A 72089-nucleotide genomic window follows, 5' to 3' on the forward strand; every position below is an offset into this window, starting at 1 on the left:
GAGTGTCAAATCTGCCGTTTCCGTTTCCGTCTGTCATATTTACGTGCGCGCGTGTTGTTTTGCCGTTTTGCTTGTTTTGGGCATGTTAGTGGCCGTTTGTGATAAAATCTTATATTTCAGACAGCGGTGAGCTAGGCGGAGCCGGTGGGGCCCACTACTAGCGAACGCGCAAAGCGATTTTGCTTCCGTACTACTTTTGGTATTTTGAGTAAGTATTCAGGCCAGTTTGGTGTGTTTTCTTTGCTATGTGTTTGAGATATGTGAAAAGGGCACTTAGGCGAGGGTGTACTTTATCGCACTCGACCTAAACCCTAATTTGAATGTATAATTGTACTTGGCATATGTATATGAACCTTTTGGAACCAAAACCCTTGAGCTTGTGGCTCGGGGCGACTTTCGAATAAAGTTTGTGAAGTTTGCAAAGTTTGTGATTTTGAATAATTTTGTGAAGTTTGTGAGTTTGGGGCGAACTCTTGACCTGGTTGGACTATTCGAGCCGGTTAGGGCTTGGTCGAAGGCAGTCCAACTTAGTCTGAGGTCACCAAGTTTGTAGGTTCATGTTATGAACCAATTTTGTAAATCCGGTTCACCGAGAAGGTGACCAAGTTTGTGACCCGAGCTTGTGACTCAAGCTCAAGTTTGTGATTTCGTTCGCCCGGGCAAGTTTGTGAGGTGACTGGCCAGTGAGGGTGATAAGGTGTCGGTGGGTGTACAAGTGAAGTTCTACGGACTATTATTTGCGGTCGACGGAGTGTCGGCAGGAGATCACGCATGGCACATGAGTTGGCTTTGGAGCCACCTGTATCCTTATTATGTGATGTTACTTTTCTGCTTTTGCTTTACTCTTATTGTGTAACTGTTACGTGAAATTTATGCTTTCGCCCCTGTTTACTTACTAAGCATATAGCTTACCCCATTCCTTTTGTTTTCCTTAGCAGAGGCCGACGCGGGGACTTTTCGCTCGTATACTAGTATAGTTAGTTTGGCTTGTAATAGTTGAACAGTTAGGATGTTTGTTTTTGTTTTGGTGGTTTGACTCGATACTTTTGGAGAATGTAACTATAACTCTTTTGGGATTGTATATATTGTATTTAGTGCTCTTTCGAACTTTAAGTTTTGAGTCCTGGCGCGAGCTAGGCAGGCGGCCCGCCGATACCCTTGGGTTCGCCCTTGGGAGAAGTGGGGTCGTCACATTTAATGCTATCTGTTTGGTACCTCATTGAGTGCAAGCTCACCCCATTCGGTTCCTTTTGTTTTCCTTACTGGAAAATAAACCCTTTTGGTCTGGATTTGACAAATGGCTGCCAAATTGAGCTAGTTGAACATATCTTTTGTATAGCTCGTGTATTAAAACCCTAAGTGTACTTTTGGGGCGTTTTCTCTTTTGATTTGGCAAACCGTGTATATGTATTAACTTTTGAAATCTTTTGTATGTCATTTTGGAATGTAATCGCTAAAGTTCAGATGTGAATGTTTGCGTGCTCTTTCGGTTGGGCTCTGACGGGTCGGTTACTATCATGGCCGACTCCGAATTTCATTTTTCTTATTTTGGGTTAGTTTGCCATTTTGACTTGCTTACGCTCGTTGGTAAGTTCCGGAACGCATTAGATAGCTCTAATCTGCACCGTTAGTCCTGGCGAGAGCTGGGCAGGCGACCCGCCGAACCCTCTGGTTCGCCTTAGGGGGAGGTGGGGCCGTCACAGTTCATACATTCTCATTTTTATCATATCATTTTTATCACTTTCTTTATCCACATTCTTTCACTAAATTTTTCTCAATCCACATACCATGTTTGCATATTTTTCTTCTTTTATCATTTATTTTCTACCTCACAAATTGCACCCAATTGCACTTATATGTATCTACTATCATATTTTCATCCATTTACACACAAACACATTTATTTTCTCAATTGGCACACTTGCACTTTTCTTACATTCGCATACTTGCACTTTTCTTACATTTGCACACTTACACTCATACTTGAGTCCTCATTTGCATTAACCATGACCTCCATGAGGGCTTTCCTTATTGGCCACCACAACTCATGTGGTTGGGACCAAAAAGCCTCATAAGAGACATTTTAGATTTAGGATTGCATTTTTCTTTCTTTTTTCATATCCATTAGTCACGTCTAACATGCAACGCATATTTTGGGTAGAAGAATTAGGAAAAGTGGGGCTAAATTACGCAACTAGCTTTGGCTAGGATAAGGGAGTGCCTTAGGCTTTGCCTTTGCCTCCTCCCTTATTAAATATGACCCCCGATCCCTCTCTTTGGTTGCGTAGACCTAAAAGTTCTTAAAAAGGGTTTGCTTACTTTTTCTTTCAAAAAAAACAAAACAAAAATCATTTTTGGGTGACTTGATACACCCTAACTCCATACCAAGTGGCGACTCCATTTTTCATCCAAAAACCCTTTTTGAACTTTATTTGGCCAAACCGTCGCATTTCACAATCCCACGGCCTTTATTTTCACTTTCGCACACGTTCACATACATATTTCACACACTACCACTTTCACACACACTACTTTCACACCATATCAAAAAGTGGGGCGCGACAGGGTTGATGTAAACATTAAACAGGGTAAGACTTGTTGAGGTATGGGTTCTTTTCTAGAAAAGAAATTTGCAACAACATTTTTCTTTACTTTAATGTGTTTAACATCAAAGAAATATTGTGAAAACAATGCTGATCATCTAAGGAGTTGTGAGTGAGGAATGGATTTTCGTTTAAAATGCAGCATTTTAGGAAATGATCCCATATCCATTTCAACTAGAAAATGATGAGATATAAGAAAGAAAGAGAATTTTTTAATTCCATTTCTTACTAAAGAATTTCCTTGAAAGTGGAATGATAGTGTTGTTCAAAAACTTTGAATTTTCCACTTGCAAATCCACAACATGTTTGGTGCCTTGTTTATCTTCTTCAAGAAGTATGGCTCCCCAGTATTTGTCACTTGCATCAGTTTGTAGTATCTTCTTGCAAATAATAGATATATAGATCTCACTATCTGTGACGTCCTGAAAGAAGGAGGGTTTCATTTTATATATATTTTATTGGACGAGCGGAGAAGCACAGCGTTTGAACTTGGATGAGAAGAGAAAAAAATTTGCAAAAAAGTGAAAGGGCCAAATCCGGCTAATTTTTGGCCGGATTGTTAGAGGTTTTTGAAAAATTTTGATTTCATCTCTAGCCAGGAATCCGGCCGGATTGTGACGTGGCAGGCCGGCAGCCAGGTTTGACCAGCTGTTTTTCTTCCTTCTTATCCTACTTTTGGCCAAAATATCTTCATTTCCTTCACCCTCTTGGCTGAGCTTCATGGAGAGAAAAGAAAGGAAACCTTCAAACTTTTCTTCCACTCTTGCTTATATCTTGTAATCTAACCGTTACGTTTGCAAATTGTTCTGATTGATTTCATATCTAAGGTGATTGCAAGCTTTTGATGAAGTCTTTAGTGAAGGGGAAGCCCTAGCTACCTTACTTCTTGGAGTTGCAAAGGTGAGTGGTTGAGACATCTCTTCTTTTATGTTAATACTAGTAAATTAGTGGTATTTAGTAGTTGGATAAACCATTTTGTGGAATCTTTGATGACATATGGTTGGGTTTGTCTTATTTTTATATTTATTGGGAATTTTTCTGCTTTATATGGTATAATATAGTTGGCCTTGGTGTGATGGTCTCATATTGAATAATATGGAGCCTTTATATGTTAATTGTGGTTGATGGTAGAAAATTTCAGCTTTTGTAAGAAAATTTCAGTTTTAGGGTTTAAATTGGGGCTTTGTTAAGGGTGGCTTTTAAGCTTGCATTTGATGGATATTTAAAGGTAGTAAGACCCTAATGAGGTGATTGGATTGGCCTATAAATTGTGTAGGTATGTGTGATAGCTTGGATGATGAATGATAGGTTGGAAATGTGTATAATTAAGGGGAAATGCTGTCCAAGCTTTGAATGTATTCGATTGTTTTGAATTTGAGTTGATCTTGATTGAGTTTATGGAAATTCTTGCGATTGGAAGCTAGGAGGATAAGTTCCATATTAGCGATATTTCTAGACGTGATCTAAGTTATTTCCTCTTCGATTTTGGCATGTATATGCTTAATGGAGGTTATTCTCGTGTTAAGGTGGAATTACTAGCCTTAATCGTAATTAGTGATGGTTATATGCAAAGATTTGTTTAGAGATATAATTTCAGTTTTATGGTGTTATTTCTGCCCTCATGTGACACGTAGTGGTTGTTCATAGCATGATAGCTTGATATTGTGATAAATGAAGCTTTGGTATGTTAGTTTTAATGACCTAAAGGAATTTCAGTTAGAGTACATGAATTCCAGATTAGGGTTTCCAATTGTAGTAGTAATCTGTCCTATTTTTACACTGTATGTTTGACCTTGAGAGAGACTTAATCGGCCCTTGCTCAAAACATGAAACTTGTAGATATATGAGTTAGCTAGTTTCCTACAAAATTTCAGATTGATTACAGTACTGTAGCCTGTGAAATGACTGAAATACACTTGACTGTTCATAGACCCTGTTTTACGGATAGTTTTCTGTCCTCTCCGAGATTTCGATAATTGACCCTGAAAATGTATGATTTGGCCTTGAAGGTCTTCATAAGAAATGTTGGTATATGTCTTAGCTTCGTAACACCACAAGATTCGTTTCAATCCGATAAGTGTAGCTTCAATTGTGATTAAAGTGCTAGAAGGTGGTAGAAGCTTGATAATATTAGAATTCCTTTGCTTGACCTGCTATTTGTAATCTAGGGTTTCGACTTGAGCAAGGCAATGATGTATGCTGGATAAGGTTCATGAACCATGGTTGATGAGTGATCCCTCAACTATTTCCAAAAGTTACTTTTGAAATAATTTTTGCATTGGTTACACGATTGCATATCATTGTGTTTATGTGTGTGCTATGACATTTTAGCTCCGATGAGCTCTTGGGAAAATCTTGTGCTTAGAACCAACGTCTCCACTACTATTTACGCATTCTTTGGAGCATGATGGCTCCTTATTTCTATTATTTGTTACTTGATCTAAGGGAGCGTGGGGTATCTAAGTACAAGGATTTCACTGGCTCACTAGAGCAATATGCATACATTCGAACACTAATTCGTATCATTATTTACATGTACTATTATAAAGCTTATTTGATTACTGATTTTACTATTCACTCGCTGAGCTTCTAGCTTACCCCAAATGTTTTCTTCTCCCCACAGGGATCGAGGCAAAGGAAGCGCTCGTATTATGTTATTTGTGTGACTGGAGGGCATATATCTTGTACTGCTTCGATTTGGAATCATTTGGTGTAATAGTTGGGCTAGTGTAACTATTTGGATTTGAATCGGATGTATGTGTACGTTCCACGCTTGGGAATTAGTTCCCGCTTCGCTTATGATATGTAATTCTTGGAGAATTGAATGTAAAATTTGAGATTTATATTGTAATTTATTTGAGGACTATAGTGAATGACTGAATCCTGGCGAGAGCTGGGCAGGCGGTCCACCGAACCTGGGGTACACCTAAGGGGGAGGTTGGGCTGTCACACTATCACTCCCTTAGTGTTTACACTCAACTTGAAGAAATTAGTAACTTCCCCAAGGTGATGTTGGCTTATCAATTGAGATTCACACCAGTGGCAATTTGGCTTGACTTGGACTAGAAGGATTCAATGACACAACCAGAAATTTAAGACACTAAAAGCTCAACTCAAAGTACTCAAACTACTGGAAAAACACTACAATATATTCTGAAAAAGAATGCAATTTTGTGAGGACTTGCAAATTCCTTATATTTTTCTCAAAAATGCCCTTTTATTTGGAAATTATTCATTTATTAGAGCCCTACTACCTAATCATTCCACAATAAGTGCAAATGAACCTAGAAAGTAGGGTTTCACTTTTCGTTTTCAACTTGGAGCAAGTTAGGGTTTTCACGTGTATCCGTAGTGTAATTATCCGGTACGGAGCGAGGATCAAATCTGGTGCTTAAGAGTGACTTCTAGGTGAGAAATAATATGTGATTAGGAGTAATGATAAAAAGTTAGTGAATTGGAAGTAAAAACCCTAGTACGTGTGATTTAAGGAAAAACGGTGCGAACCGACGTGTACCGTGCACTACCGATTGAACACACCAGTTGATCACCACTTTCTTACCATATAAGCTCATTATTATTTGAGCAAAATATCCCCTCAATCTCAGCTGCTTTGGCCGAAAATGTTGACCCAATTTTGCAAGGAAAAGAAACAATAAAATGAGTGGAATTGGTGAGGACACTTGTTGGCCAACTAAGGGCCTTGACCAAGACTAATTGTCTTTCATTCTTATCACCTTGGGGCTGCCTTTCTTCTTCATTTTTCTGCTGGTTTGGCTGAGACAAGAGAGAGAGAAAGAGAGAGCAAGAGAAACAACCTTCTTTCATCTTGATTTGCACCATTTGAGTGAAAGAAACAAGATTCTAAACAGATTAACTTGTGAGTTGTGAACTTGGGAAGCTAAGGGAACCAAAAATTTCAAGAGGAGGTGAAGTATTACTCTTGCAAGCCCTTTTGTTGAGGTATAAGGTCTGACCTGTGAGAACCCGTAATTTTCATTTTCTAGATTTCTCGTATTTTTATGGCTTGTTTTCTGCATTTTCGTGATTAAAAAAAATTCTAGATAATTTTAAGGAGCAGATATAATTTTTAGATGCTTTTTCTAGTATCGAATGGATTTTGAGAAATTAAGAGCGTATACCGGACGTGGGACCCACTAGTGCGAAGAGTTCGGAAAAATTCGACCAACTAGGTTAAGTTTTAGATACTGGAGTTAATTTATCGGGTGTTAAGAGATAAGTAGAGGTTGCAATTTGGATTGATATGAGAGAGACAAGTTAGGTAGGTATTTAATAAAAGGTGACAAGTGTCACTTGGCTATTGGTTGGACCATATGACTACTATTGCATGTCTTACCAATTGACTTAAATATCTTAAAAATTCACCAAAAATCCCTCATTCTTCTCTTCCTCTTGGCCGAATCTCTTAAGCAAGGAAAGAAAGAAAACTCTTCAAGATTTTGGCTTCCATCTTGCTTCAATCAACTTACTCAACCATCCAACCTTGATTTTGCTCCATAAAACCACTTAAGGAAGTGCTGGTGAGTTGTTGTGTGGAATTATTTGGAAAGCTAAGGTGACCAATAGCTCTCTCTCTCTTGTTTTAAGGTAAGTTGTGAAGAACCACCCTCCTCTTTTAATTGATGCTTAAATCATGCTTAGTGGTAGTAGAAGATGCAAGTTTATGGATTAATTCTTGATTTGTGGTTGAAATGATCAAGTTTTATTATTTTTGGGGATTTTTCTGTTTTAATATAAGCATGATTGTGTGGCTATCTATGATGATTGGAAATGGTCTATAATGACTGAAGGAGGTGGGAAAAGTGATTAATTGCAACCAATTTTTGGTTTGGAAGAAATTTCAGAAAACTAGGGTTCTTGAGGGAGCATTCTGTCCGAAATTTTAGGTCCTAGATAGAGGCCGAATTTGTAACATCCCGAATATTAGGAGATTGTTTGTGAAGAAAATATTAAAGTGTATTTCTTTGGGGTTTGTTTTAAAACCTTATTTTGTTTTAAAAGACTAGAAACCCTAATTTTTTTAGTCAAAAACCCTAGTTTACTTGTGACTAACCGGTTTTCCTAAATCTCTCCTATTTTAATTGAAACCCTAATTTTAATTACTGGAATTGGAAAAAATTCCTCACGTTTTCTTTAAAAATTTCCTTTTAGTTGAAAATTATCATTTATTAAAGCCCTACTATCCAATTATTCCATAATAAGTGCAAATGAATCTAGAAAGTAGGGTTTTATTCTTCGGTTTCAAGTTTGGAGCAAAATTAGGGTTTTCGCGATTTTTCGCCGGATGAATTTTCGGTACGGAGCAAGGACCAAATTGGGTGATTAAAAGTGACTTTTAAGTGAGAAATAACATGTGAGTAGTAGCAATGATATAATGTTAGTGAATGGGAAGTAAAAACCCTAGTACGTGAGTTTTAAGAAAAACGGCGCGAACCGGCGGATCCCGCGCACTACCGTTTGAACGCACCACTTGACCACCATTTTTGCTTACCAAACAAATTTATTGAACTTGAGCAAAATATCTTCTCCCTTGGCAGCAAGCTTGACCGAAATTGTGGTTCATATGCAAGGGGAAAGAAAGAGAAAATTTTGTGGCCAAGATTAGTCCAAGTGTTTGCCCAATTTGTGGACACCATTAGTCCTAATCCTCTTGCTTTATTATAAGGCAACTAAGCTCCATTTCTCTTCATATTTCTGCCAAGGAGCCGAGAGAGAGAGAGGGGAAGAACAAGAGAAAAATTTCTTCATTTCATCTTCAAATCCAACAACTTAGTGAGAAAATAAACAAAGTAAACCGATTAAACTTGTTCTTGAGTGACTAGGTGGTGATTTGTGGTAAGTTTTTGGAAGGAGGAAGCTTGGGCTACTCTTTGTGACCTCTATTCAAGGTAAGAGAGCTTATCTCTCTAAGTTTTGCTTTCAATTTTGTTAAATTAAGTTTAGTAGTTTGATTATAGTGGTGGAATCATGGATGATTAGCATGTTTTAGATGTTTTTCCCCAATTTATTTGATGAACTAGGGCTTGTGGAAATTCTGCCCAAATTGTTGTATAATGCTTATATGTTGCAATTGAGGTTGTATAAGGTGTTTTGGTAGTGATTGGACCAAGAAATTAAGGAAAGTTGCATTAGAAACTCAAAATTTCAGAATCTGGAATTTGGGCTCAACATTCTGTCCGAATTTGTATCTGTATGATAGAGGCCGAATTAGCCTTAGTTCAAAGAAGAAAAGTTGTATAGAATGGCATTTTATAGGTGACTACAAAATTTTAGCTCAATCGGAGCAACGTAGGATGTGAAAAGTCCAAAATACCCTTACTGTTTTAAGTATTTCCTAAGCAGTCCGTGTGATCAGTTAAGTCCAGTTTATCACGTTTTTTGACTAGGATCCCTTCTGATTTAGCTTTTTACCAAAACATTAAAGTTGTAGTATTATGAATTGGCTTTAAAATGCATCTAAGAACACCTAATTCGGACTTGTGTACACTGAGTTATGTTCATTACAGTGTTCTGCATTTAAACAGCCGACGAATTGGTTTCTGGTTTAGTAATTCGAGAATTTGACTAAGTTACATTAGGAACTGGACTAAGTGACCTTCATGAACATTGTAGCTCTGTGTCTTAGCTTCGCAACGGCGTAGGTTTCGTTTTAATCCGATAAGCGTAGCCTCAGATATGTTATTTCCGTATTTGTACGTCAAATCTGTTTTGAACTAAATTGAATTTCTGCACTTGCACTTAATACGATTCTTGTTATTATGATATTGTGAGCCTATGGAACGGCTCTTGACACGAATTGCTGATATGTATAATGTTGGGTTGTGTTTGAGAAAAACAATGAAGCCTAAAAGGCTGGAAAATTAGGAAAACACAAAGGGCATGCTGCCCGAATTTTTACTCAAGGACTAGAAAACTATATTAGCGACTTGAGTGAAGGTTAAGTACTTATTACTTGAACTAGCGAGAACCTTGGCCACTATGTTTCTTGAGTGTTATACGTTAGGACTTGGACGAACTTGTACCCTTGAGAAATGAAATAATGATTGCTTGAAGTATGTTTTCCTTGTACTTTCAACTCGCAAGACAATTTCAAGTATAAATATTACAAAGTTTTACTGTTTAAAAAGGCGAGCAAGTGTTTCACAACTACTGTCCGAGTGAATTTCAATTTCTTGATTCTTATTGAACGAAACGTCTAAGTTTCGAACTCTAGTCATGTTTCAAAGTTCTCAAATTGAGTTTTATCGCAGATTTGGACTCTGAACTCGGAGTATAACCTGAAAGTGACCAGTAAAAGCACTATATCTTTTGGTGAGTGCTTTCAAATACTGAATTGAACTTGATACTTGTACTTGATACGTGCCAATATGATTACATGCCACATGCGTGAATTGTTAGGGCAAGAGTGTACTTTATCGCACTTGCCCTTACATGATATATACTTGTTTATTGTTGCAATTGACTTGACATACTTGTTATGATGCGCGCCCTTCCTGGAATTCCAGAAACCCTGTGGCAAGTTACTCTAGTCGAGCCGGCAGGGGCTTGGTCGGTTGGGTAACGAGCCCTGGGTCTCTTGCTTGGTCGAGTGGAGTGATATCTCCTCGACTAATTGGTATACTCGAGTATTACCACCCGTGTTTATTGAGGATTTTGGGCCCAGTAGGGGGTGTGAATGGTGGACGGAGAGTAGTGTAAGTGGTGTTCTACTGGATTGGCTCCTTTACTTGAAAGTTGACGGAGTGTCAACTACTATGTGATCAAGCCCTGATGATGAATGGAAGTTGGCTCCTGAGAGCCATCCGTATCCTTATGCTTTGGAATGATTATTGTTTATTGGATTATTGTTTCTTCTGAAAACTTTTACAGTCGCTCATTTTGAGATTGCTCACTTTTATGAACTCTTCATGCTCGTTACTTTGCTATATCGAAAACTAGTACTTATAAATAATGGTCAATTTGCTATTTGGAACCTCACTGGACTTTAGCTCACACCACGCTATTTGTTTTCCTTACAGGGGGTACGAGTGACGTGTGAGACTTGTAAAAGACTAGCGTAGCCTTTTGTTTTGACTTTTGACTTTTGGTCTTGTACTCGCGCTATTCCTCGAATGGAACATGTTGTACTTGGATTGTATACGTTTTGAACTAGTTTGGTGTATTGAGGCTTTGTACCTCGATTTCTATCAATGTAAATTATAAGCTTGAATTGCGGATATTATTTATGGTTCATGGATGTGTGTACATGACTCGATCGAGATAGTGAGTGAGTCCTGGCGAGAGCTAGGCAGGCGGTCCGCCGAACCCTTTGGTACGCCTTAGGGGGAGGTGGGGTCGTCACAGAATTGGCCTTGGCTTAAAACATAAAAGTTGTAGGGAATGACATTTTATAGGTGCCTACAAAATTTCAGGTCAATCGGAGTAGTGTAGAATGAGATAAGTCGAAATTACTATTGCTGTTCTGGTTTTACCCGAATTGGAGAATTGTGCCTGTAATTGGTTGTTTTGGCTGGAATTGCTTCCGAATTAGTTGTTGAGACCTTCTGATGAAATTTAGCCCTGTTTCTTAGCTTTCAGCTGGTTTTGGAATTTCTGGATTTGGACTTGTAGAGCCTGAGTTATGATGTTTCCGCTAGAATGCGTTTTGGTGAATCTGTTTTACGTTTTTGATGTAGTATCTTGCATTTTTGACCTATTGGCACTCAAAACTGGGTTGAGTGACATTCTGTGATGTTGTAGCCCTGTCTTTTAGCTTCGAGATGGTGGGTCTTGCACCCTCATCCGATAATCGTAGTGAAATTGGTGCCATTACCGCAAAATGATGACAAAAACTGTTTTTTCAGGGCCAAAGTTAATTGCATTTCCGAATTTTCTGGTTTCCTCTAATGTTTGTATATGCTTAGGGAACCTGTTTTGGTAGTAGATAGAATTGGTTTATGACTTGTAATCGAGTATTATTGTGGTTATTTGAATAGTTTAGGGCTTGATTTTCATATCCGGACATTTCTTAGTTAAATTTTGTACTTGAATGCCATTAAGCCTAGTGAACGGCTTTTGGGAATGAGATTCTTTTGTACGAGATGTTGGGACTAATTTGAGGATATGATGAAGCCATGATGGCTGGAAAATAGGTAAAAACAAGGGATATGTTGCCGAAATTTTTCTTGAGGGCTAGTTGGATTTACTTGTGATTTGAACGAAGGGCTTTTGGGTTGTTTGAGTCTAGGTCTTCATGTTACCTTTTCGTTACCAAAAATCATGTTTTGCACCTTGCTTTAGTAATTATTTGGCGAGGCATACGACTGGTAGTCGAGCCTCACATGTGCATTCTGTATACTCAATTTTGAAAGTGGAACCTTCAATTGTTTTCCTTGGATTATTTTAGGGTTTATTGGTGATTAAAGCTCTCTTTTGGGAGGTATCTGCACTAACCCTGGTGAGTGTACTACTGACTTGTGTGTTACTATATGGCTTTGAATGTAAATTGCTTGAAGTGAATTGAATGTGACTTGATTGCAGTGAAAGTGTACTTTATCACTCTCACTTATATGCCTTATATCATTGTTGTCATGTTATTGTAATGTTACATGAAATGAAAGTACTCGACTTGGTGTCGATTGGGTGAGTATCCAACGACTACAAATGTTATCAATGAGCTCAACCCCATTGGTAGTTGATTGAATCGAGCCAGCGAGGGCTTGGTCGTGCCAAGTAATGAACCTTGGGTGAAGTTATATGGAATCTTGTAGTATGCGAGACTCTCGATTCCGGTATACTCGAGTAATACCAAAGTGCAAGTGTTTGGAGTTCGGGCCCGGTAGGGGGATGTTAGGTGGAAAGAGTGGAGGTAAAGTGGAGTCTACGGTTGGTTACTTTTGAACATTGACGGAGGGTCAATGACGTCCGATCAAGAAATGCAAACGAGGAAAGGTGTAACAGCCCCACTTTCCCCTAAGGCGAACCAAAGGGGTTGGCGGACTGCCTGCCCAACTCTCGCCAGGACTACGGATCAGATTAGCGCGATCTAATACTTTTCGGGTCATACAACCGCGTGAAAACCAGTCGAATCCACAAAATAAGAAAAAACAAAGTCGGAGTCGGCCATGAAGAGGAACCGACACGTCAAAACCCAACCAAACGTCAAGCAAATATTTACATCTCACAAGTTAGCATATACTTCCCAAAAGGGGCATACCAAAGTGATTCAAAAGTGGATACATGTACGGTTTGCCAAATCCAAAAGAGAAACGGACCAAAAGTACATTTAGGGTTTTAATACATGAGCTATACAAAAGATATGTCCAACTAGCTCAAGTCGGCAACCGATTATCAAATCCAGTCCAAAAGTATTTATTTTTCCTGTAAGGAAAACAAAAGGAACAGAACGGGGTGAGCTTGCGCTCAATGAGGTACCAAACAGATAGCAATAAAGTCATGGCATTTCACATTTAACAAATCAGATACACATGTCAGATGTAAAGCAAAGGAACTAATGAGTCAAATCAGAAGGATACGGGTGGCTCTCAGGAGCCAAATTTCCAGTGCAGTACTTGATCCAAACCGGTTGACTCTCCGTCAACGCATATAGAACCAACGCGTCCGTAGACCCCTCTTTACACCGAATTCCGTCCACCAAACACCCCTTTACCGGGCCCGCTCACCGTAACCGAACAGAAATGGTAATACTCGAGTATACCGGAATCAAGGGTCTCAATACCCAAAAATCCCCGAACAGACTACCGTGGTTCGTTATCTAATCGTCCAGGCCCTTGCCGGCCCGACTCGAATAACTTAACCACAGGATTGAGCTCATAAGTCATAGAAATCCGAACAGATGCAGATACAGATAACAGATTCAGATACAGATACAGAATAGCAGATTCAGATAGCAGATTCAGACGGCAGATTCATATAGGCACTCAAAATTGGCATATGAACAGATAAAAGAACGAGTGTGATAAAGTACACCCTCGTCTCAAACAAATTTAACAAATTACAGAGCAGAAATCAAGTTAAACAGCAATGAAGGGGAGTGGTACACTCACCGGCTCAACTTCAAAAGTTTTCACTTCAGATTGGCCTTAATCGCCAAGAAACCCTAAAATAATCAAAATAAACCAATTGAAGGTTTTACTTCCAGAATCGAGTAAACAGAATGCACATGTGAGGCTCGACTACACGTCGTACGCCTTGCCAAATAAATACTAGTGCAAGGGTGCAAAACATGATTTTCTTGGAAACGAAAAGGTAGCATGAAGACCTAGGCGCAAACAACCCAAAAGCCTTTCATTCTACCAAAAGGTAAACCCAACTTAAAGGAACCAAACGGCCTAGAAAATCGGGCAGCACTTCCCCTAAATTTCTTACTTTTCCAGCCATTAAGGCTTCATTCTATCCTCAAATCAGTCCCAACATCTCACACAAAATTCATCTCATTTCCCAAAAGCCGTTCACTAGGCTCAAAGTGGTACAAGTACAAAAGTTAACTAGGAAACAACCGAAATGAAAACAAGCCCTAAAAGAGACTCGACGAGGAGTCATAAAACAATGCTGAACACAACCCCAATAGGGTCTCATATGCATAAATAAGCATGATAGCAAACCAGAAATTAGAAATAGCATTAGTCTTGGCCCCGAATAGAAAAACTGTTTTGCCCTTATTATGCGGTAATGGTGTAAAATTCTCTACGGTTATCGGATGGGGGTGTAAGACCCACCGTTTCGAAGCTATGAAACAGGGCTACAACAATGTAGAAGGTCACTCAATCCAATTCCTAACACAACTAGGTCAAATATGCCAAATACTAACCCAGAATTCCCAAAACAGGTTTGCAAAACACAGAAAACTGTAATCGGTATATCTCAGTCCATACAAGTCCAAATGCCGAAATTCCAAAGGCATATGTTAGCTAAGACATTCAGATACATTTCATCAGAAGACACCAACTTTAAAATCCAAACCAATTCCAGTCAAAAGGGCCAATTACTATCGCAGTTTTCGCATTCTGATCAAAACAGAACAGCTACAGTAAAAACACATAACTCACTATACACTCATCCAAATGACCTGAAATTTTGCAGGCACTTCAAACTCATCAATACCTACAACTTTCATGTTTTGAGTAAAGTCTAATTCGGCATCTAACCACATGATATAAAACCGGACAGAAATTGGGGATGATAGAACCCTAACTTTCACTTTTCCTTCCAAATCCAAAATTGGTTGCAATTATCTATCATTCACACCTACCATAGTCATTACCCCTCATTATCAACCATCATAAACAACCACAACACCATGATCATATTAAACCAGAAAATTCCTCAAAAAAATAAAAACTTCACCAATTCATCACAAACCAAGAAATAAATCACATAATCCATCACTTTAGCTCCCATTAGGCACAAATTAAACATCATTAAGTGTAGGAGGAAGTTCATATACCACTTACCAAGTAAACAAGAGAGGGAGAGATGTAGACCACCTTAGCTCTTCAAAAAAACTTCACCAAATCACTTAATAGCACCAACTAGAGGGATTTTATGGAACAATTCTAAGTTTAATCGGTTGGAATGGAAGATTGAGCTAGTTTGAAGCTTGAAACTTGGAGAAGTTTTCTTCCTTTTCCTTGCAAGAGGTTCGGCCATGAGAGAGAGAAGAAATGGTGATTTTTGTGAAATTTTAAGATATTTAATCACTTGGAAAAAAAGTCAAAAAAGTGAATAGTGTCCATCCAATCAAATGGTGACACTTGTCACCTAATTAATGAATCTCTATCTCTTTGTTCCCCCTCATAGCAATCCAAATGACATCCTCTACTTATCTCTTAACACCCGATAAATTTCAACCAGTATCCGAAACTTAAACTTATTGGCCGAATTTTTCCGAACTTATCGCACTAGTGGGTCCCACGTCCGTTATCTATCCTTAATTTTTCAAAAACTCTCCAATACTAGAAAATTCATATAAAAACTATAATTACTCATAAAATGCATCAGGAGAATTTTCCTAAACCAGAAAATGCAGAAAACATGCCATTAAAGGAAATAAACCCTAGAAAATTATTAGGGAATTTACGGGTTCTCACACTCTCTCCCCCTTAAAGAAATTTCGCCCTCGAAATTTTCTTATCAACGGACTCTATCAAATCTAAAGTACCCAACGGACCATACCTTCTCCATCCTCAGACGAGTCAGGGACCTGATGCTGCTCTAGAGAATATACTCGAGCTGGTGCCTTCGATCCCGTCCTTCTCCTTTCGTCTGTCCAGGGTTGCTCTTGGCGGGTTGTTGAGAATTAGGCTTGGTTGGTGGCAGAGTCCCTCTTCGCTCGCGCAGGCGAGCTGGACAGTTAGCAATCCGATGTTCAGCGCTTCCACAGCGCAAGCATTTTCCTTCTTTCTTCCAGCAATTTGTTTCCGTATGACTTGGCCCTCCGCAATACCCACAGGGACCACGTGTAGCAGAGACCCGTCCTCCCTGAGGGACATCTCGCGACACCCCTGGTTGCCGTACTTCCCCGTTTCCCTTGCGAACCTTAAAGATTGTACTATTATCCGCTTGTTCTGAGCTGCTCCCCGGAAAGCCCCTTTTCTTGGTTTGGAAGTTTCTAACTTGTAGCCTCGCATCTTCAACCCGTTGAGCTTTCTCCACAGCGTCACTAAAGGCATTAAGTTGGGCTACCGCCAGATCTTTTTGAATTTCTACGTTCAAGCCCTGGATAAAACGCCTTATTCGCCGCTGCTCGGTCATGATGAGTTCGGGTGCAAATTTGGATAGGCGGGTGAATTGGCTCTCATATTCCGCCACAGTTTGAGCTCCTTGGCGGAGTCGAATGAACTCGTCTTCCTTCCTCTCCTGAACTAGATGAGGGAAAAACTTCGCATTGAACTCTCTGATGAAGTTCACCCAAGTCCTAGGTGTCTGTTCTCGTTCCCACTTCTGCCGAATTACGTTCCACCAGGAACGGGCTGCCCCCTCAAGCTGGAACACGGCAAAAGTCACCTGCCGTTCGTCAGGGTAGTGTAGGGCTGCAAATATATCCACCATCTTTTCAAGCCATCTTTCGGCAACGTCTGGGTCAGGTCCCCCAACAAACTTTGGCGGAGCGAACTTTTGGAATCGTTCGAGAGCTCTATCTTCGCTCTCGATATGATGGCCAGGGTTTCCGGGGTTTCCAGGGTTAAGGTTTGGGTTCTGGCCCTGTTGTTGTACTACTTGTGCTAGTAGGTTTGTCATTTGCTGCATAGCGGCAGCTATCTGCACATTGGGGTCTATTTGGGGTTCAGGATTGGGTCCAGTAGAGGTTTCCCCCGTTTCCCTAACCGGCGTGGGTTGTCTAGTTCCGCGCCCACGTCCCCGACCACTTCGTGTTCCTTCCATAAATTTCACTCGGTCTAGGCAAGAATGCTAAACCAAAGCAGTATCAAAGCATGTAAGTAATACGCAAAACTTTCACATTAACACACATTTATACATTGCAAACATGATCACAACATATATATACAAGTCGGTCAAAATTAAGCCACACACATATATACAGCCAGTTAAGTCAAGTACAAACATAGACAATCCACCGAGGAATAGCCTTTCTAGTTCACCAAATCCTTTCTAACCTAGGCCCTCATATCTTTCGTATCCGAGCGCAAGAATCCCATCTAAGATAATTCACAACTCAAGCCGGCCGGTCCCAAGAGTAAACCATCTTTATTAAGGATTCCTACCCGGCATACATACCTAGCTTCCTCGAGTCCCATGATAATGATTCGTACACTTATCACATGCCCGATTCATAACTTACGCTCAAACGAGCACTTAGACATATCTATGAAATTAGGACCACAACACCACTTGGCCCAGTCTCACTCCGCGCAGAGACCACGCGACGTGGCTCTGATACCACTTGTAACAGCCCCACTTTCCCCTAAGGCGAACCAAAGGGGTTGGCGGACTGCCTGCCCAGCTCTCGCCAGGACTACGGATCAGATTAGCGCGATCTAATACTTTTCGGGTCATACAACCGCGTGAAAACCAGTCGAATCCACAAAATAAGAAAAAACAAAGTCGGAGTCGGCCATGAAGAGGAACCGACACGTCAAAACCCAACCAAACGTCAAGCAAATATTTACATCTCACAAGTTAGCATATACTTCCCAAAAGAGGCATACCAAAGTGATTCAAAAGTGGATACATGTACGGTTTGCCAAATCCAAAAGAGAAACGGACCAAAAGTACATTTAGGGTTTTAATACATGAGCTATACAAAAGATATGTCCAACTAGCTCAAGTCGGCAATCGATTATCAAATCCAGTCCAAAAGTATTTATTTTTCCTGTAAGGAAAACAAAAGGAACAGAACGGGGTGAGCTTGCGCTCAATGAGGTACCAAACAGATAGCAATAAAGTCATGGCATTTCACATTTAACAAATCAGATACACATGTCAGATGTAAAGCAAAGGAACTAATGAGTCAAATCAGAAGGATACGGGTGGCTCTCAGGAGCCAAATTTCCAGTGCAGTACTTGATCCAAACCGGTTGACTCTCCGTCAACGCATATAGAACCAACGCGTCCGTAGACCCCTCTTTACACCGAATTCCGTCCACCAAACACCCCTTTACCGGGCCCGCTCACCGTAACCGAACAGAAATGGTAATACTCGAGTATACCGGAATCAAGGGTCTCAATACCCAAAAATCCCCGAACAGACTACCGTGGTTCGTTATCTAATCGTCCAGGCCCTTGCCGGCCCGACTCGAATAACTTAACCACAGGATTGAGCTCATAAGTCATAGAAATCCGAACAGATGCAGATACAGATAACAGATTCAGATACAGATACAGAATAGCAGATTCAGATAGCAGATTCAGACGGCAGATTCAGATAGGCACTCAAAATTGGCATATGAACAGATAAAAGAACGAGTGTGATAAAGTACACCCTCGTCTCAAACAAATTTAACAAATTACAGAGCAGAAATCAAGTTAAACAGCAATGAAGGGGAGTGGTACACTCACCGGCTCAACTTCAAAAGTTTTCACTTCAGATTGGCCTTAATCGCCAAGAAACCCTAAAATAATCAAAATAAACCAATTGAAGGTTTTACTTCCAGAATCGAGTAAACAGAATGCACATGTGAGGCTCGACTACACGTCGTACGCCTTGCCAAATAAATACTAGTGCAAGGGTGCAAAACATGATTTTCTTGGAAACGAAAAGGTAGCATGAAGACCTAGGCGCAAACAACCCAAAAGCCTTTCATTCTACCAAAAGGTAAACCCAACTTAAAGGAACCAAACGGCCTAGAAAATCGGGCAGCACTTCCCCTAAATTTCTTACTTTTCCAGCCATTAAGGCTTCATTCTATCCTCAAATCAGTCCCAACATCTCACACAAAATTCATCTCATTTCCCAAAAGCCGTTCACTAGGCTCAAAGTGGTACAAGTACAAAAGTTAACTAGGAAACAACCGAAATGAAAACAAGCCCTAAAAGAGACTCGACGAGGAGTCATAAAACAATGCTGAACACAACCCCAATAGGGTCTCATATGCATAAATAAGCATGATAGCAAACCAGAAATTAGAAATAGCATTAGTCTTGGCCCCGAATAGAAAAACTGTTTTGCCCTTATTATGCGGTAATGGTGTAAAATTTTCTACGGTTATCGGATGGGGGTGTAAGACCCACCGTTTCGAATCTATGAAACAGGGCTACAACAATGTAGAAGGTCACTCAATCCAATTCCTAACACAACTAGGTCAAATATGCCAAATACTAACCCAGAATTCCCAAAACAGGTTTGCAAAACACAGAAAACTGTAATCGGTATATCTCAGTCCATACAAGTCCAAATGCCGAAATTCCAAAGGCATATGTTAGCTAAGACATTCAGATACATTTCATCAGAAGACACCAACTTTAAAATCCAAACCAATTCCAGTCAAAAGGGCCAATTACTATCGCAGTTTTCGCATTCTGATCAAAACAGAACAGCTACAGTAAAAACGCATAACTCACTCTACACTCATCCAAATGACCTGAAATTTTGCAGGCATTTCAAACTCATCAATACCTACAACTTTCATGTTTTGAGTAAAGTCTAATTCGGCATCTAACCACATGATATAAAACCGGACAGAAATTGGGGATGATAGAACCCTAACTTTCACTTTTCCTTCCAAATCCAAAATTGGTTGCAATTATCTATCATTCACACCTACCATAGTCATTACCCCTCATTATCAACCATCATAAACAACCACAACACCATGATCATATTAAACCAGAAAATTCCTCAAAAAAATAAAAACTTCACCAATTCATCAGAAACCAAGAAATAAATCACATAATCCATCACTTTAGCTCCCATTAGGCACAAATTAAACATCATTAAGTGTAGGAGGAAGTTCATATACCACTTACCAAGTAAACAAGAGAGGGAGAGATGTAGACCACCTTAGCTCTTCAAAAAAACTTCACCAAATCACTTAATAGCACCAACTAGAGGGATTTTATGGAACAATTCTAAGTTTAATCGGTTGGAATGGAAGATTGAGCTAGTTTGAAGCTTGAAACTTGGAGAAGTTTTCTTCCTTTTCCTTGCAAGAGGTTCGGCCACGAGAGAGAGAAGAAATGGTGATTTTTGTGAAATTTTAAGATATTTAATCACTTGGAAAAAAAGTCAAAAAAGTGAATAGTGTCCATCCAATCAAATGGTGACACTTGTCACCTAATTAATGAATCTCTATCTCTTTGTTCCCCCTCATAGCAATCCAAATGACATCCTCTACTTATCTCTTAACACCCGATAAATTTCAACCAGTATCCGAAACTTAAACTTATTGGCCGAATTTTTCCGAACTTATCGCACTAGTGGGTCCCACGTCCGTTATCTATCCTTAATTTTTCAAAAACTCTCCAATACTAGAAAATTCATATAAAAACTATAATTACTCATAAAATGCATCAGGAGAATTTTCCTAAACCAGAAAATGCAGAAAACATGCCATTAAAGGAAATAAACCCTAGAAAATTATTAGGGAATTTACGGGTTCTCACAAAAGGGCTCTTCAGAGCCATCTGTATCCTTTTATCACCATATTTGAAGTGTGCCTTTGCTTATTTTTACTAAATTGAATGAAAGCTTGATGCTTATATGCACTTGGGTGCGTAAGTGATAGTATATCACTGGACAATTAGCTCACACCGTTCTTTTGTTTTCCTTACAGGAATATGACTCTTTTTGGAATGAATCTTGATAGATGGTTACCGAATGAACTAGATGTATATTTCTTTTGTATTGTATATGAAGGGAAACCCTAAATGTATCTTTAGGGCCGATTTCACTTTCAATTTGGCAAACCGTGTATATATTCACTTTTGAAAACTTTTCTATGCTGCTTTGGGTTGTAATTGCTCAAATTCCATATGTGAATGTTTACTTGATAGTTGGTTGGGTTCTGACGGGTCGGTTACTATTCATGGCCGACTCCGAATTTCATTTTTTTTTATTTTGGGTTATTTTGCCCTTTTGCCTTGTTTACGCGCGTTATAAGTTCCGGAACAAAATAGATCGCTCTAAACTGCACCGTTAGTCCTGGCGAGAGATGGGCAGACAGTCCGCTAACCTCTTTGGTTCACCTTAGGGGAAGGTGGGGCTATCACATGACCCATGGCTTTGGTTCTTTTATTTTTGTTTAAGATGTTATATAACTCATGTTTTGGTTAGATTAGTAGCTATACAAGTTGTTGTGATGATTTTGAGGTGATGTATGTAAGCTAGGGTTGGACTGATTTCCTTCTTGTACTTATTGTAGGAGTGGTATATGATGTATATAGGCTTGTATAAGAGGTTGTGGTAGTGATTGAATCAAGAAAATGAAGAGATTGCCCTTGAAATCCCAAAATTCCATATTTCTGGAATTGTATGCTTCAGTTCTGTCCGGTTTCAGTGCCCTATGCTAGAGGCCGAATTAGTCTTAGCATAAAACATGAAAGTTGTAGAGAATGATTTTTTATAATGCCTACAAAATTTCAGCCCAATCGGAGCAATGTAGCCTGTGAAAAGACTAAAATACCCTCGCTGCCCTAGGATGCATCCAGTGATCTGTTTTAGACAGTTCATCCACTTAACCGTGTCTATTCATTATGATCCGTGCTGATTTAGCCATTTGTCAAAACATGAAAGTTTTATTACTTTGTCTTAGCTTTTTAACGCCTCCAAGAATGTCTTAAACGGACTTTGGTAGCCTGAGATATGGCCATTTAAAGGTAGTACGGTTAACTAACCGATTAGTTGAAATTTGGTTCTGTGAATTGGGAATTTGACTAGGTTACACTGGAATTTGGACTAAGTGGTCTTCATCAAAATTGTAGCCCCGTGTCTTAGCTTCGAAATGGTATAAGTTGTGGCCCAATCCAATAAGCGTAGCATTGGATGTGTCCATTCCGGAAAAACCCATCAAATCTGTCTTTTGTTATGTTTCATTTCCGCACTTGTTATTAGTTTGATTTTTGTCCTTGTATTGCCTTGAGCCTATGGAACAGCTATTGAAATGAATTTGTGTTGTGTGTAAACTTGGGTTTGATTGAAGAAAATAATGAAGCCAAAAATGGCTGGAAATAGGAAAATACAAAGGGCATGCTGCCCAAATTTTCACTCGAAGACTAGAGAAATATACTTGCGGCTTGGGTAAAGTTGATAAATGAATATCACTTGAACCATCTAGGACATTTGCTACCTGGGTTATCGAGGGCTATATGTTAGAATCTAGCCGAACTTGTACCCTTAGGAAAAGAGGTAATAATCACTATAAATCCGTTTTCCTTGCACTTTCGACTCACAAGTTATTTCCAAGTAAACATGTTACAAAATTTTTCAATTTGAAAAGCGAGCAACTGTTTCACGACTATTCTCCAAGTGAATTTCAATTTCTTGATACTTATTGAATGAAACGTCTAAGTTTTGAACCTTAGTCTATTTCAAAGTTCTTAAATCAAGTTTTATCGCAGATTTGGACTCCAAACCCGGAGTATCTTCCAGACGCGAACAGTATAGGCACTACTTTTGGTGAGTGCTTCCAAATATCTGATTGAACCTGATATTTGTAATTTATCTTTGACCAATGTGATTACGCGATATATAAGTGATTTGATAGGGCAAGGGTGTACTTTATCGCAATTGCCCTGATAAGAATTGTTCTTGTTTACCTATTTCACTTGACTTGCTTTACATGCATATGAATTATATCTTGCCTGGCATTCCAAAAACTATGGCGACCCCACTTCCCCCTAAGACGAACCAGAGGGTTGGCGGGCCGTCTGCCTAGCTCTCGCCAGGACTCACACAAGCAAACTATCCAAATCCTTCCGAAGAATAACCTAAACTATTACAACACCGTTTCCTTCCAAATAGGCTGATGACTAAAATCACATTAACTTCAGAGATAACAGCATTTTTAAGATAGCCACTCGTCGACTCTTAAATACCTTACGCGTTACAAACCAGGCAACAAAAACATACAATCCAAATACATTAGTACAAGCCAAATAACAATTCCAGGGTTTACCCTTTTCCAGCTTCAAGTGGCAATCCAAAATAAAAGATACAATGTTTAACTCAAACTACATGCATAAAAGTGAAATTAGATTTCAAGTTTGCTCAAGTGCCAGGACTTGTCAAGGAAAACAAATGAACGTGGAGTGAGCTAAATCTCAGTGGTGCCCCAAAACATGCAATCAAATAAAACAAATAACACGTATTGATTTCAACTAAAGTAAACAAATAGGAAAGCGTGTAACAGCACAAGATAGGATACAGGGCTCTCAGGAGCCATTCTCCACGCTTGATCAAAATTTACCGTAGTTGACCCTCCGTCAACTCTCACTATGTGAGGACTCGCAAATTCCTTGTATTTTTCCTCAAAAATACCCTTTTATTTGAAAATTAGTATTTATCAAAGGCCACTACCCAAATATTTCACATTAAGTGTAGATAAACCTAGAAAATAGGGTTTTACGCTTCGGTTTCAAGTTTGGAGCGAAATTAGGGTTTTCGCGATTTTCCGCCGGATGAATTTTCGGTACAGAGTAAGAATTAATTTGGGGATTAAAAGTGACTTTTAAGTGAGAAATAATATGTGACTAGTGGCAATGATATAAGGTTAGTGAATGGGAAGTAAAAACCCTAGTACGTGAGTTTTTAAGAAAAACGGCGCGAACCGGCGGGTCCCGCACACTACCGTTTGAACGCACCACTTGACCATCATTTTTTATATACTTAATCTCTTTAATATTAGAGCCAAACATCAGCTTTAAAGCTGAGCAAGCTGGCCGAAATTTTTGACCAAAAACAACAAGGAAAAAGAAAAAAAATTAAGAACCAATCTTGAAGCAACAAGTGGTAGACTTTCCTTGGTTGGTTGACTAATGAATTTCCATCATATTTATCCCTAAAACCAACTCCAAAGCTCTTCATTTCTGCACCATCACAGCCGAGAGAAAGAGAGAAAAGGGAGAGCAAGAAAAACAAGAAAAACAACCATTTCATCTTGAGTTTGATCAACCAAGTGAGAAATCAAACAAAACAAACCGATTAAACTTGTCCTTGAGTGATTAGTTAGTGACTTGTGGTGTGATTTTTGAAAGAGAAAGCTTGGGCTACTCTTAGTGAACTCTAGTCAAGGTAAGAAAGCTTATCTCTCCAAGTTTTACTTTCAATCTTGTTAAATTAAGCTTAGCAACTTGATTTTGTGGTGGAATCATGGATATTATCTTGTTTTGGAAGTTTTCCCCAATTTATATGATGAACTAGGGCTTGATGAATTTCTGCCCAATTTGTTGTATGAAGTATATATGTTGAAATTAAGGTTATAAGAGAGGCTTTGGTAGTGATTAGACCAAGAAATTAAGGAAAGTTCCACTAAAAACTAGGAATTCCAGAATCTGGAAATGTTTTCCCAACATTCTGTCCCAATTTGAATCCGTATGTTAGAGGCCGAATTGGCCTTAGGTCAAAGAAGGAAAGTTGTATAGAATGGTATTTTATAGGTTCCTACAAAATTTCAGCTCAATCGGAGCAACGTAGGATGTGAAAAGTCCAAAATACCCTTACTGTTTTAAGTATTTCCTAAGCAGTCCGTGTGATCAGTTAAGTCCAGTTTATCCCATTTTTTGACTAGGATCCATTCTGATTTAGTGTTTTTCCAAAACATGAAAGTTGTAGAATTCTGAATTAGCTTTCAAATGCCTCTAAGAACACCTGATTCGGACTTGTGTACTCTGAGTTATGTCCATTACAGTGTTCTGCGTTTAAACAGCCGACGAATTGGGTTCTGGTTTAGTAATTTGAGAATTTGACTAAGTTACATTAGGAACTGGACTAAGTGACCTTCATGAATGTTGTATATATGTGTCTTAGCTTCGAAACGGCATAGGTTTCGTCTCAATCCGATAAGCGTAGCTTCGGATATGTTATTTCCGTATTCGTACGTCAAATCTGTCTTGTGCTAAGTTGAATGTCTGCACTTGTGATTGTTGTAATTCTTATTCTTATGATATTGTGAGCCTATGGAACGGCTCTTGACTTGAATTGTTTATGTGTGATGTTGGGCTGTGGTTGAGGAAAAATAATGAAGCCAAAATGGCTGGAAAATTAGGTAAACACAAAGGGCGTGCTGCCCAAATTTTCGCTCGAGGGCTAGGTTTCTATTGGAACTTGTATACTTTTGTTTGGCCAATACCATGACCGGTTTTCCATTATAAAACATGATTTTTCATCCTTGGGTTCAAACAACCCTCTTCTTACCTGAAAGTCATCTTTACACGTTTTACTCTTAATTAGTCGGGTTTCTTTGTTTCCCTTAAATGTTTTGCTCGATAAACTATAATAATGTTCTCTTGTTCAACCTTAGGTTTCATTGGTGATTAAGGGTAATATCCGGAAGGATATTTTGCACGATATTTTGCATTTCTAGGTGAGTGTTCCTTATTTGATTCTATGGCTTGTTGTTATCATTTGCTAATGCGTTAAGTGTTTTTAATGATTTCCAAAACGAGCTTTTTAGGCGAGTGTGTACTTTATCGCACTCGACCTAAATAACTGTGCAATTTTCAAGGATTTAATGATTGAAATGTTACTTGCGCATGAATGTAAGCCTTTTGGGCTGAACTGGCCATTGCCCCTTGTTACCGGTCGTCTCGAGCCAGAAGCGGACTCGGTCGGGCGATTAGGGACTTGGGTGAACGTTTGGTATACTCGAGTATTACCCTGCAGGTTGGTGGAGACTGGCCAACGGCCAGGACGGGGGTGAATGAATGAATGAATGAACGAACGAACGAACGAGGGTTTATTGATAAACGAAAAATGCATTTTCAAATGATTGGAGGAATAAGGGGTAATGTCAGGAGATCGAATGAACGAAATAACGAATTGCTCCTTGTGAGCCGTATCCTTTTAATGAATGTGTTACTATCGCTTTCCATTGTAAATGTTTCTTGAATTATTGATACTCCATGTTTAATGTATTGGATTGATTATCTGATTATGTGTTCGGAACCTCACTGGGCTTTTAGCTCATTCCTTTAGTTTTGTTTTCCTTACAGGGGAAGGCGAGCGAGGACGTGAGCTTGAGATAGACTAGCCAATCTAGTTTTGTTTCTTTTGTTTCTTTTGTAGTGGTTCTCGCCTAGTGCTTGGCACGGGCTGGACGTATGAAGGATTGAGAACCCTTGTATATTTGATGTTTATATTCTCTTTTGGGTTGGCAATGTATATAAGTTCCGCTTTAAGTTTGGATCAAAGCCCTATTTATTCTAGTGATTTATTTCAATTTTTAATTGAGGACTGTAGCGAACGACTGAGTCCCGGCGAGAGCTGGGCAGGCGGCCCGCCGAACCCTCTGGTACGCCTTAGGGGGAGGTGGGGTCGTTACAAGTGGTATCAGAGCTTAGGCTTCAGATCTCTGTAGTGTATCCTAGATTAAAGATTAGGATACCGGACTGTGGGATTTGATTGGACTTGAAAGTTAAGCGATTGAGGGATAAAACTTATAGCTGCTTCGCGTGGTTTCTACGTGGAGTGACCCTGGACTAAGTGGTGAAAAAGTATGAGGGACTAAGTGAAGCTATGAATTGCGAATGTTATAGGCCTTAAATCTTTCTCATGGTATCTGAAGACCATAGATAGGTATGTCAGGTAGGAATTCCGATTGTAGATAGTTTACTCTTGAGACTGCAGCTCGAGATGTGAATTATCTTCTTTCGGATTCTCGTGCCTGAGTACTCTATAGTTGAGGTGCTGCTAAATACTTGAGACTTGTATTTTGGGAACATGAACAGGCTTTGTCTGACTAGAATGAGCACAAGAGGTCAGGGACGTCTAGTTTGGATAGTAAATGACGTGAGAGACCAGACGGGCTGATACTGGGGCGACTTCACCTTTTCCTTTTGATTTACCTGTATATTGTTACTACATGACGTTAGTATACCTGTATGTACATGGTTATCTGTCCAACTTGATATGTATTTGTGTATTTGCTTATCCGTCTTTTTGGTATGGCGTGTTATGTGGGTATATGTTTATTTGAATATTTGGTGCCCTCAATAGTTACTTTAGTAACCTTATCGTGTTTATTTACTAAATTACCTTTTGGGGGAAAAGAAAAGAGAGGGAAAACACATATATATGGACGGGAGACGTAGCCGTGGACGTGGACGTGGACGTGGGAATGAACGAGCTCAAGAGCCAAGAGAGGAAAGAGAAACAACAGCTGCACAAGAGCAAGGAATGAGGGATGAAGCCGAAGACCAAATGGCAACGGTAATGCAACAAATGACAGATATCTTGGCAAGACTGGTGGATCAACAAGGCCAAATGGCCGTGAATCAACCCCGGAACCCTGAAATCGGAGAAGATAAGGCTCTTGAGCGGTTTCAGAAATTTACTCCTCCGAAATTCCTTGGAGGATCTGATCCGGATATAGCCGAACAATGGTTAGAGGCCATGATTAATATTTTCACCGTCTTGAACTACACCGAGCAAAGACAAGTAAACTTTGCGGTGTTCCAATTTGAAGGATCGGCCCGAGCGTGGTGGAACGTTATTAAAGCAAAATGGGAAAGAGAACAGACCGTATGGACATGGACGAATTTCATAAGGGAATTTAACGAGAAATACCTCCCTCCTTTAGTTCAAGAGAGGAGAGAGGAAGAGTTTATTGGACTACGCCAGGGAACGCTAAGTGTGGCCGAATATGAAACAAAATTTACGAAACTATCCAAGTTTGCTTCTGAATTGGTGGCCACAGAGCGGCGAAGAGTAAGACGGTTTATACAGGGATTAAATTTGGAACTCCAAGAAGCATTAGCGGCAGTACAAGTGAATACATTTACGGAGGCCCTTGAGAAAACTCAAAGAATCGAGACTGCAAAGGCACAGATAAAAGCTTCCCAGACCCAGAAAAGGAGTGCATCGAGTAGTGTAGCGGAGGAATTAAGTGAAGCGAGAGTCCCCTCCAAAGTGCAAAAAGTGAACTTTTTATCCCACCCACCATGGACATTAGGGGCGATAGGTGAAGGATCTACAAAAGAAAGCCAAATCAGATTTGGGAAAAGTTTTCAAGAAAGCCAAAAGATTGCTTCGCACGTGGTCTGTGGGTACTGTGGAAAGGCAAATCATGTCGAAAGCGATTGTTGGAGAAAGAGGCGGAAATGTTTAATCTGCGGAAGTGGCGATCATCAAGTTAGCAACTGTCCGAGGAGACAGTCACGTGAAAGCAATACTCTGCAACTGGATGGAGCTAAATCACAAGTGAATGAAGGAGGGAAACGAACTAGCGGACCGGCAAAGGTTTATGCTTTAGACAACCGACAAGTTCCGGACTCGTCTGAGGCAAATGAAGGTAAAATTTCGAGGACGAAATTTTTTAAGGGGGAGAGAATGTGAGGACTCGCAAATTCCTTGTATTTTTCCTCAAAAATACCCTTTTATTTGAAAATTAGTATTTATCAAAGGCCACTACCCAAATATTTCACATTAAGTGTAGATAAACCTAGAAAATAGGGTTTTACGCTTCGGTTTCAAGTTTGGAGCGAAATTAGGGTTTTCGCGATTTTCCGCCGGATGAATTTTCGGTACAGAGTAAGAATTAATTTGGGGATTAAAAGTGACTTTTAAGTGAGAAATAATATGTGACTAGTGGCAATGATATAAGGTTAGTGAATGGGAAGTAAAAACCCTAGTACGTGAGTTTTTAAGAAAAACGGCGCGAACCGGCGGGTCCCGCACACTACCGTTTGAACGCACCACTTGACCATCATTTTTTATATACTTAATCTCTTTAATATTAGAGCCAAACATCAGCTATAAAGCTGAGCAAGCTGGCCGAAATTTTTGACCAAAAACAACAAGGAAAAAGAAAAAAAATTAAGAACCAATCTTGAAGCAACAAGTGGTAGACTTTCCTTGGTTGGTTGACTAATGAATTTCCATCATATTTATCCCTAAAACCAACTCCAAAGCTCTTCATTTCTGCACCATCACAGCCGAGAGAAAGAGAGAAAAGGGAGAGCAAGAAAAACAAGAAAAACAACCATTTCATCTTGAGTTTGATCAACCAAGTGAGAAATCAAACAAAACAAACCGATTAAACTTGTCCTTGAGTGATTAGTTAGTGACTTGTGGTGTGATTTTTGAAAGAGAAAGCTTGGGCTACTCTTAGTGAACTCTAGTCAAGGTAAGAAAGCTTATCTCTCCAAGTTTTACTTTCAATCTTGTTAAATTAAGCTTAGCAACTTGATTTTGTGGTGGAATCATGGATATTATCTTGTTTTGGAAGTTTTCCCCAATTTATATGATGAACTAGGGCTTGATGAATTTCTGCCCAATTTGTTGTATGAAGTATATATGTTGAAATTAAGGTTATAAGAGAGGCTTTGGTAGTGATTAGACCAAGAAATTAAGGAAAGTTCCACTAAAAACTAGGAATTCCAGAATCTGGAAATGTTTTCCCAACATTCTGTCCCAATTTGAATCCGTATGTTAGAGGCCGAATTGGCCTTAGGTCAAAGAAGGAAAGTTGTATAGAATGGTATTTTATAGGTTCCTACAAAATTTCAGCTCAATCGGAGCAACGTAGGATGTGAAAAGTCCAAAATACCCTTACTGTTTTAAGTATTTCCTAAGCAGTCCGTGTGATCAGTTAAGTCCAGTTTATCCCATTTTTTGACTAGGATCCATTCTGATTTAGTGTTTTTCCAAAACATGAAAGTTGTAGAATTATGAATTAGCTTTCAAATGCCTCTAAGAACACCTGATTCGGACTTGTGTACTCTGAGTTATGTCCATTACAGTGTTCTGCGTTTAAACAGCCGACGAATTGGGTTCTGGTTTAGTAATTTGAGAATTTGACTAAGTTACATTAGGAACTGGACTAAGTGACCTTCATGAATGTTGTAGATCTGTGTCTTAGCTTCGAAACGGCATAGGTTTCGTTTCAATCCGATAAGCGTAGCTTCGGATATGTTATTTCCGCATTCGTACGTCAAATCTGTCTTGTGCTAAGTTGAATGTCTGCACTTGTGATTGTTGTAATTCTTATTCTTATGATATTGTGAGCCTATGGAACGGCTCTTGACTTGAATTGTTTATGTGTGATGTTGGGCTGTGGTTGAGGAAAAATAATGAAGCCAAAATGGCTGGAAAATTAGGTAAACACAAAGGGCGTGCTGCCCAAATTTTCGCTCGAGGGCTAGGTTTCTATTGGAACTTGTATACTTTTGTTTGGCCAATACCATGACCGGTTTTCCATTATAAAACATGATTTTTCATCCTTGGGTTCAAACAACCCTCTTCTTACCTGAAAGTCATCTTTACACGTTTTACTCTTAATTAGTCGGGTTTCTTTGTTTCCCTTAAATGTTTTGCTCGATAAACTATAATAATGTTCTCTTGTTCAACCTTAGGTTTCATTGGTGATTAAGGGTAATATCCGGAAGGATATTTTGCACGATATTTTGCATTTCTAGGTGAGTGTTCCTTATTTGATTCTATGGCTTGTTGTTATCATTTGCTAATGTGTTAAGTGTTTTTAATGATTTCCAAAACGAGCTTTTTAGGCGAGTGTGTACTTTATCGCACTCGACCTAAATAACTGTGCAATTTTCAAGGATTTAATGATTGAAATGTTACTTGCGCATGAATGTAAGCCTTTTGGGCTGAACTGGCCATTGCCCCTTGTTACCGGTCGTCTCGAGCCAGAAGCGGACTCGGTCGGGCGATTAGGGACTTGGGTGAACGTTTGGTATACTCGAGTATTACCCTGTAGGTTGGTGGAGACTGGCCAACGGCCAGGACGGGGGTGAATGAATGAATGAATGAACGAACGAACGAACGAGGGTTTATTGATAAACGAAAAATGCATTTTCAAATGATTGGAGGAATAAGGGGTAATGTCAGGAGATCGAATGAACGAAATAACGAATTGCTCCTTGTGAGCCGTATCCTTTTAATGAATGTGTTACTATCGCTTTCCATTGTAAATGTTTCTTGAATTATTGATACTCCATGTTTAATGTATTGGATTGATTATCTGATTATGTGTTCGGAACCTCACTAGGCTTTTAGCTCATTCCTTTAGTTTTGTTTTCCTTACAGGGGAAGGCGAGCGAGGACGTGAGCTTGAGATAGACTAGCCAATCTAGTTTTGTTTCTTTTGTTTCTTTTGTAGTGGTTCTCGCCTAGTGCTTGGCACGGGCTGGACGTATGAAGGATTGAGAACCCTTGTATATTTGATGTTTATATTCTCTTTTGGGTTGGCAATGTATATAAGTTCCGCTTTAAGTTTGGATCAATGCCCTATTTATTCTAGTGATTTATTTCAATTTTTAATTGAGGACTGTAGCGAACGACTGAGTCCCGGCGAGAGCTGGGCAGGCGGCCCGCCGAACCCTCTGGTACGCCTTAGGGGGAGGTGGGGTCGTTACACACTACCTAAGGTCCATGTAGATCTTTTAATTTTTCATAACTCCGGCCACCAATCATACCCCTTTACCGGGCCCGAACGCCAAACACGAGAGTGGTAATGCTCGAGTATACCTTAGGGACTGGTCGAGAAATTCATCCAATGACATTACGTCCAACACGAGATTAGGGACTAGTCGAGGAATTCATCCAACGACGTTACGTCCAACACTAGATTACCAGGTCAGGGTAAGAGTCCTTTCCACCCTTAAGGTGTAGTACTCCCCTGCCTAGTGATTAACAAGTGCAAGCAAGTATTCATGAAAACATTTCAAGCAAGTCACCACTCGAACGGCTAGTGTGATAAAGTACACTGCTCACTTCGATGGATCAGAAACCAATTTTTTTTCCAAATATCACATATCAAGTCAAGAAAGCGCTTTAATCAAGTAAGCATAGAACAAGCAGGGACACTCACCAAGAGTGAAGTCACAAGTCAAGCTGGGAATCAAAATCCGCGTCCTCGCTAAATCCTAGAAAACCAAGTTTTAAGAACTATAAGTTTTCTATTCAAGTTCTAGGTTTATAAATATAAAAGATTCTCTAGTATATAAATAGTTTATTTTCTCGAAATAAATCGACAATCCACTTAAGATTAAAAATAGTAAAATGTTTTGTATAGTTTCCTTAAAAATACTTTTCTTTCTAGAGGTGCAATCATTTTCTAAAAATAATAAAGCTAGTTTAAGCTAAAGCAAGAAATAACGAGTTGGCAAGGTTTAGAAAATCCCGACACACGAATTTCGAACGTTATCGTACTATACTAAATTTTTTTAGTTTAATATTAGGGCAAAAATATATCTACATGGCTTGATTAAGAAATGCTCAAGTTTACAGGACCAAAACGGACTTCCCGATTCCTATTCACATATGCATTATACTTAAATTTACAATATTGTAAAATCACATTTCGAACATCAATTTCACTAGGGCTTCGTCAATCATTAGCCCTAGTGTGATGGCCCCACCTCCCCCTAAGGCGAACCAGAGGGTTCGGCGGGTCGCCTGCCCAGCTCTCGCCGGGATACAGTAGTTCATTACAGTCCTCAAATGAATTACAAGAATAAACCTCAAATATTACAATATAAATCTCCAATATCCTCCACAGGGCTCGTGGCGAAGGAAGGCTTGTTGTGGAATTCCTCTTGTATAAGAATTGGGATCATGGATCAGAGTGGCGTAGTGGAAGCGTGGACGCTTCGCTTTTGATATGTAAATGTTGGAACATTTGATGTAATATTTGAGATTTATATTGTAATCTGTTTGAGGAATGTAGTGAACGACTGAGTCCCGGCGAGAGCTGGGCAGGCGGTCCGCCGAACCCTGAGGTACGCCCTAGGGGGAGGTGGGGCCGTCACAGTTGGTATCAGAGCTTAGGCTTCAGATTTTTGTAGTGTATCCTAGGCTTGAAGTTTAGGATGCCGGACTGTGGGTTTGGTTTGAAATATTAGTGATTCTTGCGGGATGTCTTGACTTGATTAGTACAAGATGGAATGTCGAGGACGACATTCTTTTAAGGAGGGGAGTTTGTGACGCCCCGAAAAAAAAATGAGTTTGAGAACCCGGAAATTTTCTAAATTTCTAGGGTTTATTTTATTTCATCGCCCGCCTTTTCTACATTTTCTTTATTAGAAAAATTCCCCACATAAAGTTTATAAGCAAAGACAGTTTTAAAATGATTTTTCTAGTATCGGTTAGTTTTTGACAAATTAAGAGCATATTTTGGACGTGGGACCCGCTAGTGCGGTAAATGCGATATATTTTTGATAACTTGTTGGAGTTTTGTGCTAAGTGATATTTCCTCCACAGGGCTCGTGGCGAAGGAAGGCTTGTTGTGATTTTATTGTTGTGGAATTCCTCTTGTATAAGAATTGGGATCATGGATCAGAGTGGCGTAGTGGAAGCGTGGACGCTTCGCTTTTGATATGTAAATGTTGGAACATTTGATGTAATGTTTGAGATTTATATTGTAATCTGTTTGAGGAATGTAGTGAACGACTGAGTCTCGGCGAGAGCTGGGCAGGCGGTCCGCCGAACCCTGGGGTACGCCCTAGGGGGAGGTGGGGCCGTCACAGTTGGTATCAGAGCTTAGGCTTCAGATTTCTGTAGTGTATCCTAGGCTTGAAGTTTAGGATGTCGGACTGTGGGTTTGGTTTGAAATATTAGTGATTCTTGCGGTATGTCTTGACTTGATTAGTACAAGATGGAATGTCGAGGACGACATTCTTTTAAGGAGGGGAGCTTGTGACGCCCCGAAAAAAAAAATGAGTTTGAGAACCCGGAAATTTTCTAAATTTCTAGGGTTTATTTTATTTCATCGCCCGTCTTTTCTACATTTTCTTTATTAGAAAAATTCCCCACATAAAGTTTATGAGCAAAGACAGTTTTAAAATGATTTTTCTAGTATCGGTTAGTTTTTGACAAATTAAGAGCGTATTTTGGACGTGGGACCCGCTAGTGCGGTAAATGCGATATATTTTTGATAACTTGTTGGAGTTTTGTGCTAAGTGATATTTCCTCCACAGGGCTCGTGGCGAAGGAAGGCTTGTTGTGATTTTATTGTTGTGGAATTCCTCTTGTATAAGAATTGGGATCATGGATCAGAGTGGCGTAGTGGAAGCGTGGACGCTTCGCTTTTGATATGTAAATGTTGGAACATTTGATGTAATGTTTGAGATTTATATTGTAATCTGTTTGAGGAATGTAGTGAACGACTGAGTCTCGGCGAGAGCTGGGCAGGCGGTCCACCGAACCCTGGGGTACGCTCTAGGGGGAGGTGGGGCCGTCACAGTTGGTATCAGAGCTTAGGCTTCAGATTTCTGTAGTGTATCCTAGGCTTGAAGTTTAGGATGCCGGACTGTGGGTTTGGTTTGAAATATTAGTGATTCTTGCGGTATGTCTTGACTTGATTAGTACAAGATGGAATGTCGAGGACGACATTCTTTTAAGGAGGGGAGTTTGTGACGCCCCGAAAAAAAAAATGAGTTTGAGAACCCGGAAATTTTCTAAATTTCTAGGGTTTATTTTATTTCATCGCCCGTCTTTTCTACATTTTCTTTATTAGAAAAATTCCCCACATAAAGTTTATGAGCAAAGACAGTTTTAAAATGATTTTTCTAGTATCGGTTAGTTTTTGACAAATTAAGAGCGTATTTTGGACGTGGGACCCGCTAGTGCGGTAAATGCATTATATTTTTGACAACTTGTTGAAATTTTGTATTAAGTAATATTATTTTACAAGGTGTTAAGATATTTGTATTGGAGAGACAAAAAGATAAGTTTTGAACCAAAAGGTGACAAGTGTCACTTTCTTACTCAAGGGTGGACTTTGACCATTTTACTACCTTTACTAATTGATTAAAAACTTGACCCAAAATTCATCTTCTTCATAAGCTCCTTGGCCGAACCTCTTGGAGACAAAAAGAGAGAAAAGCTTCCAATTTCTTCCTTCTATTTCTTGCCCAATCTCACAAACCAACAGTTAAAACCGTGATTTGCTCCATAAAAACCTTTCTCTTGGTGGTATTAAGGTGTGTGGTGAAGTGGTTTGAGAAGCAAAGGTGCTAAGTTGGGTCTTTCCTTGGGTTTGCATGGTAAGTGACTAAGGAACCTTTCCTTTGATCTTGATAATGTTCAATTAGTGATTGGTGGTGGTTGAATAAGTGATTTTATGGATGATTTCATGATTTTGGTTGAAATTAGTGAAGTTTTATATTTAATTAGGATTTTTCTGTTCTCATATGATTGTTATTATGTGGTTATGTATGATGATTGGAAATGATATTTGAGGAAGCTAGGAGGTGGAAAAAGTGATTAATTGCAAGAAATTTCTGTTTTGGAAGGAAATTGAAAAAACTAGGGTTCCTTGTTCTTCATTCTGTCCTGTTTTATTGCACCATGTTAGAGGCCGAATTGACCTTGGCCTAAAACATGAAAGTTGTAGGGAATGACATTTTAAAGGTGGCTACAAAATTTCAGGCCAATTGGAGTAGCGTAACTTGAGAAAAGTCGAAATTACTATTGCTGTTCTGGTTTTACCCGAATGTAAGAATTGCGCCTGTAATTGGTTGTTTTGGTCAAGATTGCTTCTGAATTAGTTGTTTAGGTCTTCTGATGAAATATATCCCTGTTTCTAAGCTTTCGGATGGCTTTGGAATTACTGGATTTAGACTTCGGTAGCCCGATTTATGATGTTTACGCCGGAATGCGTTTTGTAAACCTGTTTTTGCGATTCTGGTGTAGTATATTGCCTTTTTGACCTGGTTCCACTCGAAACTGGGTTGAGTGACCTTCTGTGATATTGTAGCCCTGTCTCTTAGCTTCGAAACGGTGGGTCTTGAACCTTCATCCGACAATCGTAGCGCCTTTGGTACCATTACCGTAAAATGACGTCAAAACTATTTTTCTGGTTTTGAGCTTAACTTTCATTTCCGGACTTTTCTCTAGCTTGACTTGTACTCGTACTACTTGGAGCTTGCTGAATGGCTATTGGATGAACTTGTTGTTGTGTGTGTACCTTTGGGACTGGCTGAGGAAATAATGAAGCCATGATGGCTGGAAAAGTTAGCAAATTCAGGGGAAGTGCTGTCCGAACTTTGAAGGGACTTGTTTGCATTGAGTTTGTGATCTAAGACTTGGATTTGAGCAAGGCAATGTTATATGATGGATGATTTCTGAGCCAAGGAGGTGAGTGACCCCAAACTATTGTTAAAGCTTCTTATGAAATGTTTCTTGCATTATTTACTCGATTGCATCTCATGCGTGCTTGCATGTGAATTCATGATATGATTTTGGCTTCAATGAGTTCTTGGGGAGTCTTGTGCTGGACACCAACGTCTCCACCTCTGTTTACTTGGAGCAAATGGCTCCGGAGCTCAAAAAGGGGCTCCCTCTTAATGTTAATGTTAATGTTAAATGATCGATTTGAGCGTTGGGTGTTCAAGTACTATGATTTCACTGGCTCACGAGAGCAATAAACGGACATTTGTTCTTTGAATCATGACATCATCGAAAGGATCGAAATGCAATATGGTGAAATATATTTGATTACTGATTTTTCTGGTTACTCGTTGAGCTTCTAACTCACCCTAAAAATATTTTATTCCCCTCCACAGGGCTCATGGCGAAGGAAGGCTTGTTGTGGAATTCCTCTTGTATAAAAATTGGGATCATGGATCAGAGTGGCGTAGTGGAAGCGTGGACGCTTCGCTTTTGATATGTAAATGTTGGAACATTTGATGTAATATTTGAGATTTATATTGTAATCTGTTTGAGGAATGTAGTGAACGACTGAGTCCCGGCGAGAGCTGGGCAGGCGGTCCGCCGAACCCTGGGGTACGCCCTAGGGAGAGGTGGGGCCGTCACACCTAGGGTTCAGCAGATTCATTTCTGATCACAAATTAAACAAATGACCAAGGTTTCATCAATCATTAGTTCTTGGTATCCAACAATTGCTTATCATCACGAATCAACCAAAAATGCAAATGTTAAAAGTCACTAACATGTATATGAACACAGGGGCAACATTTGATACAACATCTTACCTACGATTTCAACCAATAATCTCATTAAACATGAACAAATACATATTAAACATTTTCCAGCAATTTATATTCCAAAATATCCATCCCAATGCCAAGAAATTCCAACGACTAAGTCGCAAGTGGTTTATCAACCAAGTAACCTTCATCTCAAAAATTCCAGCCATAATATCAAATTGTCACCCCAAAATTTACATGCATGACCATCTTAAGATATTATAAAGTGAAATCAACAATTATATATGTAACGGCCCCACTTCTCCCTAGGGCGTACCCCAGGGTATCGGCGGACCGCCTGCCCAGCTCTCGCCGGGACTCAGTCAGTCACTATAAGAAAAGATAAGAAAATCCACAAAACAATCGAAACAACAATAATTCCAAACTTAAACGTAAACTTATATACATTACTGTCTCAATGGAGGCACAACTGTCAAAATATAGGTTCTCAATTCACCATACAACCAGCCCGTGCCAAGCACTAGGGCGAGAACCTTTACAAAAGAAACCAAAGTACTAAAACGGCTAATCTATTCGTACCTTCCGTCCTCGCACGTCTTCCCCTGCTAAGGAAAACAAAACTAAAGGGATGAGCTGGAAAGCTCGGTGAGGTTCCGTACACATAGGCCACAAGAGAAACAAATGCATGTAAACAACAATTCACGATACAAGTACAATAAAACGATAAACACATTCATTAAAAGGATACGGGCTCTCAAGGAGCCAATCGTTCATTCATTCATTCATTCATTCTCCTTCTATTCTCCTTCCTTCAATCATTTGAAAATGCATTTTGTATAAGTAAAACCCCTCGTTCATTCATTCATTCATTTCATTCTCCCCGTCCCTGGCTTTTGGCCAGGCTCCACCAACCTACAGGGTAATACTCGAGTATACCGGATCGTTCACCCAAGTTCCTAATCGCTCGACCGAGTCCGTCTGGCTCGAGACGACCGGTAACAAGGGGCAATGGCCAGTTCAGCCCGAAGGCCTACATTCATGCACAATTAACATTTCAATCGCTCAATCATTAAAATTTCACAATCATTTAGGCTAAGTGTGGTAAAGTACACACTCGCCTCCAAAATCATTTTAGCAATCATTGAAAGCGTTTAACATGTTATCAATCATTCAAACAAGCCATATAATCAGGAAATATAACAAATAAGGAACACTCACCTATAACCGCAAAACAACGCCCAATTCTCAATCACCAATGAAACCTAAAATTCCACAAAGATCACATTACAATTCATCTAACATGATTTAGATGAAATCAAGAAATACTCGACTACTCGCGAGTAAACGTATAAAAGACTTTCAAAGTGTAAAGAGGCATTTGGATCCATAATCAAGAATAATCCTAATGCAACCCAGACCAAGAGGGTTATAAAGTCTCTAAAAGGAAACACTTGACTCAAAACAATTCAAAGTTCCAGAAGAGGGGCTAAGAAAACATTCTTTCGGAATTGCTTATGTGACTCGAAAACATATTTATTCAAGTGGCCAATAAAATAACCAATGCCTTGATAAAAATCATGTAAAAAAAGAGGATACAATACTTTAACCTCCACACTTAAAACCTTGTTTAAAAGCAATTCACTTGTGGCCGTTAAAACCCGAACTCATACCTCTATCGGTTGGAAAGGCTTAAGGACCATTTGAAGTTTGAACGAAAGAGGTATCATGTTTTCAAAAGATAAAACGGTTCCATTATTTGCCAAAAGACAATATACGAGTTCGAATAGAAATTTAGTCTTTGAACCCTTATTCAAAGACCTGAAGATACTTCCAAGGAAATACGTTCAATTTGATACAAATTACATTTCCAAAAACCACTTTAACTTATTCAATTTATAAGAAAATAAACGGACGGCATGTCCCTTGTGTTTACCTATTTTTCCAGCCATTAATGGCTTCATTATTTTTCTCAAATCAGTCCCAACATGTCGTATAGAATAATCTCATGTCCAAAAGCCGTTCACTAGGCTTAAAGTCATATAAATACAACAACAACTATGAAAAGCAAGCTAGAAACATTTTCAGATAAAACAATGCTTGACATCATTTTACGGGAATGGCACTAAAGGCACTTCCGGTTATTGGATTAGGGTGTAAGACCCACCGTTTCGAAGCTAAGAGACAGTGCTACAACAATGTAGAAGGTCACTCAGTCCAGTTTGTAGTGCAACTAGGTCAAAAATACAAGATACCAGATCAGAACGGCAAAAACAGGTGGACAAACCACGTTCTGGTTAACGAACTACAATTCGGTCTACTTAGGTCCAAATCCATTGATTCCAAAGCCAAATGATAGCTAGGTCATCAGGCTACATTTCATTAGAAGACCTCTACAACCGGTTCAGAAGTTTTCCTAGCCAAAATAGCTAATTACTGCAACAATTCCCAAGTTCGGATGAAACCAGAGCAACAGGGGTAAATTCGCCTTTTCTCACTCTACACCACTCCGATTGACCTGAAATTTTACAGGCACCTCAAACACATCAATACCTACAACGTTCATGTTTTAAGCCAAGGCCAATTCGGCCTCTAACTAGGGTGAACAGTGCCGGACAGAATTGAAGACAATGAAGCCCTAAGTTTTCCAAATTTCCTTCCAAACAACATTTTCTTGCAATTAACCATCATTCACACTAACTAGCCTCATTCTATAACATTTCCATTCATTATATATGACCACTTAGACAAAATCATATGCAAACAGAAAAATCATAATTAAATATCAAACTTCACCATAAATCACCCCAAATCAAGATATAACTCACAAAATGACATGTCCAACCCTTACACTTCACAATTTAACCATTATCAATGCAAGAGAGAACTTTCTTAATCATCTTACCTCACAACTCAAGAAGACTAGCAAATCCAAGCTCCCCTTTAAAAATCACTCCACCCAAAAGCTTTAACCTTCCAAGAAGCTCACTTGTATGGAGGGAATTAAAAATCTATTGGTGAAGTTCCAAGATTGAAGCAAAAATCAAAGATGAAGATTGAAGAGTTTTTCTCCCTTTGCGCTCAAAGCTCACGGCTGGACAGGGAAGAAATGAGATATTTTGGACCAAAAAAAGTGGGATAAGAATGAAAGAAACAGCCGGTCAAAGCCTCTGACCGGCTGTGACACGTCACAATCCGGCCAGAATCTGGCCGGATTTCCGGCCGGATTGTTGGCCGGATATGAGGCCGAGACGAAACATTTTTTTTTTTTCAAAAATGTAGGGCAATCCAGCCAGCTATCCGGCCAGAAACTGGCCGGATTTCCGGCCGGATTTGGCCACTTCACTTTTCCAAAATTTTTTTCCTTTTTTCTTTTTTTTTTCTTTTTCCGAATTCAATTGTCGCGCTCAAACGTACTTCTAACACATACACTTACATACATATTTCCTACATAAATGCACATAACAACTAGGCCTTCCTTTGTTTCCAACGATTAGTTAACAAATTTTGCACTTAAGAGGAGAAAAGGAGAAGAAACAATAGACTAAGGAAATATGCAAATTCTAGGGTTGTCACAATATAATCTTTCACAGCCCCAAAATCTATAAAAAAAAATCAATAAGTAATTTCCTTATCTAACTCGGCTAAGACTGGAAAATGTTCCAGCATATATATATTTTTAAAATACGCAACCTTCACCCATAATCTCTCTACTTTACTCTCAAATCTAACTTGCATGCTAAAACTCAGGTATGATACAGCGAATCAACTTTAATGTGACAATTTGGAACCCAAAATTTGCAAAAACAATCTGGAAAAATTCTTTCTTCTTCCTTCTGCCGAAACTGTAAAATTTCAGCAGCTACATTTAACTATTTCCAGTTCAATCTCCCAACATATCAAGAGTTTCACATCTATATAGCTTACAAGACTTAAGACACACGTATTTCAAGAATTTCTAAACATCATTTCCAAAGAAAATTTCCAAAAACAAGCTGCAATTCCAGCTTCACTCCCTCGGCACAAACAGAAATTTTTCCAGCACTTAGTTGGTCTTAAATCCGAATTTACCTCGGTTGAATCATTGTGTTAAGTACCCAAAACTAACATGCAAGGCTACTTAATGAAATTACTATCATTTCTAGTTCAGATCAAGTTCGGACAGCAACTATAACCATCCACAATTCCAGAAATTCATTCGGCTATTCTCGGATGATCTTGCATGCAGCAGATTTTCTTGTTCATTTTTATTTCTTGCTTAACCGAGCTAATGAGCAGCATGCAAAGCTTAATCATCATGTCTTAAGTTAGTTAATCACATATATAAGCTCAGATTGTGTGACGCCTCGAAAGAATGAGTGCAAGAACCCGAAAATTTTCTAAGTTTCTAGGGTTTATTTTATTGATCGCCCGCCTTTTTGACAATTTCTTTATTAGAAAATTTTCCCTAGATAATTTTTATGAGTAAATATAGTTTTTAGATGATTTTTCTAGTATCGGTTAGTTTTTGAGAAATTAAGAGCATCTACTGGACGTGGGACCCGCTAGTGCGGAAAGTTCGGAAAAATTCGGCCAATTAGGTTAAGTTTGGGATACTGTGATTATTTTACAAGGTGCTAAGAGATAATTAGATGTTACTTAGATGGATTATTATTGGAGAGACAAGAAGATAAGATTAAAGCTTAGAGGTGCCAAGTGTCACAAACCCATTGGATGTTGAATTTGACCAAGACTTTTCTAACTTTACTAAAACCGATTTGGACCCAATTTCTCTCCATTTTAGCTTCTCTTGGACGAAAATTTGAGAGAAAAAGAGAGAGAAATCCATCATCTTGCACTTCAATTTCTTGTCCAAATCTTGAGTTCCAACCGATTAAATTGCAACCCACTCCATAAAACTCGCTAGCTAAGGAAGATTGAAGCTCTTGATGGAGTTGTTTTGGAAGAAAAATCCCTAAGCCATCACCTTTCTTGATATTTCAAGGTATCATGTCTAGCCATCCTTCCTTTGTTCTTGATTATGTTAAATTAATGACTTGTGATAGCTAAAGAGATGTTTTAGTGGAAAATTTCTGGCTTGAATGCAAAAATTTCCAGTTAGGGTTTCATTTCCCCAATTCTGCTCGGCACTGTAGCACCTAGTTAGAGGCCTAATTGGCCTTAGCACAAAATATGAAAGTTGTAGAGAATGATGGTTTCTAGTTGGCTGTAAATTTTCAGCCCAATCCGAGCTAGGTAGCCTGGGATAAGACGGAATTACCAAGACTGGTCTAGGTAGGAGTTCAGTGAACAGGGTTGTCTTTTCACCCAATCTGATCATGACTTTTCACCATGATCCTTACAGAATTAGATTTTGGCCAAAACATCAAAGTTGTAGCCAAGTGTATAAACTAGTTTTCTACAAAATTTCAGCTTGATCTGATCACTGTAACATGTCAAATGACCGAAATACCATTGACTGTCCATGAAACCTCTTTCGCGCCCAGAATTCTGTTTTCGTGTAGTTTTCCATTTTTGATCCTGAAAATACATGATTTGGCCTTGGGTTAAAACATTAAAGTTGTAGGGAATGATATTTTAGAGATGCCTACAAAATTTCAGGCCAATCGGAGCAACGTAGCTTGTGAAAAGACTGAATTACCCCTGCTGCCCTGTTTCTATCCGAATTTGATAATTGCGTCTGTAATTGGTTATTTTGATTGGGAATACTTCGGAATTGGTTCTTGAGGTCTTCTGATGAATTGTATCCATGTATCTTAGCTTTCGGATGGCTTTGGAATCACTTTATTTGGACTTAGGGAGCCTGACTTATGATGTTTGAACCAGAATGCGATTTGTGAACCCGTTTTTGCGGTTCTGGTGTAGTAGATTGCATTTTGACCTGGTTACACTCGAAACTGGACTGATTACCCTTATTCAACATTGTAGCCCTATCTCTTAGCTTCGAAACAGTGCATCTTGTACCTCCATCCGATAATTGTAGTGCCAATGGTGCCGAAACCGCAAACTGATGTCAAAAACTGTTTTTATGGTTTAGAGCTTAACTTTCATTTCCGGACTCTTCCCTAGCTTGAATTGTACTCACTACTTGGAGCTTATTGCACGGCTATTGAATGAATTTATTTGTATGACTTTGGGACTGGTTGAGGAAATAATGAAGCCTTGACGGCTGGAAGAGTAAGCAAATTTAGTGGAAGTCCTGTCCGAACTTTGAAAGGGACTTGATTGCATTGAGTTTGTGATCTAAGACTTGGATTTGAGCAAGACGATGATATATGATGGTTGGTTCCTGAGCCGTGGAGGTGAGTGACCCTCTACTATTTCCAAAGTTACTTTTGAACCGCTTTCTTGCATTATTTACTCGATTGCATTAGTTCCTTGTTGGTTGTATTTTCTTGACGTCATGACTTGTATTATTGTTTGATAACGTGTTAAGTGCTTTCAATGATTTCCAAAATGAATTTTCTTGGAGAGCGTGTACTTTATCGCGCTCGACCTAAATGAAACGTGAAATTTTCAATGATTTAATGATTGAAACATTAGTTGCGCATGAATGTAAGCCTTTTGGCTGAACTGGCCACTGCCCCTTGTTACCGATCGACTCGAGCCAGAAGCGGACTCGGTCGGGCGAGATGGTGACCTGGGTGAACGTTTGGTATACTCGAGTATTACCTTGTAGGTTGGTGGAGGTTGGTAGAGCCTGGTCAATGTCCAGGAAAGGTTGAATGAACGAACGAACGAACGAGAGTTTTATTGATAAATGAAAAATGCATTTTTAAATGAATGAAGGAAAGGGGAATGACAGGAGAACGAACGAAGGAACGAATGAACGAACGAACGTATCCTTTTCATGTATGGTTTCTTGTAAATGTCGTAATTGTTTCTTGACTTATCATTTGATTTATGACATCATTGAAATGAACAATTGTGAAACCGATTTGATTACTGATTTTACTGGTTACTCGCAGAGCTTTTAGCTCACCCCAAAACTATTTTATTCCCCTCCACAGGGCTCAAGGCGAAGGAAGGACTTGTAGTACTTATTCACGTGACTGGATGGCATATATCTTGTACAGTTTGGATTTGGAATCATTTGATGTATAGTTTGGGGAATCGTTTCCGCTTCGCTTATAACATGTAATTATTGGAGAATTTGATGTAATTTTTGAGATTTATATTGTAATCTGTTTAAGCAATGTAGTGAACGACTGAGTCCCGGCGAGAGCTGGGCAGGCGGTCCGTCGAACCCTGGGGTACGCCCTAGGGGGAGGTGGGGCCGTCACAGGTGGTATCAGAGCCATATGCCGACAGTTGGGACTTTAAGTCCTTCGTCTGGAAAAGCCCCGAGCCTCTCGTTCGTCAAGAGTCACGAAGCGAAACTCTCCGTAGGGGATGCCCGCGTGCGGGTGGCAAGCTGATAGGTACCCCGTGACGTGACCCTGAGAACTGTCACAGGTGGTATCAGAGCTTAGGCTTCGGATCTCTGTTTTGTATCTTAGGCTTGAAGTTTAGGATGCCGGACTGTGGGTTTGGTTTGAAATGTACGTGATCCCTTGTAGGAATGAAAATCCGACAAATGGGATTAGAATAACTCCTAATGCTTGAGTGGAAATGCTCGAGTGACTCTTGAAGGATATTTGATCTGATTAGTACAAGTGGAATGTCGAGGACGACATTCTTTTAAGGAGGGGAGATTGTGACGCCTCGAAAGAATGAGTGCAAGAACCCGAAAATTTTCTAAGTTTCTAGGGTTTATTTTATTGATCGCCCGCCTTTTTGACAATTTCTTTATTAGAAAATTTTCCCCAGATAATTTTTATGAGTAAATATAGTTTTTAGATGATTTTTCTAGTATCGGTTAGTTTTTGAGAAATTAAGAGCATATACTGGACGTGGGACCCGCTAGTGCGGAAAGTTCGGAAAAATTCGGCCAATTAGGTCAAGTTTGGGATACTGTGATTATTTTACAAGGTGCTAAGAGATAATTAGATGTTATTTAGATGGATTATTATTGGAGAGACAAGAAGATAAGATTAAAGCTTAGAGGTGCCAAGTGTCACAAACCCATTGGATGTTGAATTTGACCAAGACTTTTCTAACTTTACTAAAACCGATTTGGACCCAATTTCTCTCCATTTTAGCTTCTCTTGGACGAAAATTTGAGAGAAAAAGAGAGAGAAATCCATCATCTTGCACTTCAATTTCTTGTCCAAATCTTGAGTTCCAACCGATTAAATTGCAACCCACTCCATAAAACTTGCTAGCTAAGGAAGATTGAAGCTCTTGATGGAGTTGTTTTGGAAGTAAAATCCCTAAGCCATCACCTTTCTTGATATTTCAAGGTATCATGTCTAGCCATCCTTCCTTTGTTCTTGATTATGTTAAATTAATGACTTGTGATAGCTAAAGAGATGTTTTAGTGGAAAATTTCTGGCTTGAATGCAAAAATTTCCAGTTAGGGTTTCATTTCCCCAATTCTGCTCGGCACTGTAGCACCTAGTTAGAGGCCGAATTGGCCTTAGCACAAAATATGAAAGTTGTAGAGAATGATGGTTTCTAGTTGGCTGTAAATTTGTAGCCCAATCCGAGCTGGGTAGCCTGGGATAAGATGGAAATACCAAGACTGGTCTAGGTAGGAGTTCAGTGAACAGGGTTGTCTTTTCACCCAATCTGATCATGACTTTTCACCATGATCCTTACAGAATTAGATTTTGGCCAAAACATTAAAGTTGTAGCCAAGGGAATAAACTAGTTTCCTGCAAAATTTCACCTTGATCTGACCATTGTAACATGTGAAATGACCGAAATACCATTGACTGTCCATGAAACCTGTTTCGCGCCCAGAATTCTGTTTTCGTGTAGTTTTCCATTTTTGATCCTGAAAATACATGATTTGGCCTTGGGTTAAAACATTAAAGTTGTAGGGAATGATATTTTAGAGATGCCTACAAAATTTCAGGTCAATCGGAGCAACGTAGCTTGTGAAAAGACTGAATTACCCCTGCTGCCCTGTTTCTATCCGAATTTGATAATTGCGTCTGTAATTGGTTATTTTGATTGGGAATACTTCGGAATTGGTTCTTGAGGTCTTCTGATGAATTGTATCCGTGTATCTTAGCTTTCGGATGGCTTTGGAATCACTTTATTTGGACTTAGGGAGCCTGACTTATGATGTTTGAACCAGAATGCGATTTGTGAACCCGTTTTTGCGGTTCTGGTGTAGTAGATTGCATGTTGACCTGGTTACACTCGAAACTGGACTGATTAGCCTTCTTCAACATTGTAGCCCTATCTCTTAGCTTCGAAACGGTGCATCTTGTACCTCCATCCGATAATTGTAGTGCCAATGGTGCCGAAACCGCAAACTGATGTCAAAAACTTTTTTATGGTTTAGAGCTTAACTTTCATTTCTGGACTCTTCCCTAGCTTGAATTGTACTCACTACTTGGAGCTTATTGCACGGCTATTGAATGAATTTATTTGTATGACTTTGGGACTGGTTGAGGAAATAATGAAGCCTTGACGGCTGGAAGAGTAAGCAAATTTAGTGGAAGTGCTGTCCGAACTTTGAAAGGGACTTGATTGCATTGAGTTTGTGATCTAAGACTTGGATTTGAGCAAGACGATGATATATGATGGTTGGTTCCTGAGCCGTGGAGGTGAGTGACCCTAAACTGTTTCCAAAGTTACTTTTGAACCGTTTTCTTGAATTATTTACTCGATTGCATTAGTTCCTTGTTGGTTGTATTTTCTTGAATTCATGACTTGTATTATTGTTTGATAACGTGTTAAGTGCTTTCAATGATTTCCAAAACGAATTTTCTTGGAGAGCGTGTACTTTATCGCGCTCGACCTAAATGAAACGTGAAATTTTCAATGATTTAATGATTGAAACATTAGTTGCGCATGAATGTAAGCCTTTTGGCTGAACTGGCCACTGCCCCTTGTTACCGATCGACTCGAGCCAGAAGCGGACTCGGTCGGGCGATATGGTGACCTGGGTGAACGTTTGGTATACTCGAGTATTACCTTGTAGTTTGGTGGAGGTTGGTAGAGCCTGGTCAATGTCCAGGAAAGGTTGAATGAACGAACGAACGAACGAGAGTTTTATTGATAAATGAAAAATGCATTTTTAAATGAATGAAGGAAAGGGGAATGACAGGAGAACGAACGAAGGAACGAATGAACGAACGAACGTATCCTTTTCATATATGGTTTCTTGTAAATGTCGTAATTGTTTCTTGACTTATCGTTTGATTTATGACATCATTGAAATGAACTATTGTGAAACCGATTTGATTACTGATTTTACTGGTTACTCGCTGAGCTTTTAGCTCACCCCAAAACTATTTTATTCCCCTCCACAGGGCTCAAAGCGAAGGAAGGACTTGTAGTACTTATTCACGTGACTGGATGGCATATATCTTGTACAGTTTGGATTTGGAATCATTTGATGTATAGTTTGGGGAATCGTTTCCGCTTCGCTTATAACATGTAATTATTGGAGAATTTGATGTAATTTTTGAGATTTATATTGTAATCTGTTTGAGGAATGTAGTGAACGACTGAGTCCCGACGAGAGATGGGCAGGCGGTCCGTCGAACCCTGGGGTACGCCCTAGGGGGAGGTGGGGCCGTCACAGGTGGTATCAGAGCCATATGCCGACAGTTGGGACTTTAAGTCCTTCGTCTGGAAAATCCCCGAGCCTCTCGTTCCTGAAGAGTCAAGAAGCGAAACTCTCCGTTAGGGATTCCCGTGTGCGGGTGGCAAGCTGATAGGTACCCCGTGATGTGACCCTGAGAACTGTCACAGGTGGTATCAGAGCTTAGGTTTCGGATCTCTGTTGTGTATCCTAGGCATGAAGTTTAGGATGCCGGACTGTGGGTCTGGTTTGAAATGTAAGTGATCCCTTGTAGGAATGAAAATCCGACAAATGGGATTAGAGTAACTCCTAATGCTTGAGTGGAAATGCTCGAGTGACTCTTGAAGGATATTTGATCTGATTAGTACAAGTGGAATGTCGAGGACGACATTCTTTTAAGGAGGGGAGATTGTGACGCCTCGAAAGAATGAGTGCAAGAACCCGAAAATTTTCTAAGTTTCTAGGGTTTATTTTATTGATCGCCCGCCTTTTTGACAATTTCTTTGTTAGAAAATTTTCCCCAGATAATTTTTATGAGTAAATATAGTTTTTAGATGATTTTTCTAGTATCGGTTAGTTTTTGAGAAATTAAGTGCATATACTGTACGTGGGACCCGCTAGTGCGGAAAGTTCGGAAAAATTCGGCCAATTAGGTCAAGTTTGGGATACTGTGATTATTTTACAAGGTGCTAAGAGATAATTAGATGTTATTTAGATGGATTATTATTGGAGAGACAAGAAGATAAGATTAAAGCTTAGAGGTGCCAAGTGTCACAAACCCATTGGATGTTGAATTTGACCAAGACTTTTCTAACTTTACTAAAACCGATTTGGACCCAATTTCTCTCCATTTTAGCTTCTCTTGGACGAAAATTTGAGAGAAAAAGAGAGAGAAATCCATCATCTTGCACTTCAATTTCTTGTCCAAATCTTGAGTTCCAACCGATTAAATTGCAACCCACTCCATAAAACTTGCTAGCTAAGGAAGATTGAAGCTCTTGATGGAGTTGTTTTGGAAGTAAAATCCCTAAGCCATCACCTTTCTTGATATTTCAAGGTATCATGTCTAGCCATCCTTCCTTTGTTCTTGATTATGTTAAATTAATGACTTGTGATAGCTAAAGAGATGTTTTAGTGGAAAATTTCTGGCTTGAATGCAAAAATTTCCAGTTAGGGTTTCATTTCCCCAATTCTGCTCGGCACTGTAGCACCTAGTTAGAGGCCGAATTGGCCTTAGCACAAAATATGAAAGTTGTAGAGAATGATGGTTTCTAGTTGGCTGTAAATTTGTAGCCCAATCCGAGCTGGGTAGCCTGGGATAAGATGGAAATACCAAGACTGGTCTAGGTAGGAGTTCAGTGAACAGGGTTGTCTTTTCACCCAATCTGATCATGACTTTTCACCATGATCCTTACAGAATTAGATTTTGGCCAAAACATTAAAGTTGTAGCCAAGGGAATAAACTAGTTTCCTGCAAAATTTCACCTTGATCTGACCATTGTAACATGTGAAATGACCGAAATACCATTGACTGTCCATGAAACCTGTTTCGCGCCCAGAATTCTGTTTTCGTGTAGTTTTCCATTTTTGATCCTGAAAATACATGATTTGGCCTTGGGTTAAAACATTAAAGTTGTAGGGAATGATATTTTAGAGATGCCTACAAAATTTCAGGTCAATCGGAGCAACGTAGCTTGTGAAAAGACTGAATTACCCCTGCTGCCCTGTTTCTATCCGAATTTGATAATTGCGTCTGTAATTGGTTATTTTGATTGGGAATACTTCGGAATTGGTTCTTGAGGTCTTCTGATGAATTGTATCCGTGTATCTTAGCTTTCGGATGGCTTTGGAATCACTTTATTTGGACTTAGGGAGCCTGACTTATGATGTTTGAACCAGAATGCGATTTGTGAACCCGTTTTTGCGGTTCTGGTGTAGTAGATTGCATGTTGACCTGGTTACACTCGAAACTGGACTGATTAGCCTTCTTCAACATTGTAGCCCTATCTCTTAGCTTCGAAACGGTGCATCTTGTACCTCCATCCGATAATTGTAGTGCCAATGGTGCCGAAACCGCAAACTGATGTCAAAAACTTTTTTATGGTTTAGAGCTTAACTTTCATTTCTGGACTCTTCCCTAGCTTGAATTGTACTCACTACTTGGAGCTTATTGCACGGCTATTGAATGAATTTATTTGTATGACTTTGGGACTGGTTGAGGAAATAATGAAGCCTTGACGGCTGGAAGAGTAAGCAAATTTAGTGGAAGTGCTGTCCGAACTTTGAAAGGGACTTGATTGCATTGAGTTTGTGATCTAAGACTTGGATTTGAGCAAGACGATGATATATGATGGTTGGTTCCTGAGCCGTGGAGGTGAGTGACCCTAAACTGTTTCCAAAGTTACTTTTGAACCGTTTTCTTGAATTATTTACTCGATTGCATTAGTTCCTTGTTGGTTGTATTTTCTTGAATTCATGACTTGTATTATTGTTTGATAACGTGTTAAGTGCTTTCAATGATTTCCAAAACGAATTTTCTTGGAGAGCGTGTACTTTATCGCGCTCGACCTAAATGAAACGTGAAATTTTCAATGATTTAATGATTGAAACATTAGTTGCGCATGAATGTAAGCCTTTTGGCTGAACTGGCCACTGCCCCTTGTTACCGATCGACTCGAGCCAGAAGCGGACTCGGTCGGGCGATATGGTGACCTGGGTGAACGTTTGGTATACTCGAGTATTACCTTGTAGTTTGGTGGAGGTTGGTAGAGCCTGGTCAATGTCCAGGAAAGGTTGAATGAACGAACGAACGAACGAGAGTTTTATTGATAAATGAAAAATGCATTTTTAAATGAATGAAGGAAAGGGGAATGACAGGAGAACGAACGAAGGAACGAATGAACGAACGAACGTATCCTTTTCATATATGGTTTCTTGTAAATGTCGTAATTGTTTCTTGACTTATCGTTTGATTTATGACATCATTGAAATGAACTATTGTGAAACCGATTTGATTACTGATTTTACTGGTTACTCGCTGAGCTTTTAGCTCACCCCAAAACTATTTTATTCCCCTCCACAGGGCTCAAAGCGAAGGAAGGACTTGTAGTACTTATTCACGTGACTGGATGGCATATATCTTGTACAGTTTGGATTTGGAATCATTTGATGTATAGTTTGGGGAATCGTTTCCGCTTCGCTTATAACATGTAATTATTGGAGAATTTGATGTAATTTTTGAGATTTATATTGTAATCTGTTTGAGGAATGTAGTGAACGACTGAGTCCCGACGAGAGATGGGCAGGCGGTCCGTCGAACCCTGGGGTACGCCCTAGGGGGAGGTGGGGCCGTCACAGGTGGTATCAGAGCCATATGCCGACAGTTGGGACTTTAAGTCCTTCGTCTGGAAAATCCCCGAGCCTCTCGTTCCTGAAGAGTCAAGAAGCGAAACTCTCCGTTAGGGATTCCCGTGTGCGGGTGGCAAGCTGATAGGTACCCCGTGATGTGACCCTGAGAACTGTCACAGGTGGTATCAGAGCTTAGGTTTCGGATCTCTGTTGTGTATCCTAGGCATGAAGTTTAGGATGCCGGACTGTGGGTCTGGTTTGAAATGTAAGTGATCCCTTGTAGGAATGAAAATCCGACAAATGGGATTAGAGTAACTCCTAATGCTTGAGTGGAAATGCTCGAGTGACTCTTGAAGGATATTTGATCTGATTAGTACAAGTGGAATGTCGAGGACGACATTCTTTTAAGGAGGGGAGATTGTGACGCCTCGAAAGAATGAGTGCAAGAACCCGAAAATTTTCTAAGTTTCTAGGGTTTATTTTATTGATCGCCCGCCTTTTTGACAATTTCTTTGTTAGAAAATTTTCCCCAGATAATTTTTATGAGTAAATATAGTTTTTAGATGATTTTTCTAGTATCGGTTAGTTTTTGAGAAATTAAGTGCATATACTGGACGTGGGACCCGCTAGTGCGGAAAGTTCGGAAAAATTCGGCCAATTAGGTTAAGTTTGGGATACTGTGATTATTTTACAAGGTGCTAAGAGATAATTAGATGTTACTTAGATGGATTATTATTGGAGAGACAAGAAGATAAGATTAAAGCTTAGAGGTGCCAAGTGTCACAAACCCATTGGATGTTGAATTTGACCAAGACTTTTCTAACTTTACTAAAACCGATTTGGACCCAATTTCTCTCCATTTTAGCTTCTCTTGGACGAAAATTTGAGAGAAAAAGAGAGAGAAATCCATCATCTTGCACTTCAATTTCTTGTCCAAATCTTGAGTTCCAACCGATTAAATTGCAACCCACTCCATAAAACTTGCTAGCTAAGGAAGATTGAAGCTCTTGATGGAGTTGTTTTGGAAGAAAAATCCCTAAGCCATCACCTTTCTTGATATTTCAAGGTATCATGTCTAGCCATCCTTCTTTTGTTCTTGATTATGTTAAATTAATGACTTGTGATAGCTAAAGAGATGTTTTAGTGGAAAATTTCTGGCTTGAATGCAAAAATTTCCAGTTAGGGTTTCATTTCCCCAATTCTGCTCGGCACTGTAGCACCTAGTTAGAGGCCGAATTGGCCTTAGCACAAAATATGAAAGTTGTAGAGAATGATGTTTTCTATTTGGCTGTAAATTTGTAGCCCAATCCGAGCTGGGTAGCCTGGGATAAGACGGAAATACCAAGACTGGTCTAGGTAGGAGTTCAGTGAACAGGGTTGTCTTTTCACCCAATCTGATCGTGACTTTTCACCATGATCCTTACAGAATTAGATTTTGGCCAAAACATTAAAGTTGTAGCCAAGGGTATAAACTAGTTTCCTGCAAAATTTCAGCTTGATCTAACCACTGTAACATGTGAAATGACCGAAATACCATTGACTGTCCATGAAACCTGTTTCGCGCCCAGAATTCTGTTTTCGTGTAGTTTTCCATTTTTGATCCTGAAAATACATGATTTGGCCTTGGATTAAAACATGAAATTTTTAGGGAATGATATTTTAGAGATGCCTACAAAATTTCAGGTCAATCGGAGCAACGTAGCTTGTGAAAAGACTGAATTACCCCTGCTGCCCTGTTTCAATCCGAATTTGATAATTGCGTCTGTAATTGGTTATTTTGGTTGGGAATACTTCGGAATTGGTTTTTGAGGTCTTCTGATGAATTGTAGCCGTGTATCTTAGCATTCGGATGGCTTTGGAATCACTTTATTTGGACTTAGGGACCCTGACTTATGATGTTTGAACCAGAATGCGATTTGTGAACCCGTTTTTGCGGTTCTGGTGTAGTAGATTGCATTTTGACCTGGTTACACTCGAAACTGGACTGATTAGCCTTCTTCAATATTGTAGCCCTATCTCTTAGCTTCAAAACGGTGCATCTTGTACCTCCATCCGATAATTGTAGTGCCAATGGTGCCGAAACCGCAAACTGATGTCAAAAACTGTTTTTATGGTTTAGAGCTTAACTTTCATTTCCGGACTCTTCCCTAGCTTGAATTGTACTCACTACTTGGAGCTTATTGAACGGCTATTGAATGAATTTATTTGTGTGACTTTGGGACTGGTTGAGGAAATAATGAAGCCTTGACGGCTGGAAGAGTAAGCAAATTTAGTGGAAGTGCTGTCCGAACTTTGAAAGGGACTTGATTGCATTGAGTTTGTGATCTAAGACTTGGATTTGAGCAAGACGATGATATATGATGGTTGGTTCCTGAGCCGTGGAGGTGAGTGACCCTAAACTGTTTCCAAAGTTACTTTTGAACCGTTTTCTTGCATTATTTACTCGATTGCATTAGTTCCTTGTTGGTTGTATTTTCTTGACTTCATGACTTGTATTATTGTTTGATAACGTGTTAAGTGCTTTCAATGATTTCCAAAATGAATTTTCTTGGCGAGCGTGTACTTTATCGCGCTCGACCTAAATGAAACGTGAAATTTTCAATGATTTAATGATTGAAACATTAGTTGCGCATGAATGTAAGCCTTTTGGCTGAACTGGCCACTGCCCCTTGTTACCGATCGACTCGAGCCAGAAGCGGACTCGGTCGGGCGATATGGTGATCTGGGTGAACGTTTGGTATACTCGAATATTACCTTGTAGGTTGGTGGAGGTTGGTGGAGCCTGGTCAATGTCCAGGAAAGGTTGAATGAACGAACGAACGAACGAGAGTTTTATTGATAAATGAAAAATGCATTTTTAAATGAATGAAAGAAAGGGGAATGACAGGAGAACGAACGAAGGAACAAATGAACGAACGAACGTATCCTTTTCATGTATGGTTTCTTGTAAATGTCGTAATTGTTTCTTGGCTTATCGTTTGATTTATGACATCATTGAAATGAACTAGTGTGAAACCGATTTGATTACTGATTTTACTGGTTACTCGCTGAGCTTTTAGCTCACCCCAAAACTATTTATTTCCCCTCCACAGGGCTCAAGGCGAAGGAAGGACTTGTAGTACTTATTCACGTGACTGGATGGCATATATCTTGTACAGTTTGGATTTGGAATCATTTGATGTATAGTTTGGGGAATCATTTCCGCTTCGCTTATAACATGTAATTATTGGAGAATTTGATGTAATTTTTGAGATTTATATTGTAATCTGTTTGAGGAATGTAGTGAACGACTGAGTCTCGGCGAGAGCTGGGCAGGCGGTCCGTCGAACCCTGGGGTACGCCCTAGGGGGAGGTGTGTAGTACTTATTCACGTGACTGGATGGCATATATCTTGTACAGTTTGGATTTGGAATCATTTGATGTATAGTTTGGGGAATCATTTCCGCTTCGCTTATAACATGTAATTATTGGAGAATTTGATGTAATTTTTGAGATTTATATTGTAATCTGTTTGAGGAATGTAGTGAACGACTGAGTCCCGGCGAGAGCTGGGCAGGCGGTCCGTCGAACCCTGGGGTACGCCCTAGGGGGAGGTGTGTAGTACTTATTCACGTGACTGGATGGCATATATCTTGTACAGTTTGGATTTGGAATCATTTGATGTATAGTTTGGGGAATCATTTCCGCTTCGCTTATAACATGTAATTATTGGAGAATTTGATGTAATTTTTGAGATTTATATTGTAATCTGTTTGAGGAATGTAGTGAACGACTGAGTCCCGGCGAGAGCTGGGCAGGCGGTCCGTCGAACCCTGGGGTACGCCCTAGGGGGAGGTGGGGCCGTCACAGATTGCCTCGGGGAAACAAAATTAAAGCTGCATTTCCATTTCAGCTTCTCGGCAAACCCATTTCCCTCAAAATCAGATTTTTTTCTCTTATTCAATTCATCATCCGAACGCCTAAACTTCACATGCATGGCCATAAACAATTTAATCTACCTCTGATCAACTCATCTTAGCTTGGAAATTACCTCAAATTGAAGCTTATACATGCGACAAGAAAGCTGTTAAATTCTCCTCCTCTCGGCTCGCGCAAGGACTGCAGGTGTTGATCCTGGTTGCGGATGGTTGCAGCTGTGGTTTTGATGGTTGGAGCTGATGAAGGTGGTGATGATCAGCAGCTCCCGCAACTGTCTCTTGCTCTCTCTCTCTCTCTCTGTCTCTCTCACTTAACTTGCTCGGACAGAACAGAAAGGTTGCAGCTCGCGCCGCTTCCTTTCTTTTCTTTCCTCTCGGCTTGCAGAGTGCAGCTCTCTCTCACTCCTCGTCGATGATAGCAAGGCAAAGGAGAATGTTGTTGTGGGTTTGAGGTGTGGTAGTGTGGAGAGGAAATGGAGAAAAACCGTGGTGAGGTTGATGGAGTGTGTGGGTAGGGAAATGAAATGTAATCCGGCAGAAGGGAAATGTTAGTGGTTTAAAAGGATTGCCCAATGGATCTTTGGTGTTTGCATGGTGATTTCCGAGATAGTGGAGGGCTATTTTAGTCTTTTCTTGTTTCCTCCAAATTTCCACTTAAGTCCTCAATTCTAGTCTAATTCCAAAATTTACCCCAAAAATAATTGAATGCCTAATGATATACTAATCTCACAAAGATTCGATTATCGAGGTTTTAACGTCCTAAGTATACTAAGTGTACTTGTAACGGTTTTGTCTAAAATTTATCGACTTCATCTTATAGCTAAGGTTCCTATTAACACTTAACATTATTAACGATTAAAACTAGCTATCGGAATTCAAGGAATTAATATTAAGGCGATAAAATAATTTACATCAAGAAATATCAATTTATCTTGGCAAGAATCAAGTAATTTCAATATTTTACACAATTGAATTGTTTGTAGCATAAAAACTATTTTTACGTGCTTATTTAAGAACAAGTAAGAATAAAAATGGAGTTTATTAAAAGTCTAAAATGCAAGTACAATACATATATTTTATTTATTTTTTTTTCCCATACTTATTTAAGAACAGATAAAGATAGAAGTGGGATTTATTAAAAGTCTAACATGCAAAAGGAATATGTAACTGTATATTTAGTATTATTATTATATATATATATATTTTTTCGAGGTTCTCACAGAAACCCTATGGCTAGTTAATCGAGTCGAGCCGGCAAGGGCCTGGTCGATTAGATAACGAACCCTGGGTAACTAGTAATGTCGAGTGGAGTGTTATCTCCTCGGCTAATCGGTATACTCGAGTATTACCACTCGTGTTTCGTGTGGCGTGCGGGCCCAGAAAAGGGGGTTGATAGGTGGACGGAGACTGGCGTGAAGTGGGGTATTATTTCTGGACTAATTATTACTTGAAAGTTGACGGAGTGTCAACTACTAATTGATCAAGTTGGGAAGGAGCCGAGACATGAGCCACTGTATCCTTACATGTGAACATGATCCATATATTTCTTGACTACTTGAAGTATTATCTCCTTGATTGGACTTGTTTGCTCGCTATTTCACAATTTCACTGTTATTACTTTGTTTGATGGCTAATTTGATATTTGGAACTTCACTGATTTTGGCTCACTCCGTTAGTTTTGTTTTCCTTACAGGGGTACGAGCGAGGCGTGAGACGTGTAAAGACTAGCGTAATCTAGTTCTTTTGACTTTTGACTTGTACTCGCGCTATTCCTTGAATAGAATGTTTTGTATTTGGATTGTATATACTTTGAACTAGTTTGGGTATATTGAGGGTTTGTACCTTGATTTTACATCAATGTAAATTATAAGCTTGAATTGCGATGTTATTTATGGTCCATGGATGTATGCACGTGATACGAGTGAGTGAGTCCTGGCAAGAGTTGGGCAGGCTGTCCGCCGAACCCTTAGGTACGCCTTAGGGGGAGGTAGGGTCGTCACAGATTTGACTTATAAGAATTCAGGCCAAAACAGTTTGGAGGCTAGGTAAACTAGCGGACTGTTTTAACACATAACACTTGAATGATTTGACAATAGAATTTTGCACATAGATAGAGCATAAATATACTAAAAAACACAGGCAAAGGGAAACAAGAACAAGGAGATGCAATCCTACCCGACAAGAATTTATGTTGCACGGCTAGAATTTTATGACCAGGGCTGGGATTTGGAAATTAAGGCAAGAAATATTTCGTTTCCCACCTGGACAAGGATTGGTTTCTCCAATTGATTGATTTCCCAAAGAGTTTTAGGCAAGGCAGCCACTTTGGAAACAAACGATAAGGAATCCAAGTCGAATTAGGAAACAATGAGCTGCTAGATTCCTTTTCTTTTATGCAGCTGTGTACTCCCCTTTAATTGGCAACAAAAATTTGGAATTTTTTTAGAATGTTTTCAATTGAATTTCGTTGCTGCAAAAAAAAAAATTTTTTAAACAGCAACAAAACTGGAGTCAATACTAGGAAAATTTTGGCGACTACGGTTCTGTCAAGTAACCCGATTAAGGTTTGACTTTCTCTGATGATTTTTTGTTCAAGAACCCAAGAGGCCCAACAAGATATTCAAGATTTTCCAGAATTTTTTTTTGACTTAATCAAGAATTCAAGCACGGTCGAGAATGTTCAAGAGTTTCTTGAAGAATTACACGAACGGCTATGAATTTCCAGGTTTTCTTTCAAGACTTTTCAAGAACCAGTTTATGGCTCCAAGAACTTCATGATTGTTGTGTTATCAATCATGAAATTCAAGAAATCAAAGAACTTGATTCAAGAATTAAAGTAACACTGCAAATCAGATTCGGACAGCCTACACAATTCAAGAATTTCACAACAAAACTCCAAGAACCCTAAAGACACTTCGAATGTACGACCATTTTTTGTTTCTTGTTTTTTAGAAAACACAAACAATACCAGATTCTTGACACAAAGAAGCAATTAACATAGAAGTAACAAAACCCTAATGACGGCTAATAAGAACAAGGAAACACAATCCTAATTTTGGCACAAACAAATTGAAAACAAGGGATATATGTGATACCTCTTCAACGAGCTCTGATTACCAACTGATACGAACTCTATACGATGACCAGGACCTAGAAGATTGATTGGCAACACGTTGGAAAGACGGAGTTGAGAATGACACAAGGAACCACTTGAGTATCGAACCAACGGTAGAAAGGCGCTACGATTGAGTGCGTTTCTCATTTGATAAGTCTTTGATCACCTTAGGACAACACTAAGATTCTCAAGTTTAGCTTTTGCAAGTCATGGAAGAGGGCAACGCCCAACAGCGAGTGTGACGACCCCACCTCTCCCTAGGGCGTACCCTAGGATTTAGCAAGTCGCCTGCCCAGCTCTTACTAAGACTCACTCACGTAAAGTTCGAGAAAATAACTTACAAACGTAGAAAAATAAAGAATACAATCCATTCAGCTTAATATATACAACAATACCCAGATCCAACCACAAGGTTCATACATGCCCAAATATATTAATGGGTTTACAATTCAATTACACACAACCCTAGTCCGGTGCTAGCGTGAGTACTATTTCAAAATTCAAAATAACTAGACTACGCTAGTCTGTACACGTCTCACGCCTCGCTCGTACCCCTGTAAGGAAAACAAAACTAATGGAGTGAGCTAATGCTCAGTGATGTTCTAAATATCAAATTGTCTATCAAATAAAGTAAAAGTAGCATGATAGTGAAATAGCGAGCAAAACAAGTCAAGAATGGAGTAATAACACTTCATATAGTCAAAGAATAAATATTCCGCATCTCACATGTAAGGATACAGTTGCTCGTATATTAGCTCCACCATAGTTTGATCGATTGGTAGTTGACACTCCATCAACTTTCAAGTGCGAAACTAGTCCAATAGAACACCACTTAACTCCAATCTCCGTCCACTGATCAAACCTCTTATCGGGCCTGAACTCCACAATAAACACTGGTGGTAATACTCAAGTATACAGATTAGTCGAGGAGATAACATTCCACTCGACATCACTAACTACCCAGGGTTCGTTATCTAATCGACCAGGCCCTTGCCAGCTCAACTCGACTAACTAGCCATAGGGTTTCTGGAGTTCCAAGCAAGATACAATTCATATGCATGTATACCAAGTCAATTGCAATCGATGAACGTGAACAAATCACATTAGGGCAAGTGCGATAAAGTACACTCTTGCCCTATTAATTCACTCATATATCATGTAATTACATTGGCCAAGTATTAAACACAAATGTCAAGTTCAATCAGATATTTGGAAGCACTCACCAAAATGTAGTGCCTCTAGTGATCACGTCGGGGTTGTACTCCGGGTTTGGAGTCCAAATCTGCGATAAAACTTTGTTTAAGAACTATGAAAAGCGACTAAAGTTCGAAACTTAAACATTTTGTTCAATAAGAATATAGTAATTGAAATTCATTTGGAGAATATTCGTGAAACACTTGCTCGCTTTTCAAATTGTGATATTTTGTAACAATTATACTTGGAAATACCATTTGAGTCGAAAGAACGAGGAAGACATATTTCTAGTAGTCGTTATTTCATTTTCCAATGGTACAAGTTCGGCCAAGTTCTAATTTATATATCTCGATAAAAGAAGATGCAAATATCCTAGATGGTTCAAGTTACGCAAATTGCGAGTATATCTACCTAACCCTCAAGCGCAAATTTAGGCAGTACGCCCTTTGTATTTACCTATTTTCCAGTCATTTATGGCTTCATTCTTTTCCTCAATCAGTCCCAAAATCACATGCAAATAGTCTCATTACAATATCCATTTAATAGGCTCAATGTCATACAATTACAAAACCATGCTACAGAAATGACCGGAAATAAGATTTAAGGCAAAAAGTAAAAGACAGGTTCGACGTCTCTTAGCGTATCGGTCACAACCGAAGCTACTCTTATCAGATTGCTGTGTAATTTATACCATTTTGAAGCTAAAATAGGGGGCTACAACTTTGATGAAGCCCACTTAACCCAGTTCATAGTATATCCAAGTCAATTTTTCAAATTACAGAACCAGAATCTCACCAACAAGCTAGTTAACTGTACTATATTCAAATGACAATAACTCAGGCTACCAGCATTTTCAGGGACGTTGGAAAGCTAAAACATAGCACTACAACTTCTGTGTTTTGGTCAAATACTAATTAAGTACGGATCAAGGTAAAAAAACACGGTTAGATTGGTGAAATGTCAAAACTGTCCACAGAGCTCTACCTATGGCAGTCAGGGGTATTTTTGTCTTTTCATGTGATATAGTGCTCGGATTGACCTGAAATTTTACAGGCAGCTATAAAACATCATTCCCTACAACTCTCATGTTTTTACTAAGCCTAATTCAGCCTCCATAATAGTCAAACAGAACTGGTTAGAACAGGGTCACATGAATACTCCAATCTGGAATTTGGTAAATTCAAAGGGTAAAACTTCACATTCCTAGCTTAAACCACTACCACAACCTCCTATACAAGATTATATACACCCTATACCATCCAAACAACAAGAATTATAAGCGAACCATTCAAAACTCTAACTCAAAATTCACCACTACAATCATCAAAATCACTTAGATTAGGCATCACAAAGCAAGAATACAAGTTACTACATAACTCAAACAAGACTAAGGGAAAGGGAGAGGATGGTCAGCCATAATACCTCAATAAAAGGGCTTGCAAGAGATATCCTCCTTGTGAAATTTAACTCCCCAAGCTTCCTAAGCTCTCAATTTATGAGTTAATCGGTTTAGTTTTCTTGTTTTCTCACTCAATCAAGCTCAACCCGAGATGGAATTGAAGTTCTCTTTCTCTTGTTTTTCTCCCTCTCTCTCACGGCTGGTATGGTGGAATGAAGAGCAATTTGAGTGGTTTTTCAGTGATAAATATGGAAGAAATTAGTTGGTCAACCACCTATGGATGACCGCCACTTGTCGCTTGGAAATTAACTCTCAAAATTTTTTCTTTTCCCTTGTTTTTTTGGTGAACATTTTCAGCCAACCTAAGTTGAGTATGGGGCTGATATTTTGCACTAATATCAATGAGGTTTTATGGTAGGAAAGTAGTGGTCAAGTGGTGTGTTCAATCGGTAGTGAACGATACCCGTCGGTTCGAGCCGATTTTCTTTAAATCACGTATACTAGGGTTTTATCTTATAATTCACTAACTTATTATTATCACTTCTAATCACACACTTAATATCATCTAAAACTCCCTCTTAATCACTAAATTGGATACGCACTCCGTACCGAATAGTCACACTACGAAAAGGCGTAAAATCCTAATTTGTGATAACTTGAAAACAAAAGGAAAAACCCTTAATCCTATGTTCATTTGCACTTATTGTGAGGTGATTGAGTAGTAAGGCTAGTCTAAAGTAATAAAGTTCAAATAAAAGAGAATTTTACGAAAAATATAGGGGATTTTACAAGTTTTCACAGCGAGTTTGCTAGAAATTTCTAAAAATATCTCCCCTTGAATGAAAGAAAATACAACTATAAATAACCCTACTAATACTCAAGATGGGTTGGACTAAGACTTAACCCAATTGACCCCCCTAATATGGACTTAATTTCGGCCAAAGAGAAGCCATAAGACTGGCCGAAACTAACCCCTTCCAAACTAAACAATTCGAATCACTAATTATGGGTCTAACCATCTAATTCGGATCCAACTCAACATGAGATCCTGGACCGATTTTAATCCTACTAATTTACCAAAATAATAATAAAAACATGACATTAAAAATTGTGGCCCACTTGAGTTTCAATGGATAGCTTATACGAACTCCATCTCGCATCATTCCCCTCCTTTTGAAAAGATTTGTCCTCAAATCTCCAAGGAATGACCCGAGAAACACAAGTGGTTGGTGATTCTCATTATCAACTTCATCAGATTGACTCGCTTAGAAGGAACGATACTTGTTGAGACCATAACCCACACGATTCGTCCAACATGTCACTGGGAAAGCATATAGAAGCTCATGCACCACGGATATGAAGCATAGTCAAGAACCCTCCAAAACACACTTGAAGAGAAACATCTCGATGGATCTTCCCACAAACCAATGATACCATAAGTCTCTTCATACGCTCGGTGTGACGCCCCCACTTCTCCCTAAGGTGAACCAAAGGGACGCCTGCCCAACTCTCGCTAGGACTCAAGCAATTTCTATTCAAGCTTATAGCGGTACTAGAAGTCAACAACCAGAACATATACATACAAATAGTGCAGAAGCGTTCAAGCTTAATGTAGACACCAAATTTTGAATAATTTGTAGGTGGCATCTATTTCATGATTTTGTTTGTTTTAGATTGTTTGCATTCTAGTTCGTTATTGTTTGTTTCTCATTTTTAGTGGTTATTTTATTTTAGTTCATTTTTGGCCCTTTTAGTTGATCTATTTCATTTGTCATTTATTCTTGTTTGTCTTTTTAGTTTTATTTACTTTTACTTTTAGTTTTAGTTTTAGTTTTAGTTTTTAAATTTTAAGATTAGCATAGAGTTGCTAGAGAGAAAAGGAAAACTTTCAAAGAAAAAATATGTTTTAGTCATTTTTTTTTTATTTAATGCTTTCTTGATAAAAAAATGATGATGAAAATCATGGGAAAAAAAAAGGAAAAAAACAAGCAAAAACGTTCAAAAAAAATAGGTTTTTAGTTTTCTTGGAAAAAACAATGGAAAAGAAAGAAAAAAAAAAGAAAATTTGTTCACAAAAATATGTTTATTTCTTTAAATTCAACCTTTTTGCACTTTAGTTATTTTTATTAAGTTATTTTGAGAAGAGAAAAGAAAAAAGAAAAAAAAAGGGAAAAATGAAGACAATTTGAAAAATGGACATTTTTGTTGTTTTTTATTTGTTTAGTTTGTTTTTTTTATTTTATTTATTTGTTTTCATTATTATTACATGGTTTTGTCATTTTTTTATTATTATTATTATTTATATTCTGTATTTATTAAGTTAAAAAAAAAAAAAAAAAAGAGCTGCGTGCATGCAAGCTGCATTTTTGCAGCTTGCAAAGGAACTTTGAGGCAGCTCCTTAGCTGCAAATACAGAGGAAGTTGTTAAGGGTTTAGGAGGGGGGCTCCCATATAAATAGCAAGAGAGGAGGCAGCCGCAAAGGGGGGGGACGATAGAGCAGCAGCCAAAAGAGAGGACAATCGAGAGGGGGAGTGAAAAAACGGAAAAAGGAAACAGAAAACAGAGGAAAGACTGAGGAGGATGGCAGGGAGAGAACCGAGAGCTCTGTGAAGAAAAAAGTGAAAACAAAAAGGGGAGGCTGAGTGAGATTGAGAAGCAATGACAAGGAAAGGCTAGAATCTCTGGCTCGCGTATGCTCCACCGAAATCTGCAACTTCATCTCCTTCGACGTCTGGTGGAGCGAGTGGAATTTCTTGCGAGTGTCAGCTGCAATCTCAAGCCCAAAGAGCAGTAAAGAGTGGTTATGCTAAGATTTGAGGGTTGTATGAGATAGAACAACTGGGGTTCTAGGGGCGAAAGGAAAGTAGCTAAAGAGAAAAACAACGGCTAAGGAGAGGATGGTGGCTGCGGAACCTGGGCAGTAGGGAGAAAGCCAGGGAAAGAACCAAAAGAAGCGAGAGAAGAAGATTGCGATGGGTTTCGACTGTGAGAGCAAGGGGAGGTTACGGGGAGAAGAAAACCGAAAAAGAGAGAGTCTTGGACAAAGGAAATCTGGAAAATTTGGAGGAAAGTTCGTGAAGCTAAGAACAGGAGCAAGAGGACGGCTCGGCGAAGCAGCAACCTTTGTAGAAGAGGTTCTTGATCACGGTTTTGGGAGCCCGTATGCGCTGCTGGGCAGATTTCAAGGTCGCTCAACCGGGATAGCATTCTCAGGTAAATGTTGGTTATTTGGTGGATTTTAACATGTTCTTACGAAAGACAAAGCCATCAGTTTTGAATCTTTTTGTTTCAATAATTGGGTCAAGCTTGCTGGTTCTATGATTCTGCTGTTTTGCTCATTTGCTAAGGACTGATTCAGTAGAAATCCATGAGATGAATCTGATTAAGTACATGGGTTTAGGATTTTCTATAGTGGCTGTCTAACAAATCCATGAGTTGCTGCCAAATGTTTACAACTTATCTTGGTATTCGAATGGACAAAACCCGAAAATTGTGAAAAAGACTTTCGGCTTTATGACTTTCATCGTGTTTGGATTTCAAATGTTTCCCTGGTTGGCGTTTCTTTTATGTCTTGCGATGTTGATGATGGGTTTTAGCACATTAAATCATTCCCTTAGTATGTTAAACTCACGTGAGAAACCAAAATGTTGCTGCCTTCTCCTCGTTGCTGGCGGCTCTGCAGCTGCTCACCAAATTTCGAATTCCTTTACTAGTTAAATATTTTGACTAAGTGTTTAATGATGAGGTTGTATGTGTGAGTCGAAGCTATCAAGGTCTTTGTGTCAACTTCAGATGAGTTGGGGCTGTAAAGGTTACAGCAGTTTTGTATATATTTCGTTTTGAAGTAAGTTGGGCTGAATGTTGTAGCCAAGATTTCAGTAAAGAATGGTTTTCCTGGACTTTGAAATTTGTATGTTTGAGTGTTGGATGCTGTGATTTCCTTGTTTATGATCGAGGTTTGATGTTTGATAGAATGGTAGTTATGTTGGGATGGATAGTTTCCATTGGATTAAGCCCAGCCATGGTAAAAAAAACCAAACCTGAAAATTGTAGCAGGAAATTGGAAACGGCCGCAGGCTTCATTTTTTTTTTTTTTGCTGAAACTTGATTGCACAATCAATTGCAAAAGCTCACTTTGAATTTTATTTACCTGTTTGTTGATGTTAGATTCATGCTTTAATGTTTTGGTTAGAAGATTTGTCGATCAAAGTGGTGTTAGTGTTGAGAAGATGAAAGCTGCGGTTTTTTCTAGTTTGCCGATAAGCTGCAAAGTTGCAGCAAGAAAATTGCAGAACATTTTCCAGATTTTTGCATGCTCTTTACCTCTATTTTTGCATTGAAACATGAGAATTGGGTAGTTAAAAAGTGGAAGAAATGTGTGGTTATCTTCTCACTTTGATCTTTGGTTTAGTTGATTGGAGCCATTACTTGTGTTAGGATGGATGGGAAATTGCATTTGAGAAACTCAGTAGATGCTTCAACCTTCTTGTTGCAGAAACACTTCGTAGCATTTGCATGCATTCTGCATGAATAAGTTACAGAAATTTGCACTTTGACCCCTTGGCTTCTAACTAATGCTGCTATGACCCAACCAATTGAATAATTTCATCAATTTGGTCCTTGGCAGTTTTAACTTTTTGCGATTTCATTGATTGCTTTGCTTCAATTAAATTCCATGCTTTGTCAATTGCACTTAAGTCATGACTTTATGGGCTTTATGACCGAATGAGCTCGTGTTTGTCTATTTTCTTTAATTCCTTCAAATAAATTGGTACATTGACCATTTCTTTTATTTTGGAGGGTAAATAAGTGGTTTCACTCCATTGGGACCCCAATTCAAGAGAGGTATAATTTCTTTTATCCCTCTTTGTGTCTCTCCTATGTGACTCAACGTGCTAAGTGAATTGCATGTCTACTTTGCTTTCCTAGCTTTTCTTTAATTCCTTTTACTTATGTCATTTACTTTTTGTTTTCATTAAGTTATTCTTTTAATGGGGTATGTGTACACCTCTTGGCTTGTAATAGATAGGGCCTTGGCGAGCAATTTGGTCCATTTTCCCCTTCCCCTTTTGTTTTAGTTAGTGAATGTAATAGGTTCATTAGCTTGGTTGCATGCTTAGTTACTACGTGTTAATTTGCTTTGTTAGGGCCTTGCATCTAGTCGAGCATGCTAAATGTTATGTGCTATGTGTTTATAAGTGTTTGGCATGTCTACTCGCTTTTCATAGCCTAAATGAATGTGATGGATGAATGTACGTTTCTACTAGTCCAACGCTAGTCGGAATTCATAGAAAGGGCTAGTCCAACGCTAGACCCAATAGGTCCATTTCCTTTTCATTCGTGCATAGTTTGCATATTCACTACATATCATGCAATTTTCCTTAGTTTTATCATTTGGCATGCCCCTTGAACCCCTTTTCCCTCCATTTTAGGATTTTTGCATTTCATGCTAGTTATAGGGTTCATTTGCTTGAGAGTCCCATTAAATATGGGATATAGACGAGTGTGGCTTTTTCTAAGCCTTAGCACGCTTGTATTCCCTCTATAAAAGGGCAAATTGACTCACGATTTAGGTCTCCCCGTACCCAATATGCATACATTCCCTAGGATCATGCATCCATTCTACCATTTTATACCCTCATCACACTTTCATTTTTCTTCCCATTTTGCACACGTGCACCTTTATATTTTCACTTGCACACGAGCACTTTTGTCATTTCTTGCACACATGCACTTCATATTATCATTTCATATACCGCACCTTGCCCACTCACGTGCACACTCTCACTTACACATTATCGTCTTTTATTACTTTTTCAAACTCATGCCTTCACATTGCATACATCCATTCCATTCATTTGCATCCCACTTGCATTATTCGTGACCCCTTCAAAGGATCGTTATTGGGCTTCACAATTAATGTGATTGGCACCACTCAACCTTTGAAGAGAAATTTCCCTCAATACCCCTAGGTCTAGGGTTTGCATTCATGTAGTGCATCCAAATGTAATGAATTCTTTGATTAAAACAAGAAAATCTTTGATTAAATCAACGCAACTAGCCTTGGCTAGGTCAAAGGGGTGCCTTGGATTTTATCCTTGCCTTCCCCTTTGTCAAATGTGACTCCCGAACCTTCTTCTTTGGTTTACGTAGACTAGGAGTCGTTTAAAAAGGGTTTCTCACTATTTTTTCCTATTTTTCTTTAAAAATACATTTTTTAGGTGACTTGGTACACCTTAACTCATTACCAAGTGGCGACTCCGTATTTAGTTTTAAAAACCCTTTTTAAACTATAATTTTGGGTCAAATCGTCGCATTCTCAAACCCCCATTTAGACCCACTTTTCTTTTAAATCAAAATTCATTTTTCAATCACAAAAAATACATTTTTAAAACCATTTATTTATTTATCAAAAAATGGGGCGCGACACTTAACGATCTATAACAATCACCCAATCCTGACATCGGGTTTCCATAATACAGCCCAAAATATACAATATCGAAAAGTCTAGATAAAAGAGTTGGAACCCTATTACATAAGTGCACAAAAGAGAAATTCCTCCGAACCTCATTCCAAGCCCAAACCTGTTAAGGAAAACAAATCTACAGAGTAAGCGAAACGCTCGTGAAGCCAAGAACACACATGCAAGCACATTGTTCAAGTAACAATCCAATTCAACAAGTAAAGCAACAATATTGCAATAAATAACAATTCGAGCGGAAGAGTAAACAGAAACAATTCAAAGATATCGGAGCTCTCAGGAACTAATTTCCACTTGCTTTGCCAATGTCATTCGTATACCTTCCTGCGATGACACTGTCGCGCCCCATTTTTTGATAAGAAAAAATAAATTGTTTGAGGAAGATGTTTTTTGATTCAATTTTGATTGAAAAATGATTTTTGTGAATTTAAAAAGATATGGGTCTAATATGGGACTTTGAAAAAGCGACGATTTGACCCAAAAAATAGTTTTTAAAAAAGGCTTTGAATGAGAAATTGGAGTCGCCACTTGGTAATGATTAAGGTGTACCAAGTCACCTAAAAAATAAATTTTTAAAGACAAAGTAGTAAAACCCTTTTAAAAACGACTCCTAGTCCATGTAAGCCAAAGAAAAAGGTTCGGGAGTCACGTTTGACAAAGGGGAAGGCAAGGATAGAATCCAAGGCACCCCTTTGACCTAGCCAAGGCTAGTTGCGTGACTTAACCTTACCTTTCCTAATTTTCTATCCAATGTATGTATCGCACGTTGGATATGACTATATGAATGCAAAACGGAAAGGAAAATGCAATCCTAAATTCTACGATGTCTCTTGTGAGGCTTTTGGTCCCAAACCACATGAATTGTGGCGGCCAACAAAGGAAAACCTCATAGAGGTCGATTAATGTAAATGAGAGTTCAAATTCAAGTGTGCAAGTGTGTGAAAGATGCAAAAAATGTAAGTGCAAGTGTGCGAATGTATAAAAAGGTGCATGTGTGAAATTGTATAAAATTCAAGTGTTTTTTGTGTGCAAGTGTGTGAAAATAGAATAATAGATATATAAGGTAAAGTGGAATTTCATTTGTGAGATGAAAATGAGCACGTGATAGGAAAAATGTAGCGAGAAAGTATGGTTTGAGAAATGTGAAAAAATGTGGTTAAAAGAGTATGTAGGTGATAAAAATGAAAGTATGACCCTAGAGGAATGCAACAAGTCGGGTACGGGGGTTGACTCCTAACTTTTCGACTTCGATTTTCCCTTTGATTAGAAGGCGAAACTAGCGTGCTAAGGCTATCGAGTAGCCACACTCACTCGTTTCCCTTATCGGAAGGGGACACTCAACAAAATGAACCCTATAGTTAGTATGGGATGCAAAACCTAAAATGAGGGGAAAAGGGGTTCGAGGATCATGCCAAATGATAAAACTAAGGAAAATGCGTGATATGTGGTGAACAAGCAAATGATGTACTAACGAGGGAAAATCCCTAAGGGTCTAGCGTTGGACTAGCCCATTCTATGAATTCCGACTAGCGTTGGACTAGTGGAAACGTACATTCATCCATCACATTCATTCATAGCTATGGAAAGCGAGTAGACATGCCAAACACTCATAAACACATAGCACCTAACATTTAGCATGCTCGACTAGATGCAAGGCCCTAACAAAGCAAATTAACACTTAACACGTAGGCATGCAACCAAGCTAATGAACCTATTACATTCACTAACTAAAACAAAAGGGGAAAGGGAAAATGGACCAACTCGCTCGCCACAGCCCTATCTATTACAAGCCAAGAGGTGTACACATACCCCATTAAAAGAATAACTTAATGAAAACAAAAAGTAAATGACATAAGTAAAAGGAATTAAAGAAAAGCTAGGAAAGCAAAGTAGACATGCAATTCACTTAGCACGTTGGAACACATAAGAGAAATGAAAATCAAGGAGATAGAGGTTACCTCCCTTGCAATTGGGTCCCAATGAATTGAAATTACTTATTTGCCCTCAAAAATATAAAGAAAAGGTCAAGGTACCAATTTATTTGGAAATAATCACACAAAAGGGAAATAAACATGAAATTGAATCATTCAAGTAAACTAAACAACTCATATTCATCAAGTTGGAACCAACAAAGACCCAATTGAAACAATCAAAGAAGTTAAAGGGGCCAATTTGATTGGTTTGTCCAATTATTCAGGCCATAGAAGCATTAAATAAAAGCCAAGGGGTTAGAGTGCAATTTTTGGAAACTTTTCATGCAAATTCATGCAAGACCTACGGGGAAAGCTTCTGCTATCAAATAAAACTTAGTGCAATTTTCATCCCCAGGCCTCTGCAAACTTTATACGACAGATTCACACAATCATCTCAAGCTATAAATCCAACCTCAAGTTCTCATCAGACTTATCAAGCATGCAAGGGAATGGCAGAACCAAAATGAGGAAGGTTTTCATATAAACTCCATGCAGAAGATACAAAGCAAGCTTTCTGCAATTCCATTTAGCAGCAACGTTATTTCTACGACTCATTTTCAGTTAGCTGAAACAACATTCAGGCCAAAATGACCCAAACAAAATCTAACTTGTTAAAGCATAGAATGCAAGAATTTGAAAACAAATGGGAAAGGAAGAATCCAACCAGTCTTTGGACATAACACGCAACCAAATGGTATAAACACAAAACATCGGACAGGTTCCTCATTCTTACGGGGAAGAAAAATAGATCATATGAATGAAATGGCATGGCAAAGGGTGAACTATCAAACACTATCCTCTTTAAAACATAAGTAAATTATAAGAACAAAACAACTTCAGATTGTGAAAGTGCAAATGAAGTGCAAGGAAACAGTAAAATCATTTTTTTACTTCGGGCCCTTGGAGAGCTGGAAATTAACATGATGAATCAAGTAATAAGCTTTCATACAGATGCAAGCGAGGAGAACGAAAAAATTTTAAACCCAACTTTGATATCGAACAAATTCCTGGCATCCTATCAAACAACAACCTGTCAACCGAACTACACATCTATACAAGCAAAAAAAATCTGAAAAAATCAAAGATGGGAATTTTCTACACTGAGTACCATAACCATTTGCTGAAAGCTCCAAACCAGATTTCCCCAAACAAGCAAAACTAAACAAAATAAAAGAAACTGATGGCTTTCGTTGCTCAAGTCACATCGACAGATCACCAAGACTTACAGCAGATGACCGAAAGGAAAACATCAAGCATAACCAGTCACAACCATGAAATGCGACAGAAAAGTGAACTTTGTCATTGAAGAACAGCAAGCAGCAAAACAACCCAAAAGCCATATCTAACCGGCTTGAACTTTCAGGAAAACCATGTAAAAGAAGCAAAAGGAGAAGCCAAAGTTACCTGAGGATGATTTCGAAGCTAGTTAAACGTGAAAGATGCCAGGAAGCGTATGCTGATGCCGAAACGACGCCAAGAACTTCGATGCCGTAAATTCCCGCAATGATGAATCCAGAACTTGGGGCTTCAATTTTACCTTCTTAAATTTGTTTTCTTCACTGCCGTAGCTTCCTTGAAGTTTTCTCCCCTTGCTCTCGGCTTCAGCCTCTTTCTGTTTTCTGATCTCACACCGACCAGCCCAAAATCTCCCTTGCCGCTCCTTTTTCCAGCCGACAACTTTCACTCTTCTCTTTCGAATCCCAAACCCCCGGCTCTCCTGGTTTCTTCTTTTGCCGTCCCAGAACCTCTCTCACTCCCTTTCTCGATCTTAACTCTCTTAGCTTTCAGCCGTCCTCAGCCGCTCTACCGTAGCCTTTTTGCTCTCCTAAAACTTTCCCCAGCCGTCACTAATTTCTCCCTTCTAAAAACTCTCCCCTGCGGCTCCCAAAAAACCTTTCTATTTATATGGAGTTCCTCATCCATAAACCCTCACCCCAATGGTGAGGATGAAGGGCTTGTCCTTGCCCTCACCTCCAGCCATCCGATGATGCTTCTGAAATTGTGCTTTGCACGCTGCAAAAAATTGCAGCGTGGATGCCGCGACAATAATATTTTTTTTTAATTAAACAACAAAAATGATAATAATAAAACAATAATAATTAATAACGAAAACAACTTAATTAACATTAGATAAAAATAAACTAGAAGCAACAAAAATGCAACTTTCCATTTTTCCCTTCTTTCATTTTTCATTTTTCTGCTTTTTTTTTCTTCTTTTTTTTTTCTTTTTCAAAAATAAAATAATGAAAATAAACAAAATGTCAAAAGATTGAATTTAAGAGGAATGAACGTATTTTGTGAACCATTTCCCCTTTTTTCCTCTTTTTCTCACAAATTTTACGTTAAAACTTAAAATTAAAACTAAAAGCTAAAATATGAACAAAATTAATATGACAAATAAAACTAAAAATAATTAGCAAATAAAAGACAAATAAAAAGGTAAAATGAATAAAAATAAAATAACAACTAAAATGCAGACAATCTAAAACAAAATCATGAATTAGATACAACATACAAATTATTTAAAATTTGGTGTCTATAGACACTTTATCAACCGGGTCGGTATTTCCATTTCGTAGATCACCACTTACTTCCCTCCGTCCACCATGCACCTCCCGAGCCCGCAAGACATTTATAAGGCGATACTCCACGAGTATGCCAAGAAAGGCCTCTCATTAGGTCGAGTTTAATTATCTCATGGCTCGCCAAGATTCCCGACCAAGCCTATGCCGGCTCGAGTCCAAGGTCGGCCTATGAGTTTGGGCGTCCCCCATTTATATTTGAGAGTCGAGGAGATTCACTCCAATGACGTATGCAGCCATAGCATACCATTTCATTTCATTCAATCATTCAATCATCTCATTTCATTCAATTAAGTCATTC

General features: G+C 39.0%; 2 long non-coding RNA genes across 2 annotated transcripts; both read left to right on the plus strand.

The window, feature by feature from the left end:
* The first annotated feature begins 24119 nt into the window (after positions 1-24119).
* On the plus strand, positions 24120-26423 carry LOC140004968 (uncharacterized). Its single transcript, XR_011812788.1, has 3 exons — positions 24120-24306; positions 25535-25597; positions 26226-26423. It is a non-coding gene; the product is annotated as an uncharacterized lncRNA (long non-coding RNA).
* Positions 26424-29169: 2746 nt separating this feature from the next.
* On the plus strand, positions 29170-31401 carry LOC140004969 (uncharacterized). The gene is made up of 3 exons (XR_011812789.1): positions 29170-29356; positions 30585-30647; positions 31276-31401. It is a non-coding gene; the product is annotated as an uncharacterized lncRNA (long non-coding RNA).
* Positions 31402-72089: the final 40688 nt, after the last annotated feature.

Source organism: Coffea arabica, chromosome 4c (assembly GCF_036785885.1).
Source record: "Coffea arabica cultivar ET-39 chromosome 4c, Coffea Arabica ET-39 HiFi, whole genome shotgun sequence".
NCBI classification, from domain to species: domain Eukaryota; kingdom Viridiplantae; phylum Streptophyta; class Magnoliopsida; order Gentianales; family Rubiaceae; genus Coffea; species Coffea arabica.